General features: G+C 41.3%; 3 protein-coding genes and 5 pseudogenes across 4 annotated transcripts; 5 read left to right on the forward strand and 3 right to left on the reverse strand.

Moving 5' to 3' along the window:
- The first annotated feature begins 2,744 nt into the window (after positions 1 to 2,744).
- Olfr406 (olfactory receptor 406) lies at positions 2,745 to 3,716 on the forward strand. The gene has a single exon (NM_001011863.1). The coding sequence runs from the start codon at positions 2,745 to 2,747 to the stop codon at positions 3,714 to 3,716; it is 972 nt and encodes a 323-aa protein (NP_001011863.1).
- Positions 14,027 to 15,086, reverse strand: Olfr407-ps1 (olfactory receptor 407, pseudogene 1; annotated as a pseudogene).
- On the forward strand, positions 17,090 to 23,000 carry Olfr59 (olfactory receptor 59). 2 transcript variants are annotated; one of them, NM_001362665.1, is made up of 2 exons: positions 17,090 to 17,128; positions 21,914 to 23,000. In NM_001362665.1, exon 2 carries the CDS (start codon positions 22,002 to 22,004, stop codon positions 22,971 to 22,973), a length of 972 nt encoding a protein of 323 aa, NP_001349594.1. In that variant the 5' UTR covers positions 17,090 to 17,128; positions 21,914 to 22,001; the 3' UTR covers positions 22,974 to 23,000. The 2 variants fall into 2 exon arrangements, with proteins under 2 accessions (NP_001349594.1, NP_035132.2); NM_011002.3 differs by lacking the exon at positions 17,090 to 17,128 and adding an exon at positions 17,148 to 17,403.
- On the reverse strand, positions 31,490 to 32,427 carry Olfr408-ps1 (olfactory receptor 408, pseudogene 1; annotated as a pseudogene).
- Olfr409-ps1 (olfactory receptor 409, pseudogene 1) lies at positions 50,381 to 51,351 on the forward strand (annotated as a pseudogene).
- n-R5s71 lies at positions 53,146 to 53,264 on the forward strand (annotated as a pseudogene).
- Positions 55,882 to 56,935, forward strand: Gm12332 (predicted gene 12332; annotated as a pseudogene).
- Olfr410 (olfactory receptor 410) lies at positions 67,636 to 68,583 on the reverse strand. The gene has a single exon (NM_146707.1). It carries the CDS (start codon positions 68,581 to 68,583, stop codon positions 67,636 to 67,638), a length of 948 nt encoding a protein of 315 aa, NP_666918.1.
- Between the last annotated feature and the right edge of the window lie 3,506 nt (positions 68,584 to 72,089).

The following is a 72,089-nucleotide window of genomic DNA, read 5'->3' on the forward strand; positions in this document are numbered from 1 at the left end:
TCTGTTGAGGAATGCCCATGATGGCAAAGGAGGAGAGCATATGATGAATCAATCTTTTTGAGTTTTCACCTGTTTGGGCTGAATCCCATATAAAATGCAAGTATGTATCTATGATGACAAAAACATATTTCTGTCTACCAAATTGGGGAATATGGGTGACATTAATTTACCATAAGGCCTTGGACTTAAGGCCTCGGGGGTTGATGCCCATCATCTGTAAGGCTGGGGTGGTAATGAGGGATGCACAAGAGGAGCATTTCTTTATTGTCCTCTAGAGTTGAGCAAGAGGGATGTGGGGGAATCAGGCCTGAAGCCCCTTTATATTTGTGTGTGTGCATGAATGAAATTGATCTGCTTGTTCAGTGGAGGTCATGAATGTCCCTGTTGAGGCAGCGAGTGCATTTCCCTCAGATATAGGACCTGGCAGGGGACGACGCGATTGGACATGCTGGATGTAGATGGGGGAGTCTCTTTCCTATAGGCGGGTGGAGACCTGTATGAGTAGAGGGGAAAGTGGGTTGGCATCTAGTTTGATGAAGGATCTTGACAACCAAGGGAGCAAATTGACAGCATATACAGTCTGAAAAGAGGTTAAGGGGGCCCTTACCTACTTTTAGAGCTAGATAGGTGGCATATAAATCTTTATATTGGGGGAAGTGACTGGGTAGCTCTTTGAATTGGAGGATAGGGGGTTCATCTTCAGGGAACTAGTATATTACTGCTGCAGCTCTCCCATCAGTAAAGATTGAGGGGGCTCCTGCTATGGCCCCATTTAAGAATAATTATGGAGGCAGCCATCACAACAGAGGGAGGGCAGAGGCCCATTTTTCATCAAGGTAATGGTTGTCATTTTGTCCTGGGAATCCTATTAAGCTGATAGCAAAGCAGGAGTGATTTTTGATTAGCCACTGAATATCAGAGAGGGAGAAGGGGATGACAAGAATATCAGGTTCTTTCCCTAGGGTTTGCAGGGCTCTATCCCTGCCATTTTTTAATCATGCTGGTGAGCACATCTACCTCATTTAAAATTCAGGGTGCACCACCCATCGGTATGTGGAGCCATTCCAGCACCCCCTGAAGTTGGTAAAGGGCCTCCACAAGTGTAGGGGAAGAGTTAAAGAAGAAGAGCTGTATAGGTTTTGTTGGGTCATACCTATCAAGAGCTATATCTTTTAGGGCTGCATTGACGAAATTTAGAGCTTGGACTGCCTCTGGGGACAGTGTTCTCAGGGCAGAGGGACTTTTGTCTCCTTTCAGGAGGTTAAAGAGGGGTTGAAGGGTGCTTGTAGGAAGGGGGATCCAGGGCCAAAGCCAATTGAGGTTGCCCAGAAATCTCTGGAGGGAGGCAAGAGTTAATTTTTGAGGGAAGGAAAGGGTGGGATTGAAGGGACATATTGAAGTAAGGGATATCTCTGTTCCTAAAAATGCAATGGGTGGAATAAGTTGGATTTTTGTGAGGGAATATTTTGAATCCTAGGGCAGATAGGGAGGGTATTAGCTGGTCCTTTAGTTCAGAGGGGGAGGTAGAAGAGTCTTCCCAAAAGAAAATATCATCCATGTAGTGATAGATACAAGGTATCTATAGATACAAGGACAGTCCTTTGTCTAAATAGGGTTTTAATTCAATGGCTACAGCCTCCTGACAAATGATTGGACTGTTAGCCATTCCCTGTGAAAAAACAGTCCATTCATTTATCTACATGTTTTCTTGTTCCGCTTAGCATTTCCTTTCTTTTCATTTTTTAAATGAGCTCTCATGGAGCCCAGGATAGACTCAAATTCACTATGTAATACAGGCTAGCTATTAACTACTCATCTTTCTAACTCCATCTCTGTGAGCTAGAATGACAAGTGCTGAATGCCTGTACATCTTTGCAATTCTAGACAAGAGAGGTTTTAATCTTCTTTTTTCCCATTCCACTGAAGCTTTGAAGTATAGTCTAAATATCACAGGTCTTCTCTAAGTAGATTTCTTACCTACTAGAAACATGGTTTCTAGAAGACTGGGAAACATGAAGTGTTTTCTTCAGAATATTACATTTGTGACACTAATGGATCAGAACAGTGCTGCTCATAGATCCAAGAATGTTTTGTGTAGGTATGGCAGACTGAATCAAGTGATATAAGATTTAGATTAGGAGCCAGGCGTGGTGGCGCATGCCTTTAATCCCAGCACTCAGGAGGCAGAGGCAGGCAGATTTCTGAGTTCGAGGCCAGCCTGGTCTACAAAGTGAGCTCCAGGACAGCCAGGACTAAACAGAGAAACCTTGTCTTGAAAAACCAAAAAAAAAAAAAAAAGATTTAGATGTAGGTAGTTATGTCCATCTCATGAGATTGAAAAGTTGTCTGGGTAAACATTATTACTGAGTAAGTTATTTGGCACTGAACCAAGAGAGGAGTGGGCATTTAGTTGCTATAAAACATATGAAAATGAATGAACAAATCTTCCTTGATCTTCAGAGCATAGCTAAGTAAACCTATAGTAGAACTAGAGACACGTTAGCCAGATAAAAAGCAGAAGAGTGTGCAAGAAGACTATTGAATGGTCGTCATTTACATCTTGCAGAACTTTCAGGAAGAGTATCTTCAGCAGGCTACATAAAGTGCCCTATGCATATGCCAGATGGTTATGATACAAACACTGTCATTTTTCCAGAGATCAGAGAATGGTTTGCTGAGTACTCAACTAGAGTGAAACGTCTCAGAAAGCTAACGCAAGACTTTCCTTATTGACTTCTCTGCTCATGGCAAGAGGAAACCAGACCAGCACCTTTGAGTTCCTCCTCTGGGGACTGTCAGAGCAGCCACAGCAGCAACACATTCTCTTCCTGATCTTCCTGGGGATGTACCTGGTCACTGTAGCAGGGAATCTGCTCATTGTCCTGGCCATTAGCACTGATGTACGACTCCACACACCCATGTACTTCTTCCTTGCCAGCCTGTCCTGTGATGACATACTCCTCGTCTCCACCATAGTGCCCAAGGCCCTAGTGAACATCCACACCCAAAGCAGGACCATCTCCTATGCAGGATGCCTGGTCCAGCTCTATTTTTTCTTGACTTTTGGAGACATGGACATCTTTCTCCTGGCCACAATGGCCTATGATCGCTTTGTAGCTATTTGCCACCCTCTCCACTATAGGATGATCATGAGCTTCCAACGCTGCTCACTCTTAGTGACAGCCTGTTGGACCCTTACAAACCTTGTTGCCATGACACACACCTTCCTCATATTCCGGCTCTCCTTCTGCTCTCAGAAGGTCATTCCAGACTTCTTCTGTGACCTGGGACCCCTAATGAAGATCGCTTGCTCTGAAACCCGGATCAATGAGCTTGTGCTTCTCTTCCTGGGGGGTGCAGTCATCTTAATCCCCCTTTTGCTCATCCTTGTGTCTTATATCCGCATTGTGTCAGCCATCATCAGGGTCCCTTCTGCCCAAGGAAGGCGTAAGGCCTTTTCTACCTGTGGGTCCCACATTTCTGTGGTGGCCCTATTCTTTGGGACTGTGATAAGGGCTTACCTATGTCCCTCATCCTCTTCCTCTAACTCAGTGGTAGAGGACACAGCAGCTGTTGTCATGTATACAGTGGTGACTCCCTTGCTGAACCCCTTCATTTACAGCCTGCGAAACAAAGACATGAAGGGAGCACTGGTCAGAATTCTCAAGGGCAAAGTCTCCTTCTCCTGGGCCCAGGGACTTCTGCAGAGAAAGTGAAGATGTCCTCAATCTGCTCTTCTGAGGATCTTTTAGAAATGTCTACCTCAATTGTCTCTTTCTGAACCCCATGTGTGCTTTGTCACACTCCACTCCCTGACACTCTCCTCAAATTTCTCAGATATGAGGAAAGTGAAAATGATTCTTTAGAATTTTATTTTTTATGAATGGCTTCTTTGTTCATTTATTTTATAACACATGCCTCAGAATGATGGTTTAGTCAATGACAGATGGCATACAAGACAACCGTTTCTATGGGGACAATTATTCTGGAGCTGAAGACTTGTTTTGTTTTTGTTGTTGTTTTTGAAGTAGTTGTTGTATTTGTCCCAAAGAAAATGAAGATTTTGAAGAATATCATCCTTCAAGTTTTTGCTCATATCCACTCTCCCCCATCCCCTTTCTCCAATGTTCCCCACATTCCACTTTCAAATTCATGACATCTTCATCTATTGTATACACATTTATACATGTACTCACAAATAGATATCTCCTACTGATTCTAATATTCCCCACAAACACAAGGGGTATGGATTGAATAGTAGGGTGTTGGCAACTTACCACAGTTGCTTTCCATAAAGAAAATTGATTCTCACTCATTAACAGCAGCTGATTTCACACAGCTCTTAAACTGTGGGTGGGACCTGGCATGGTCTTGTACAAGCAACTATAGATGTTGAAGGCTCATGAGTTTAACATCCCTGTCGTATCCAGAAGACATTGTTTTGAAGAGTTCCTCCAGGTTCTCTGGCCGTTACACTCTTTCCATCCTCTCTTCCACAGTGATTCTTACTCTCTTTTGACCTTGTGTTTTACTGTAATTACAAACACATTGCCCCCATGCCCCAAAGAGTATAGCACATGTAGTTATGCACAACACAGAGCACTGATGGTGGTGATAAAAGACTAGGTGGTAACTGTCTATGTATTCACTCTACCGTTTGTCATCATTTTAAAGGAAACTCTTTCCACTTAAAAAAATATTGTGTTGTTCTGCTAAGAGCAGATTCGTACTTGTGTTTACACAGTTCCTGACTACATCCGGAGGATATTGAGTGGATGACCTGAACCATTTATGTTTACGTCTGTACACTCTTTAAAGTTCTTACAATGATGGTACTGTCTGACAGTTTTCAGAATCTGTTCTCAGTTTTGAGATATGTGTGACAGTCCTTTTTGAATCTTTTCTCATGGTGAACTGTATCTTTCAGGATTCATGATTCCAAAAGTCTGTGCAGCACTATGGAAGAGAGGAAAGTGGATTTTTTTATGTAATTTTGTTTTATTATCATTTTATTAATATTTTATCATATATAATAAAATATAAAAATTATATAATATAAATTAACTAGATCAAATTAATTAATTTAAAATATTTAAAACTAAAGAATAAAAATCAAGGCACCTGGAGGAGCCATCTTTGGTCCCAGATCCCTCAGAGACTAGTCTGCGCAGGTAAAAGTATGGACTACAGAAGGTATACAGCTTCTGGGACAGGCAGAAGCAACACAGCTTCTGGGACAAACCCTGTTTTGGGCTCCAAACATCCAGGCACCTTCCCTGTCAGAGGAGAGGTGTCCACCCCACCCGGGAGGGCTCTGCTGGAGCACCTGGGGGAGCCATCTTGGGTCCCATATCCTTCAGAGACTAGTCTGCTCAGGTGAGAGTGCAGGCTACAGAAGCTACACAGCTTCTGGGACAGGCAGAAGCGACACAGCTTCGGGGACAGAACCGTTTTAGAATCCAGACATCCGGGCACCTTCCCCACCAGAGGAGAGGGGTCCACCCCTCCCAGGAGGACTCTGCTGGAGCACCTGGGAGAACCATCTTGGGTCCCAAATCCCTCAGAAACTACACAGGTGAGAGTGCAGACTAAAGAAGCTACAGCTTCTGGGACAGGCCCAGGTTCGGCCTTCATCTTCAGCCAAGAGGCAGGTTCAAACGCCAGATATCTGCACACCTTCCCTACAAGAGGAAAGCTTGCCTGCAAAGAGTACTCTGACCACTGAAACTCAGGAATGAGATAGACTCCCAGGTCTGCTGACAGAGACGAACAGAATCACAGGAGGAACAAGCCCCAACCAGAGACAACTATAACAACTACCTCCAGAAATTACCGTATGGCAAATGGCAAATGTAAGAATCTTACTAACAGAAACCAAGACCACTCACCATCATCAGAACCCAGAACTCCCACCTCAGCCAGTCCTCAATACCCCAACACACCTGAAAAGCAAGACTCGGATTTCAAATCATATCTCATTATGGTTGTAGAGGAAATCAAGAAGGGCTTTAATAACTCACATAAAGAAATGCAGGAGAACACTGCTAAAGAGGTAGAAGTCCTTAAATAAATACAGGAAAACACAACCAAACAGGTGATGGAATTGAACAAAACTATACAAGACCTAACAAGGGAAGTAGAAACAATAAAGAAAACCCAAAGTGAGACAACGCTGGAAATAGAAACCCTAGGAAAGAAATCTGGAACCACAGATGCAAGCATCAGCAACAAAATACAAGAGATGGAAGAGAGAAACTCAGGTGCAGAAGATTCCATAAAGAACATGGGCACAAGAATCAAAGAAAATGAAAAATGCAAAAAGATCCTAACTCAAAACATCCAGGAAATCCAGGACACAATGAGAAGACCAAACCTATGGATAATAGGAGTAGATGAGAATGAAGATTTTCAAATTAAAAGGCCAGCAAATATCTTCAACAAAATTATAGAACAAAATTTCCCAAACCTAAAGAAAGGGATGCCCATGAACATACAAGAAGCATACAGAACTACAAATAGACTGGACCAGAAAAGGAATCCCTCCTGACACATAATAATAAGAACAAAAAATGCACTAAATAAAGACAGAATATTAAGAGCAGTAAGGGAAAAAGGTCAAGTAACATATAAAGGCAGACCTATTAGAATTACACCAGAATTCCCACCAGAGACTATGAAAGCCAGAAGATCCTGGACAGATGTTATACAGACCCTAACAGAATACAAACGCCAGTCCAGGCTACTATACCCAGCAAAACTCTCAATTACCATAGATGGAGAAACCAAAGTATTCCATGATAAAACCAAATTCACACAATATCTTTCCATGAATCCAGCCCTTCAAAGGATAATAAAGGGAAAACACCAACACAAGGGTGAAAACTACACCCTAGAAAAAGCAAGAAAGTAATCATTCAACAAAACTAAAAGATGACAGCCGCAAGAACAGAATCCCAACTTTAAAAACAAAAATAACAGGAAGCAACAATTATTTTTCTTTAATTTCTCTTAACATCAATGGACTCAATTCCCCAATAAAAAGACATAGACTAATAGACTGGCTACACAGACAGGACCCAACATTTTGTTGCTTACAGGAAACCCATCTCAGGGAAAAGAACAGAGACAACCTCAGAGTAAAGGCTGGAAAACAGTTTTCCAAACAAATGGTCCAAAGAAACAAGCTGGAGTAGCCATTCTAATATTGAATAAACTCGACTTCCAACCCAAAGTTATCAAAAAAGACAAGGAGGGGCACTTCATACTCATCAAAAGTAAAATCTACCAAGATTAACTCTCAATTCTGAATATGTATGCTCCAAATACAAGGGCAACCACATTCATTAAAGAAACTTTAGTAAGCTCAAAGCACACATTGCACCTCACACAATAATAGTGGGAAACTTCAACACCCCACTCTCACCAATGGACAGATCCTGGAAACAGAAACAAAAAAAGACACATGTACACTAACAGAAGTTATGAATCAAATGGATTTAATTGATATATACAGAACATTTTATCTTAAAACAAAAGGATATAACTTCTTCTCAGCGTCACATGTTACCTCCTCCAAAATTGACCATATAATTGGTCACAAAAGAGGCCTCAACAAATACAAAAATATTGAAATTATCCCATGCATCCTATCTGATCACCACAGACTAAGGCTGATCTTCAATAACAGCATAAATAATAGAGAGCCAACATTCACATGGAAACTGAACAACACTCTTCTCAATGATTCCTTGGTCAAGAATGAAATAAAGAAAGAAATTAAAGACATTTTAGAGTTTAATGAAAATGAAGACACAACATACCCAAATTTATGGGACACACTGAAGGCAGTCCTAAAAGGAAAACTCATAACCCTGAGTGCCTCCAAAAAAAACTAGAGAGAGCATAAACTAGCAGCCTGACAGCACACCTTGAAGCTCTAGAATTAACAGAAGCAAATTCACCCAAGAGGAGTAGAAAGCAGGAAATAATCAAACTCAGGGCTGAAATCAACAAAGTGGAAACAAAAAGAACTATTCAAAGAATCAACCAAACCAGGATCTGGTTCTTTGAGAAAAATCAACAAGATAGATAAACCCTTAGCCAGACTAGCTAGAGGGTACAGGAACCGTATCCTAATTAACAAAAACAAAAATAAAAAAGGAGACATAACAACAGAACCTGAGGAAATCCAAAACATCATCAGATCCTACTAAAAAAGGCTATACTCAACAAAACTAGAAAACCTGGATGAAATGGACAACTTCCTAGACAGATACCAGGTACCAACGCTAGTTCAGGTTTCAGATTAATGATCTAAACAGTCCCATTTCCCCTAAAGAAATAGAAGCAGTCATCAATAGTGTCCCAACCAAAAAAAGCCCAGGACCAGATGGGTTTAGTGGAGTGTTCTATCAGATCTTCAAAGGAGACCTAATTCCAACTCTTCTCAAACTATTCCACAAAATAGAAACAGAAGGTACTCTATACAATTCATTCTATGAAGCCACAATTACTCTGATACCTAAACCACACAAAGATTCAACAAAGAAAGAGAACATCCGACCAATTTTCCTTATGAATATCAATGCAAAAATACTGAATAAAATCCTCTCAAACCGAATCCAAGAACACATCAAAACGATCATCCATCATAACCAGGTAGGCTTCATCCCAGGGATGCAGGGATGGTTTAATATATGGAAATCCATCAATGAAATCCACTATATCAACAACCTCAAAAACAAAAACCACATGATCATCTTGTTAGATGCTGAGAAAGCATTTGACAAAATCCAACACCCCTTCATGATAAAAGTTTGGCAAGATCAGGAATTCAGGGCCATACCTAAACATAATAAAAGCAATCTTCTGCAAACCAGTAGCCAACATCAAACTAAGTGGAGAGAAACTCGAAGCAATCCCACTAAAATCAGGGAATAGACAAGGCTGCCCACTTTCTCCCTACCTATTCCATAGAGTACTTGAAGTTCTAGCCAGAGCAATTTGACAACAAAAGGATATCAAGAGGATACGAATTGGAAAGGAAGAAGTCAAAATATCACTATTTGCAGATGATATGATAGTATATATAAGTGACCCTAAAAATTCCACCAGATAACTCCTAAGCCTGATAAAAAGCTTCAGTGAAGTAGCTGGATATAAAATTAATTCAAATAAATCAATGGCCTTTCTCTACACAAAGGATAAGCAGGATGAGAAAGAAATTAGGGAAACAACACCCTTCATAGTAGTCACAAATAATATAAAATATCTTGGTGTGACTATAACTAAGGAAGTAAAATATCTGTATGATAAGAACTTCAAGGCTCTGAAGAAAGAAATTAAAGATCTCAGAAGATGAAAAGATCTCCCATGCTCATGGATTAGCAGGAGTAATATAGTAAAAATGGCTATCCTGCTGAAAGCAATCTACAGATTCAATGCAATCTCCATCAAAATTCCAACCCAATTCTTCACTGAGATAAAAATGGCAACTTGCAAATTCATCTAGAAAAATAAAATACCTAGGATATGAAAAACTACTCTCAACAATAAAAGAACCTCTGGTGGAATCACCTTGCCTGACCTTAAGCTCTAATACAGAGCAATTTTGATAAAAACTGTGTGGTACTGGTACAGTGACAGACAGGTAGATCAATAGAATAGAATTGAAGACCTAGAAATTAATCCACACACCTATGGTCACTTGCTCTTTGACAAGGGAGCTAAAACCATCCAGTGGAAAAAAGACAGCATTTTCAACAAATGGTGCTGGCACAACTGGCGGTTATCATGTAGAAGAATGCCAATTGATCCATTATTATCTCCTTGTACAAAGCTCAAGTCTAAGTGGATCAAAGACCTCAACATAAGACCAGAGACACTGAAATTAATAGAGGAGAAAGTAGGGAAAGGCCTCGAAATATGGGCACAGGGGGAAAATTGCTAAGCAGAACAGCAATGGCTTGTGCTGTAAGATCAAGAATTGACAAATGTGACCTCATAAAATTGCAAAACTTCTGTAAATCAAAAGACACTGTCAATAAGACAAAAAGGCCACCAACAGATTGGGAAAGGATTTTTAACCAATCCTAAATCTGATAGGGGACTAATATCCAATATATACAAAGAGCTCAAGAAGCTAGAATCCAGAAATTCAAAAAACACCATTAAAAATGGAGTTCAGAGCAAAACAAAGAATTCTTACCTGAGGAATACTGAATGGCTGAGAAGCACCTGAAAAAGAATGGTCAACATCCTAATCATCAGGGAAATGCAAATCAAAGCAATCTTGAGATTCCACCTCACACCAGTCAGAATGGCTAAAATCAAAAATTCAGGTGACAGCAGATTCTGGCGAGGATGTGGAGAAAGAGGAACACTCCTCCACTGCTGGTGGGATTGCAAGCTTGTACAACCACTCTGGAAGTCAGTCTGCTGGTTCCTCAGAAAATTGGACATAATACTACCGGAAGATCCAGCAATACCTCTCCGGAGCATATACCCAAAAGAAGTTCCAACTGGTAATAAGAACCCATGCTCCACTATGTTCATAGCAGCCTTATTTATAATAGCCAGAAGCTGGAAAGAACCCAGGTGTCCCTCAACAGAAGAATGGATACAGGAAATGTGGTACATGGAGTACTACAGAGCTATTAAAAACAATGGATGTATTAAATTCTTAGGCAAATGGATGGATCTGGAGGGTATCATCCTTAGTGAGGTAACCAAATCACAATAGAAGTCATTAGATATGCACTCACTGATAAGTGGATATTAGCCCAGAAACATAGAACACCCAAGATACAATTTCCAAAACACAAGAAAATCAAGAAGAGGGAAGACCAATGGGTAGATACTTCATTCTTCCTTAGACTAGGGAACAAAATACCCATGAAAGGAGTTACAGAGACAAAGTTTGGAGCTAAGATAAAAGGATGGACTATCCAGAGACTACCCCACCTGGGGATCCATCCCATAATCAGCCACCAAGCCCATACACTATTGCATATTCCAGAAAGATTTTGCTGAAGGAACACTGTTATAGCTGTCTCATATGAGGCTATGCCAGTGCCTGGCAAATACAGAAGTGGATACTCACAGTCATATATAAGATCGAACACAGGGCCCCCAATGGAGAAGCTAGAGAAAGCACCCAAGGAGCTGAAGGGGTCTGCAACCCTATAGGTGGAACAACATTATGAACTAACCAGTACCCCAGAGCTCATATCTCTAGCTGCATATGTAGCAGAAGATGGCCTAGTCGGCCATCACTGGAAGAGAGGCCCCTTGATATTGCAAACTTTATATGCCCCCAGTACAGGGGAAATGCCAGGGCCAAGAAGCAGGAGTGGGTGGAGGGAGGGCATAGGGAACTTTCTGGATAGCATTTGAAATGTATATAAAGAAAATATCTAATTAAAAAAAGAAAGAAAGAAAGAACATATTAAAAAAATAAAAATAAAAATTTTAAAAATGTTTAAAAGTTTGATTAATGATGTCATGGAGAATGGGTTAATGATGAAAATATTGACAAGTAAAGTCAATTCAGATAACAAAGACATTTCAACTTGAATGGAACAAGTATATTTTTTTCCAAAAACAGGAAATTATAACTATTTATTGGATAAAAGTTATAAACTATAAACATATTTGTAGATGTTAAAACAAAACTTTCTACCTTTAAGTTAAAAATATTCATGAATACTTTATAATGAGAAGATCATATAATTTTGAACTCTCCTACTAGGTGGATCTTAAATCAATTAGATGGGGCTATTGGTTACCAGTGGTAATCTTTCAGGTCAGTCTTTGTTGGTAAGCTTTGCAGCTGTGTAGGATACTGATTGCTTTCCTCCCTTACTGCTAGCTTACATAACACCATCCCATAAAATGAGAGCTAGTCCTCAGGTGGGAGGATACACAGTCACTGTACATTTCAAATGAAAAAAGTAAAGGGGTTCATTATTTATAATGACAAATTATGGAGATTAGACCAACTGAGAGCAAAGTATAATGGCACATGTGTATAAAACTGCTATAAGGAAACATTACTTTGTATAAGAACCTAAATTAACTTAAAATTAAATTTACTTAAAACAAACATTTTAAGAGGTAAGTTTAGTCTGATTTAAACTTTATTCGATGTACAGATGTAGCAAATGATTACATTCTACTTTTGAAAAGAGATATTTCAGGACAAAATGGCAACGTCAGAAAATAAGGATTATCTAAATACACATTCAAAATGATTCATATTTATCCCAGAAACACCAATGCCAGAAAAGTCTGAATAAATACCAGAAGTTTCTGTGTGTGTGTGTGTGTGTGTGTGTGTGTGTGTGTGTGTGTGTGTGCATCTGCACGTGTGCACAAGCATTCATGGGTGGTACATACGCACATGTACTCTTTGAGACAGTCTCTCACTGAACTTGGAGAACACTAGCTTGGTTAGACTGTCCAGTGAGCCCTGGAGAAGTCCCTGTCCCCACTTTCCCAGGTCTCAGGTTGTGGATGCCACTACACTGGCTCTTTATGTGGGTGTAGGGGATCGAATCTCAGGTCCTCGTGCTTGAACAGCAGACAGTTCACTGACTGAGCCTTCTTTCCACCCACAGTATCAGAGTATTTAGAGCAAACTTTCTGAGCACAACATTTGATACTTACCTTCATGTTTTCTTGACACAAATCTAAGCAGTGTTAATAATCTATACTTTAAGTCTGAGATAATAATTTGGTGAAGAGCATGAATTTGAAGACTGCGAAAGAATCCAGAGAAACACTTTCTATCCCTAGTGCCACACAAAGAGAACTACAGTCATAATCATTACTTAATGCTATATGTACAAAATATTTGTTTTTTGTTATACATTTTATACTGTATATTAATCATAAAAAGTTAAGGTCTAGTTAGGACTTTTCTACCCATGAATATACTTTGATCATATTAACACTTTCAGCTACTTCTTCTCACTTATTCCTCCCCCTGACTTTTCCCTTTCCACTCCTGATAGTTCCTTTCAACACTCTCTTCAGTGGAGGAGGTTGCATGACAAGTCCAAAAGCTTGGCTGCAGTCCTGAAGCAAAAAGTTTCACAGAAACTGGTCTCCTAGAGGCCCTCCGTCCTGTAAGACAAAGATGGTCCAGATTTGCAATAGTCTGCAGAGGGTTTTGTGTACTTTCTTTCAGTATTGTTTTATTATAGGTGCCCCTAAGGAATGATTTGACAAGTAGCCAAGTTAGATTGCACATTATTTCCTGGCCTCCACCAGTATCCCAACATCCTCGTTAATTGTTGAGCCGACCTTGGGCTTAGAATTTCATAAGAATGTTACTTATTCAGACAAAATCCCTCCAGTGTTGAAAGAGACATAGTGAAAGAAATCAGGCATTGCAGTTTAATGCATAAGAGTTAGAAATCTCGGGGCAAGTTCAACAAAGTAAACCTAGAATTCTCGTTATACCACTCATGTATGGCAGACTGCATTACATACTAGAAGAAAGTTGTTGGGCTCCTCTGGTAAATGGAGGTTCCCCACAAACACTTTGAATAACAGCTGAGTCACACCCATATGCAGGAATTTACAATGGTCTAAGAAGAAGGTGGGTTGTGGTTTAAGAAGGAACTAGAGTGTTATGTTATTCATGGAAAGGTAAGCAAGCACAAAACCTCCCTGGTGTATATTTTCACAAAGTCCAGAAGAATACCATAATTTAGGTGTTTACTAAGGCACCTCTGGTGGTGGGTTATACAATAGACTAGAATTGTCACTAGAGGATGAAGCCGTTGCACCTGGAGGTTGAAGCTCTAGCATGTGGCTCCTAAGAATAAGCTGACTTCAGATAGGGCTAATTTTATGTCAGTTGTAACCACTGCCTAGTTCCTGCATCTTTTATATATGCATTTTTCTGTTTTGTGTAATGCATAGGATGACCTCAATGTATCTTGGCTGTTGTATCACCTAATTTTCCTGTTTTCTTCTATAATCAGCTGTATAAGTCTGACGCTCATTTTAAAGATTATGCTCAGCAAAATCTTGCTGGCATATGCAATAGTGTCTGCATTTGGTGTAAGAGTTTCTTGAGAGCAGTCTTCATGTCCCGGTTCCTCAGGCTGTAGATGAGTGTTCAGCATTGGGGTCACTGCTGTGTACATCACAATTATCAGTGTGTGCTTCAGACTGTAACTGGTCAGGGGCCTGAAATACATGACCATGACTGTCCCATAATACAAGGACACCACTGTCAGGTGAGGGCCACAGGTAGACAAGGCCTTGAGGAAACCCTTGGTGGATGGAACCCGCAAGACTGTGGAAAAGACCCGGACATAAGAAATGATGTACAGCAGTGGCACAGAGAAGACTCCCCACCCCAAGGTACATCATCTTCACATTGAAGCAGATATCAGAGCAGGACAGCTGGAGCAAAGGCATGTTGTCACAGTAGAAGTTAGCCACAGGCCAGGCAATGGTGGCACACGCCTTTAATCCCAGCACTTATGAGGCAGAGGCAGGCAGATTTCTGAGTTCAAGGTCAGCCTGTTCTACAGAATGAGTTCCAGGACAGCCAGGGCTACACAGAAAACCCTGTCTCAAAAAAAAAAAAAAAAAAAAAAAAGAAGATGGCCACATCCTTATTGCCACAAAAGGACAATCTAGCTGTGAGTTGGGTGTGGGGCAGCATATTGGCCTTTTAAATCACCCAGGACCCAGCATCCAGCAGGGCACAAAGTCATAGACTCATAATTGTTGCATAATGAAGTGAGCAGCTGATGGCCACAGATCGGTCATACACCATTGCAGCTAGTATACAACTATCTGTATTTGCCAAGCTTGTCATGAAGGTCATCTGTGCCCTACATTCCCCAAAGGAGATAGATGGCCTTTGCTACCCAGGAGATGGTTGGCCAGCATCTTGGGGATAGTTGCAGAGGAGAAGAAGATGCTAGGATGATGAGCACATTCTCAATCACTGTGATGGGGTAAAAGAACAGGAAGAGGATGAAGAAGAAGTATTCCTGCTCCCGCTGCCTTGTAACTCCTAGGAGGGTGAAATCTGTGGTAAAAGACTCGTTTTCTTCTTTCATGGCTCCTTCAACATGAAATCAGACATGAACCCAGAACCATTAGTGTGATTATTATCTATAGGTTGCCAATTCCCCCATCTAACACTCTACACATGAGTCCATAAAAATTCACTCACATATTTGGAGAAATCTCTGTTGATCAGTGGTACAGATGGTCATTTATCTGTGAACACTAATCAAGTTTAAAAAATAAGGGCTCTGTAAACAGCAATATTCATTTTCCCCACCAACATCACCACTTCGACTTGCCTCAGTCACTCTGCAGCTTCTTTGCTGTTTTGAGCATCATACTCACTGTTGGAGAGAAATAATCTGCTTTGAAGAAATGTCTTCAGTTAAGTGCTCACAAGCTATAGTGATTTATCTTGACACCCATCCCGTTACCCATCATTACCTCTGGCCCACTGAAATGGGAGAAACCAGCTGTATAAATGTATAGGGATTTTCTATGTCCACACTTGCTCTTAAATAATAACAGAGAAACCTGGTAATTTTATTAAAAATCTTCTACCACTACAAATGGCCAGATACTGAGCTATTTTAACATAACAATTCTGGCCTGGCCTACTTTAGCTGACATCTTGTCTTGCCCTGCTCTATCAGTGTCCTACTGTGGTGACTCTGTCGGGGCAACCTGTTCATGGCAAATTGCCCCTTTCTCTGATCCCTACCAAAGACCCTCTTACTGGGATCGGAAGTCCAACCTTATTCTCTCCTACGCAGATATTGGCTGATCTGCTCTTTATTAACAAATCAGAGGTGTAGTAAAGCAACTTTTATACAACATTGGGACAGGAGACACTTCGCAATGCCAATATCCAGCCTGTAACCAGATCTCTAGACACAGTAATCAGAGAAAAGTCCATACCTACACACAAAAATGTTGCAGACTGTCTTCACCGGACAGCAGAAGGAATGTGTGTAAGTGTAATTTCTCCCAGTGGGTTGTTAGGTCATTGTAATTGGGGAGCAAGGGCTGAACCTGCTAGACCAGCATCGTGTACACATCATTCTACAATGTGTTTTATGGATTTTGTTCACTATGTTATTACCAGGTTTAGGGATTTGGCCAGGAATATACATGAGCTACTTTTTTTTTTTTTTTTGGTGATACATCATATTGTAAAAACACGTGATTTCTCCAAGTGTAGGCATGTAGTTTTGATCATTTGGGAAGGATGGCATATACAGAAATGTGTGTCAATAGAGTCTACTTTTCTATTCTCACTATAAGTAACTTGAAAAATTGCTGTGCTATTTCACTAGTATTGCTTTTTTATTTTAAATTTTACTAGTTGAATTGTATCCTAAAAATGAGCATTCTTTCTTGCTTTGTCTATTTCATCCCTTACATTCTCCTTGCCTCATTCATCCATCCACCCATCCATCTACTCATTCATCCACATATACCAGTGTGATATACTTATTTTTATCTTATTCCCCTAGTTATGATCCATTAGTATTACTCTTTTGTTGTGCAATCATCCAAGACTCAGACAATAAGAACGCTACAATATAGTTTCTCTCTTGGTCTGCTCCCTCCAATCTTTGAGCCTTACTCTCTTACCTCTAAGAGCGCACTAAGCTATTGCTTGAGTGAACATCTTCAAAGACCAAGGAAATATCCTCATCGAACAGAGAATTTTAATGAATATATACATATATATATATATATATGCTTATATAAACATTTAAACATATTATATATATATATATATATGTATACACACACATGTAATCTTAAGAGACCTACACAATGAAACATTTTAACAGAAGTTGGTTATTTATATTGAAGGGGGTTGTATATAATATCATAGGCCAAAGGAGATTTTATTTGGTTGAGTAGTGTAGCTTTCTCTAGTTCAGTCTAAGGAAGAGAGACTTAATGAATTTTCTTGGAAGAAATCCAATGCTAGTGGACCACGTCCTTCTCCTTTGCAATAAATTGCTCCTGAGGGAATATGTGAGACCTAGGACAATTGCTAAGCTCCAAGATCCCATAAGAGATACAATCACACATTGGCTCTTCTGGGAAATAGTAGGTAAGTCCTCTGGTAGCCCAAGCCTGGAACACTCGAGTATTACTGGGGTTCTGATGTTGACAAACAGTTCACTCTGCAGTCCTGCTACATGACATGTATAGGACTTCCATAGCTACCAAAGAAGGAACCTGCCTGTGATCTTATTAGACTCCACTGGAAAGAGAAACAGCCTCAGAGTCTCAGGGAAAACTTCAGGTTATATCAATCAACATAGAGGATGAAAGAAGAGGCACCAGGTCATTGTGATGGTGGCTGAGACAGACACAGGCAATGTGGTGAGCTCAAAACTGGGAAGGGACACTATCCTTAATGTAAATAATGTTTGCTTTCCAGCTCCAAAGAGCAAGAAAAGGGCACAGTTATGATCACTGGATAGTGAAAGCGAAACCAAGTCCTGGCAAGTGCAGTGCTTGGAAGGAAAGACAATAGACATCTCAAAGTCTTTCCAGCCAGAAGGCAGGATTCCAAGAAAGTCAGTGAAGTCTACAAATATTTTTAGTGATGGGGGGTCAAAAGACAGGCTGCAGGGAGAGCTGATTGAGAAGCCTCTGAAGGCTTTGAGAACAAGTATCACAGCATGAGGCAGAGCCATCCCTATGGGCAGGAAGACAGGCAGTGAAAGAAATCTTATCCTTCATATGGAGGAAATCCTGGGCGCATCCTTTAGGGTGACTGTGAGTGCCATACTCTCATCCTAAAGCACACATTCACAAAGGACAGTATTCTGGAGGGGAGAGAGTATATGCTTTGCCTGAGAAGTTTCTTCCTGTGGGATAGATCCTATATACTAGGGCCTGCATTAAGACAAGTATGTACTTGGCCCATAGAACACAAATGCAGACAGAAAAGGAGTTTTAATTAATTGGTTCTTTGGTCAGTACTTTCCACATAAAGTCAATGTGACTGGGTTTTTGTTTCATTCACTTCCATGTGCCCCAGTTTCTGAGGGCAGCATGGAGGAGCTGAGCTATGGATGTCCAGTGTTCATAACTTCCAGGCTCAGGAGTCATATGCAGTACTGTACCTCACTTAGTTCCTGAAACTAGCTCAGACACTGCAGAATCACACTGGTTGAGAAAGGCTTGGTCTTTCATATGATGATGAAGCTGGGTTTGTCAAACATGGATAAATCTAAATCACTGTGGCAAATTATTGTGTGTTAAAAAACAGACAGTGAAATTTAATTGCAGGCTAGCTATCCAGTTCTGGAAAAGCTTTAGAGTCTTTGGGAACTAAGAGGAATTTAATGAAGAAATGGGATAGAGGTTGCTAAAGAGACATCCCATATACAAGAAAGAGTATCAATATCCAGACATGAAGTCTAGGTAAGGGTTAGCAGAAAATCTTCATAGCTAAGGAATTGGAAACTATTTCATTTGGCTAAGAGAGCAGACACAATAAAGATGGGACTATTGTGGGAAAGACAGGGAGCAGGTCCCTGGATCACCTGGACTGAGCTATCTCTGTAAGACAAACTGAGGAGGTACAGAGCACCATCTGTTAGACCACCAGTAAGAAAACGACCCTGTCACTATACAATAGCTAACAGGAGGAGATGCTCTGGGTCCAAACATGGGCTCTGAAAGATTATTTCTCTCTCTAAAGCACTCCACATTACAGTATGCCATTTGAAATCAAAAATAGTAAAGATCACACTGAGGTTCTGCTGTTTTCTGGTGTGTGAATTTGAGGCAACTCACAGACCTTAAATTCCTCACTCAACACAGGGTTACAGAAAGGTCAACTAGTCACTCTGAGGGGATTTAAGATTTAGGGATTTGTGCATCAAAGTCCATAAAGGGAACCACTGGGTTCAGGTCTGTTGTTCTTATTATCTCAACTGGAGGTGCAGGCAGGAACACATAACTCAATATTGCCAGACTGAAATTTAGCTGAGATATGGAAGTATCTATATACTATATAGTTTAAAGCTGTTAGCCTATTGCTAGCACGCTCTCTCACCTACCTACGAAGTTACCCTGATTTCTGTACCATTGCTTCTGTCTCTGCCTGTTGCTCTCACTGCCTGACTACAGTTCCATCCATTCCACCCCCTCCAAGCCTCTCTGTTTCTGTCTGCCTTCTTCTCCCTTGTCTGTCTCCATGTCTCTGCCAGCTTATCTACCTGCCGAGAACTCCTGCTCCCACACTTCCTACCCCCACTCCAGCTTTCAGCTCCTTATTATAAAAAAAAAGCCATGATCCAGACTTAACCAATGACCAGCAGGACAACAGCTGATCCATCTCTTATAACTTGACCTTTGGCCTTGAAAGCTGTTTGTTTGACATTCTTCAGAGCATCTTGCATATTAAAATATGATAATCTCATAGAATCATCTTTTGGGCAGTTGAAGAATATGCATTTACATATAAAAACTGGTGATGGGTTATAGAAATGACAATACCAAAATGCTGCCAGCACTTAGCTCTCTGCCCCACAGCAATACAGAGACACACCTTCATATAATGTGAAGGAAAGTCATGCCTCAGCTCATTTTACAAAAATTGTCTCCTTCCTCTGGATAGGTTGATGCTTTTTGGATCCTGAAATCTCAGATCTGGCAGAGCCAGGCTTTCAGTGTAGTATAATCCAACGGAGGAGCTGTTCTCCCAGATCCCCAGCACCCTGATGTCTCTCCTTAGCTGTTCAGATGCTTGTTGTCCCTCTTAGCTGTTTCTGCCCTTGTCCTTTACTGCTAGTGAGTGCACTACATTGTGTGCATATTCCCTTGTACACACATCAGTTGTAACATTCTATGTTCCAGAGCATTAGCATCCTATGTAACATTAGCATCCTATGTTCCAGAGGCATGCTGTGTGTCTCTCAAGCACAGCATGTTACAAGTATATATTGCATTTTCAGTCTGGACAATACACAGTTGTGAACAAGAAATAGGACTTTATCAAGAAAATAGAAGGCAGCATGACTGCCTAACCAGGAACTGAACAAGGATAACAATAGACATGTTAATATGGATGTATCTGTGTGTGTGTGTGTGTGTGTGTGTGTGTAAGAGAGAGGAAGAGAGAGAGAGAGACAGAGACAGAGAGAGAGACAGAGAGAGAGAGACAGAGAGAGAACTAGTGAAAAAAGAAGCAATGGATCTGAAAAAGAACAATGAGAGATATGTAGGAGAGTTTGGAGGAAAAGGAAAATGATGTAATTATATTAAAATCTCAAAAGATAAAATAAATAATTTTTAGAAAGGCATTAGAAGAAAGAAAGCAAAATAATCTTAGCATAAAGACAGTGACATGAATTTTCAGGTGAGAAACTGGCTTTTTATTTAAAGTTCACCGTAAGAATGAAGACTACTGATTTAATTGAATTGTATTTTGATCACATTTTGATTTGAGAGAGGTTAGAATTTTTATGATAATAATTTTTTACCCTAGAATATGAGGTATTTATCTTTTGTGGTACCATGCTTCCACAGATACAGGCAGAGCTAGTATACCCTGACACCTTCAGGCTGCTAGTTGTCCTGGGTCAGGGTAAGAAGGTAGAGCTCGTGCTCCTTGATAGGTGCAGCAGGACTCCAGAGATGTAGGTGAAGTTGTAGCCCTATAAATGGAGTTCAGGAGGACCTAAGAGGAACTCTCCACTGCTGGGTTTGTCCGGAAGGGGTGACAGTCAGGGGGTTGGAGTAGGGTTGTCACCTGGTGGTCAATGATGGCTGCAGGTGTGTGGGACTGTGATTAGATGCATGGAAACAGATGATGGAGTGCAAAGGTGTCAATACAGACCTTGGCTTCTGGGTTTGCTTGGGACCCAGCAGGCAGGAGTTTGGGACTTGGAGAAGTCACTTGGTTGGCCCTGGCCACAGCAGCCCTCCAGAGATGCAGATGGAGTTGTGGCCAGGGAAATGGAGTACAGAAGGGACCTACCTCTGAGGTCTTATGCAGTATATGTGTGGTAAGTTAAGTAGGAAATAGGAAATGAAGTGTTTTCATTGGTATAATTGAAATATGATGATAATGTATATATTTATCTACATGTTTTATTATTCCATTTAGCATTTTCTTTCTTTTTATTTTTTAAATGAGCTCTCATGGAGCTCAGGATAGACTCAAATTCACTATGTAGTAGAGGCTAGCTATTAATTGCTCATCTTTCTAACTCTACCTCCATGAGCTAGAATCACAAGTCCTGCATAACCCTATACCTTTTAAACTCTAGAAAAGAGAGGTTTGGATCTTCTTTTTTCCCATTTCACTGAAGCTTTGAAGAAATAGTCTAGATATCACAGGTCTTCACTAAGTAGTTTTCTAACCTACTAGAAATATGGTTTCTAAAAGACTGGGAATCATGAAGTGTTGTCTTCAGAATACTATGTTTGTGACACTGATGGATCACAACAGGTGCTGACCATAGATCCAAGAATGCTTTGCAAGGTATGGCAGATTGAGTCAAATGATCTAAGATTTAGATGTAGGTAGTTATGTCCATCTCTTGAGATTGAAAAGTTCTCTGAGTAAGCATTATTTCTGTGTTAGTTATTTGGCACTGAACCAAGAGAAGAATTGGCATTTAGTAGCTATAAGACACATGAAAGTGACTGAACAAATCTTCCTTGATTTTCCGCATATACTCAAGTAAAAGTATACTACAACTAGAGACACGTTAGTGAGATAAAAAGCAGAAAACTGTGCTAGAAAAATATTTTATGGGTCATCATTTACATCTTGCAGAACTTTCTGAAAGAGTATCTTCAGCAGGCTATATATTAAGTGTCCTATGCATATGCCAGATGGTTATGTCACAAACACTGTCATTTTCACTAGAGATCAGAGAATGGTTTGCTGAGTACTCAACTAGAGTGAAACATCTCAGAAACCTAACTCAAGACTTTCCAAATTGACTTCTGTGTTCATGGCAAGAGGAAACCAGACCAGCACCTTTGAGTTCCTCCTCTGGGGACTGTCAGAGAAGCCACAGCAGCAACACATCCTCTTCCTGGTCTTCCTGTGGATGTACCTGGTCACAGTAGCTGGGAATCTGCTCATTGTCCTGGCCATTAGCACTGATGTACGACTCCACACACCCATGTACTTCTTCCTTGCCACCCTTTCCTGTGTTGACATCCTCTTCACCTCCACCACAGTGCCCAAGGCCCTAGTGAACATCCACACCCAAAGCAGGACAATCTCCTATGCAGGATGCCTGGTCCAGCTCTATTTTTTCCTGACTTTTGGAGACATGGACATCTTTCTCCTGGCCACAATGGCCTATGACCGCTTTGTAGCTATTTGTCACCCTCTCCACTATAGGATGATCATGAGCTTCCAGCGCTGCTCACTCTTAGTGACAGCCTGTTGGACCCTTACAACCGTTGTGGCCATGACACACACCTTCCTCATATTCCGGCTCTCCTTCTGCTCTCAGAAGGTCATTCCAGACTTCTTCTGTGATCTGGGACCCCTAATGAAGATCGCTTGCTCTGAAACCCGGATCAATGAGCTTGTGCTTCTCTTCCTGGGGGGTGCAGTCATCTTAATCCCCTTTTTGCTCATCCTTATGTCTTATATCCGCATTGTTTCAGCCATCCTCAGGGTCCCTTCTGCCCAAGGAAGGCGTAAGGCCTTTTCTACCTGTGGGTCCCACCTTTCTGTGGTGGCCCTATTCTTTGGGACTGTGATAAGGGCTTATCTATGTCCTTCATCCTCTTCCTCTAACTCAGTGGTAGAGGACACAGCAGCAGCTGTCATGTATACAGTGGTGACTCCCCTGCTGAACCCCTTCATTTACAGCCTGCGAAACAAAGACATGAAGGGAGCACTGGTCAGAATTCTCAAGGGCAAAGTCTCCTTCTCCTGGGCTCAGGGACTTCTGCAGAGAAAGTGAAGATGTCCTCAATTTGCTCTGCTGAGGATCTTTCAGAAATGTCTACCTCGATTGTCTCTTTCTGAACTCCGTGTATTTTGTCACACTCCATTCCCTGACCCTTCTCTTCAAATTTCTAATGTTTTAGTAAAATGAAAATGTCTCTTTAGGACTTGATTTGTTATGAATGGCTTCTTTGTGCATTCATTTTATAACATGTGCCTCAGAATGATGGTTTAGTCAGTGACAGATTGCATTCAAGACAACTGTTTCTATGGGAACAATTATTCTGGACCTGAAGACTTGTTTTGTTTTTGTTGTTGTTTTTGCAGTAGTTGTTGTATTTGTCCAAAAGAAAATGAAGATTTTGAAGAATATCATCCTTCAATATTTTGCTCATATCCACCCTCCCCCACCCACTTTCTCCAATATTCCCCACATTCCACTCTCAAATTTATGTCCTCTTCTTCTATTGTATATGCATTTATACATGAACTCACATGTATATATCTCCTACTAATTCTAATATTTCCCACAAAAAACAAGGGGCTTTGATTGAATACTAGGATGCTGGCAACCTTCCACAGTTGCTTTTCATAAAGAAAATTGATTCTCCCTCATCAAAAGAAGCTGAATGCAAGCAGCTCTTAAACTGCGGGCAGGACCTGGTATGGTCTTGTGAAGGCAACTTTAGATGTTGAAGGCTCATGAATGTAACATCCCTGCCATGTCCAGAGAACATTGTTTTGAAGAGTTCCTCCAAGATCTCTGGCCCTTACACTCTTTCCATCCTCTCTTCCACAGTGGTTCTTACTCTCCTGGGACCTTGTATTTTATTGTCATTACAAACACATTGCCCCCATGCCCCAAAGAGTCTAGCACATGTAGTTATGCACAACACAGAGCACTGATGGTGGTGATAAAAGACTAGGTGGTAACTGTCTATGTATTCACTATATCGTTTGTCATCATTTTAAAGGAAAGTCTTTTTACTTACAAAAAATCTTGTGTTAAACAATGATATTTGTTCTGCTAAGAGCAGATTCATACTTGTGTTTGCACAGTTCCTGACTACATCCAGAGGATATTGAGTGGATGACCTGAACCGTTTATGTTTATGTCTGTACACTCTATGAAGTTCTTGCAATGATGGTACTGTCTGACAGTTTTCAGAATCTGTTCTGTTTTGAGATATGTGTGACTGTCCTTTTTGCATCTTTTCTCATGGAGAACTATATCTTTCAGGAGTCATAATTCTAAAAATCTGTGAAGCACTTTGGAACAGGGGAAAGTAGATATTTTATAGAATTTCATTTATTATTATTTATTAATATTTTATCATATATAATAAAACATATAAATTATATAATATAAATTAAATAGATCAAATTAATTTATAATATTTAAAACATAATAATAAAAATTAAATTTTTTAAAATGTATAAAGGGTTGATTAATGATGTCATGGACAATGGGTTAATGATGAAAATATTCACAAATAAAGTCAATATCAGATGACAAAGACTTTTCAACTTGAATGGAACAAGTATATTTTTCCTCCAAAACCAGGAAATTATAACTATTTATTGCATAAAAGTTGTAAACTATAAATATATTTGTAGATGTTAAAACAAAACTTTTTACTTTTAAGTAAAAATATTCATGAATACTTTATAATGAGAAGATTATATAATTTTGAGCTCCCCTACTAGGTGGGCCTTAAAATAATTAGATGGGGCTATTGGTTACCATAGGTAATCTTTCAGGGTCAGTCGTTGTTGGTAGGCTTTGCAGCTGTGTAGGATTACTGATTGCATTCTTCCCTTGCAGATAGCTTACATTACACTATCACTTAATATGAAAGCTAGTCCTCAGGGAGGAGGATTCGCGGTCACTGTACATTTCAAGTGATAAAAGGAAAGGGGTTCAAAATTTATAATGACAAATTATGGAGATTAGAACAACTGAGAGCAAAGTATAATGGCACATATGTATGAAATGCCATAAGGAAACATTACTTCTGTATGAGAACTTAAATTAACTTAAAATTAAATTTACTTAAAACAAACATTTTAAGAGGTAACTTTAGTCTGATTTAAACTTTATTCAATGTACAGATGTAGCAAATGATTACATTCTACTTTTGAAAAGATATATTTCAGGACAAAATGCCAATGTCAGAAAATAAGGATTATCTAAATACTCATTCAAATTGATTCATATTTATCCCAGAAACACCAATGCCAGAAAAGTCTAAATACCAGAAGTGTGTGTGTGTGTGTGTGTGTGTGTGTGTGTGTGTGTGTGTGTGTGTGTGTGTGTTTGTGTGTGTGTGTGCATCTGCACATGTGTACAAGCATTCATGGGTGGTACATACCCACGTGTGCTCTTTGAGACAGTCTCTCACTGAACTTGGAGAACACTAGCTTGGTTAGACTGTCCAGTGAGCCCTGGAGAAGTCGCTGTCCCCACTTTCCCAGGTCTCTGGTTGTGGATGCATACCACTACACTGGCTCTTTATGTGGGTGTAGGGGATCGAATCTCAGGTCCTCATGCTTGAACAGCAGACAGTTCACTGACTGAGCCTTTTTTCTACACAGAGTATCAGAGTATTTAGAGCAAACTTTCTGAGCACAACATTTGATACTTACCTTAGTGTTTTATTGACACAAATCTAAACAGTGTTAATGATCTATATTTTAAGTCTGATATAATAATTTGGTGAAGAGGATGAATTTAAAGACTGCAAAGGAATTCAGAGAAATACTTTCTAATCCTAGTGTCACACAAAGAGAACTTCAGTCATAATTAGATTCATAATGCTATATCTAGAAAATATTTGTTTATTTTTTTATTCATTTTTATACTATATATTAATTATAAAAAGGGCTTCAGTCCTTTTCCCTCACTGAACACCAGATCAGGTTCCCCTCTCAGTTTTTTTAGGACTTTTCTACCCATGAATATAATATACTTTGATCATATTAACCCTTTCAGCTACCCCTTCTCACTTATCCCTCTCCCTCACTTTTCCCTTTCCACTCCTGGTAGTTCCTTGCAACACCCACTCCAGTGGAGGCTGCATGATAAGTCCAAAAGCTTGGCCACAGTCCTGAAGCAAAAAGTTTCACAGGAACTGGTATCCTGGAGGCCCTCCGTCCTATAACATGGATGTGCTTCAGATTTGTCCTTGCAATAGTCTGTAGAAGGTTTTGTGTGCTTTCTTTCAGTATTGTTTTATTATAGGTGCCCCCAAGGAATGATTTGACAAATAGTCAAGTTGGACTGGACGTTGTTTCCTGGCCTCCACCTGTGTCCCAACATCCTAGTCAATCGTTGACCAACCTTGGGCTTAGAATTTCAAAAGAATGTTACTTATTCAGACAAAATGCCTTCAGTGTTGAAAGAGGGATAATGAAAGAAATTAGGCATTGAAGTTTACAGGATAAGAGTTAGAAATCTCAGGGTAAGTTCAACAAAATAAACCTAGAATTCACATTACAGTCATGTAAGGCAAACTACATTACTTAATAGAAGAAAGTTGGTGGGCTCCTCTGGTAAATAGAGGTTCCCCACAAACACTTAGAATAACAGCTGAGTTACTCCCATACACAGGAATTTACAGTGGTCTAAAAAAAAAAAAAAAGATGGGTTGTGGTTTAAGAAGGAACTAGAGTTTTGTGTTATTCACAGAAAGGTAAGCAAGCACAGAACCTCCCTGGTGCATACTTTCACAAAGCCCAGAAGAATAGCATAATTTAGGTGTTTTCTAAGGGACCCCTAGTGGTGGGTTATACAATACACTATAATTGTGGCTAAGGTGTGAAGCCCTCGCACCTGGCTCCTAAGAATAAGCTGACTTTAGATAGGGCTGATTTTATGTCAGTTGTAAGCACTGCCTAGTTCCTACCACTTTTATGTATGCATTTTTCTGTTTTGTGTAGAGTCATTATGCATAGGATGACCTCAATGTATCTTGGCTGTTGTATCACCTAACTTCCCTGTTTTCTTCTGTAATTACCACCTAAGTTTGATGCTTACTTTGAAAGATTACACTCAGATTCAGTACTATCTTGTGTTTATGTCTGTTTATCACTTGCAGACTCCTTGCCCACCTGAGTACCAGAACGTTGATTTTCCCTGAGTTGAAGAACCCCAACTGGGTCTGACCAAGGCAGTTACTCCCCTTAAAAAGTAAAGGGTGGTGGTGGTGGTTGGGGGTTTTTTGGAGGGGGTGTAATTTTGTTTTGTTTTGTTACTTTTTTGTTTTTGTTTTTGGAGGATTGGGTTTTCCGTTTTGTTTGGGGGGGGGATTTTTTGTTTGTTTGTTTGCTTGCTTGCTTGCTTGCTTGCTTGCTTGCTTTGGTTCAGTTTGGTTTTTCACATTTATTTATTGGGGAATTTGCATGTGAACCTCAGTTATTTCCTTTCATCACATGAGTCCTGGGAAGGGATCAAAATTATCAAACTCAGCAACTAACACCTCTACCCACTGAACTATCTTGTTGACCAAGAAGAAAAATGGTTTGAGCATGTTCATTCTACTAGTGAACTAGATATCCAATAGCAGAGGGTTTTTTTTATTTTATCTTATTCTTAATTTATTTTTTGCAGACCATATTCCATTCCCTTCCCCTCCCCCCGTCTATACTTCATCTGCTCCAACCCCACATCTATTTGCCATCCCACCCTGTCTCCACATGGATGCCCCCACTCCCAACCCCACTTGACCTCTGAACTTCCTGGGCCCTCCAGTCTCTTGAGGGTTAGGTGCATCTTCTCTGAATGAACACAGACCCAGAACTCCTCTACTGTATATGTGTTGAGGGGCTTCTTATCAGCTGCTGTATGCTGTCTGTTTTGTGGTCCAGAGTTTGAAAGGTCTCAGGGGTCCAGATTAATTAAGACTACTAGTTCTCCCACAGGGTCACCCATATCTTCAGCTTATTTCAGACTTCCCTAATTCAAAAACATGAGTCAGAAGCTTTTGTCCATTGGTTGGATGCAAATATCTACATCTGACTCTTTCAGTCGCTTGTTGGGTCTTTTGGAGGACAGTCATGATAGGTCCTTTTTGTGAGCACTCCATAGCCTCAGTAATAGTGTCAGGCCTTGGGACATCCCCTAGAGTTAAATCCCATCTTGGACTTATCACTGGACCTTCTTTATCTCAGGCTCTTCTCCATTTCCATCCCTGTAATTCTTTCAGACAGGAATAATTAAGGGTCAGAGGTGTGACCGTGGCATGGCAGCCCCATCCCTCACTTGATGTCCTGTCTTCCTACTGGAGGTGGGCTCTATAAGTTCCCTCTCCCAATGGGCAGGCATTTCATCTAAGGTCTCTAGCTTTGAGTCCTGGGAGTACTCTCACCTCCAAGGTCTCTGGTGTATTCTGGGGATCCCCCCAAACTCCTATTTCCTGAGGTTGCCTGTTTACATTCTTTCTGCTGGCCCATGGGGCTTCAGTCCTTTTCCCTCACCCAACACCAGATCAGGTTCCCCTCTCAACCCTGTCCACTTTCCCTCCCAGGTTTCTCCCTCCCTTCCCACTTGTGACTGCTTTCTTCTCTCTCTCAAGTGGGACTCAGACATCCTCACTTAGACAATTCAACTTGTTGAGTTATTTTTTAGTTCTATTGACTGTATCTTGTGTATTTTATACTATTATCATTATTTGGCTAATATCCACTTATTAGTGAGTACACACCATGCATGTCCTTCTGGATCTGAGTTACCTCACTCAGGATGATATTTTCTAGTTCCAGCCATTATTTGTTATTTTATTTATTTATTTACATTTCAAATACTGTCCCCCTTCCAGGTTTCCCTTCCATCAGTTCCCCATCCCACTCCCCCTCCCTCCGCCTCGATGAAAATGAGAGCACCCTCATCGAGGAATCCCCTTCAGAACATTAAGTCCTTCCCCTAATTTTTCCATCGGGGTCCCTGTGTTCAGTCTGATGATTGGCTGCAAGCATCTGCATAAATATTGGTCAAGCACTGGCAGAGCCTCTCAGGAGCCAGCTATACCAGACTCCTGTCATCAAAAACTTCTTGGCATAAGTAATAGTGTCTGGGTTTGGTGTCTATAGATGGGATGGATCACTAGGTGGATCAGTCTCTGCTCCACTCTTTGTCCCTGCATTTCCTTTAGACAGGAACAATTCTGAGTTAATATTTTAGAGATGGTATAGGACAGAACACGGGCCCCTAAAGAAGGAGCTAGAGAAAGTACCCAAGGAGCTAAAGGGGTCAGCAACCCTATAGGAGGAACAACAATATGAACTAACCAGTACAACACCCAGAGCTCTATCTGTAGTTACTATGTAGCAGAGGATGTACTAGTCAGCCATCAATGGAAGGAGAGGCCCTTGGTCTTGCCCCAGTACAGGGAAATGCCAGAGCCAGGAAGTGGGAGTGGGTGGGTATAGGGGACTTTGGGGATAGCATTTGAAATGTAAATAAAGAAAATATCTAATAAAAAATAAAAGATGAAGTACAAATAGCTAAGAAATGTTAAAAGGAAAAGATTTTTGAGATGGATGGGGGTCCCCATCCCTCAACTGAAGGCCATGCCTATTCACTGGATTCTCTACAGGTTCTATCTCCCCTTTGTTGGGTATTTCAACTAATGTCATCCCTGTTGGGTCCTGGGGACCTCTTGCTTCCCTGGCATCTGGGACTTTCTAGAGGCTACACCCAATTCCCCATCCCTGACTGCTACACACCTCTATTCAATTTCCTGGCCATCTGTACTTCCCTTCCATCTCCTCTCACTCCTTGTCCTACTCCCCCTTTTCCTCTTTCCCTCCTCTCTCCCTCCCAGGGACCTACTAGAAGAGCTTTTGAAGTGTGTGTTACTATACCATACCAAATAAACTGATGTGTATGATGATATAGAAAAGAATAAAAGAATAAAGTTTTACATTTAAAGGGATTTACCAAAATCAAATTCTAATTTTTCTTTTAAATACAAATAGTGATAATTTGAATGCTATGGGAACTTTAGGTGGGGCTCAGCTGGCAAAAGTATGGGTACTTCTCTGAAGATTCAACTCAGTTCTTGTTCCAGCCTGTTTCTCTGCTTCTTCTTCCACACCAGTGAGCTACCCCCACATACTCCCAGTCACTAATGGAGCCAGTCATGCCAACACACATTCTGAAGCCATGATCCAAATGAAAGTTTTCCCTCCATAATTTATTCTATCAGGGGTTTGGTCATGGCAGTGAGGAAAGTAGCTAAAGACTTAGGTCCACTCTTCTATCTCCACTACCCCTAAGTTCTAGAAAGCTATCCATGTAGACTCAACAATAGGCTGTCATGTTCTCTGGCTTCCGGTTGGGCACAGTCAATGCAGAGTAGCAGAAGAGCTTGAGCAGAGGGAAGAAAGCAAGGTAAATTCATTCTCTAACTAATTGCAGGTTGCTTCATATTTAACTAAATTCTTATCTCCTGCCAGACAATTGGGGTAGGACAGCTGTCCATCGCTATCCATCTCTGTCTCTCTCACTGGCTGTGTGTTTTAATTTTCCCCATTCCTGACTGAGTAGGTCCTAAGGCTTCTTGCTGCTAGCCTCAAGTTGTGACTGTATGGTCTCCCTATCTTTCCTAACATTCTAAGTTGTAAAGTTTGATTGATTCATTGATATTGTATTGATTTCAGATCTGATTTTTAAGACAGGATCTTACTAAGGATCTTGGGATACGCTCACCCAGTTAGCAATTTAGACTACAGTAGCCTTCCTATCTAACCTTAGTAGTGCTGGGGAAAAAAGTATGTGCCACCACTTCAAGCTTTCTCACTTCCTACAGATACCCAAGTCTTCAGTCATACTACCTTTCTGTAATATTGTAATTAATCAAAACTTCTAATAAAGTAATCAAAACACATAATAGTTATTAAATTTAATATATCTGATTAATGACCCTTTATTCAATTTTATGGAATTTTTCTCTCTAAAATAAATACTTATTTTAGGACAGGTTCTTCAAAGATTTATTCAGATAGGTAAATAATGCATGGTCTAGTTATCTCTAACCATAATCACAAACTAGATATTTCATCTACTTTTTTCACATTTATTAACTGCTATTGATACACATAATAAATGCAATTATATCCAAAATTGAAGAGAAACTGCTATATGTAGTCACATGAGTCTTACTCATACATACTTATAAGCCTAGCAGAGTGATCAAACATAATAAATAAAATGCTCATGCAAACAGTAATCTAGTCTTTAAAGCATGAGCTACTGTGAGCACATCCTGTGACATGGGTAAAACAGATATCAGTCCAACTTTCTACATGATGAAGTAAACACTTAGACTCCCAACTTCACTCTGCTTGATAGTCCACCTGTGAGAACTAAATCCAGAGATGTGTGCTTCACCCTGCCCAAGGGAGCAGAAGTCTCCCAAAGAAAGGGATTTCAAGCTTGAAAGATGACAAGCAGGTCCTTGCAGGGGTGACACTGAAGCTGAGTTTCCTAGTGCTTCAGACTTGGGACCACAGTATCAGCTGGGCATGGTCTCACATGAGGGAAGAAGAGGAAGAGGGGCAGTGGAAGAGTTTCCTCAGAGCAGCCTTCATGTCCCGGTTCCTCAGGCTGTAGATGAAAGGGTTCAGCATTGGGGTCACTGCCGTGTACATCACAGTTATCAATGCATGCTTCAGACTGTAACTGGTCAGGGGCCGGAAATACATGCCCATGACTGTCCCATAATACAAGGACACCACTGTCAGGTGAGAGCCACAGGTAGACAAGGCCTTGAGGAAACCCGTGGTGCATGGAACCCGCAAGACTATGGAAAAGACCGGGACATAGGAGATGAAGCTTTATAGCAGTGGCACAGAGAAGACCCCCACCCCAAGGTACATCATTTTCACATTGAAGCAGATATCAGAGCATGACACCTAGAGCAAAGGCATAATGTCAAAGTAGAAGTTAGCCACATCCTTATTGCCACAGAGGGCAATATAACTGTGAGTAGGGTGTGGGGCAGCACATTGGCATTTTCAATCACCCAGGACCCAGCAACCAGCAGGACTCAAGGTCGTGAACTCATAATTGTTGCATAATGAAGTGGGCAACTGATAGCCACAGCTCGGTCATATGCCTTTGGAGCTAGTATATAACTGTCTGTGTTTCCCAATGATATCATGAAGTACATCTGTGACATACATCCCCCAAAGGAGATGGCCTTTCTACCCAGGAGATGGTTGGCCAGCATCTTGGGGATAGTTACAAAGGAGAAGAAGATGTCAACAAGGGAGAGGTTGGCCAGGAAAAAGTACATGACGTTATGCAGGCGAGTGTCAGAGTGAATGGCTAGGATGATGAGCACATTCTCAATCACTGTGATGGGGTAAAGGAACAGGAAGAGGATGAAGAAGAAATATTCCTGCTCCCGATGCCTTGTAACGCCTAGGAGAGTGAAATCTGTGGTAAAAGACTCGTTTTCTTCTTTCATGGCTCCTTCAACATGAAATCAGACATGACCTCAAAACCATTAGTGTGATTATTATCTATAGGTTGCCAATCCCCCCATCTAACACTCATGTGTAGTGATGCCCTCTACACATGAATCCATAAAAATTCAGTCATATATTTGGAGAAATCTCTGTTGATCAGTGGTACAGATGGTCATTTATCTGTGAACACTAATCAAGTTTAAAAAATAAGGGCTCTGTAAACAGCAATATTCATTTTCCCCACCAACATCACCACTTTGACTTGCCTCAGTCACTCTGCAGCTTCTTTGCTGTTTTAAGCATCATACTCACTGTTGGAGAGAAATAGTCTGCTTTGAAGAAATGTCTTCAGTTAAGTGCTCACAAGCTATAGTGATTTATCTTGACGCACATCCCGCTACTCATCATTACCTCTGGCCCACTGAATTGAGAGATACCAGCTATATAAATGTATAGGGATTTTCTATGTCCACCCTTGCTCTTAAATAATAACAGAGAAACCTAGTATTTTATTAAAAATCTTCTTCCATTACAAATGGCCAGATACTGAGCTATTTTAACCTAACAATGATGGCTTGGCCTACTTTACCTAACATCTTGTCTTGTCCTGCTCTATCAGTGTCCGACTGTGGTGACTCTGTCGGGGCAACCTGTTCATGGCAAATTGCCCCTTTCTCTGATCCCTACCAGAGACCCTTTTACTGGGATCGGAAGACCGACTTTATTCTCTCCAACCCAGATATTGGCTGACCAGCTTTTTATTAACAAATCAGAGGTGAAGTAAAACAATTTTTACACAACATTGGACCTGGAGACACTTCACAATGCCAGTGTCCAGACTGTAACCAAATCTCTGGGCACAGTAATCAGAGAAAAGTCCATACCTACACACAGACTAACAGAGCAGACACAATAAAGATGGGACTATTGTGGGAAAGACAGGGGGCAGGTCCCTGGATCACCTGGCCTGAGCTATCTCTGAAAGACAAACTGAGGAGGTACAGAGCACCATCTGTTAGACCACCAGTAAGAAAAGGACCCTGTCAGTGCACAATGGCTATCAGGAGGAAATGCTCTAGGTCCAAACATGGGCTCTGAAAGGTTATTTCTCTGTCTAAAGTATTTCACATTACAGTATGCCATTTGGAATCAAAAAGAGTAAAGAGCACACTGCTGTTTTCTGGTGTGTGGCTTTGAGGCTACTTACAGACCTTAACTTCCTCACTCAGCACAGGGTTATGGAAAAGTCGACTAGTCACTCTGAGGGGATTTAAGATTTAGGGGTTTGGGCATCAGAGTCCATAAATGGAACCACTGGATTCAGGTCTGTTGTTCTTCCTGTCTCGACTGGAAGTGCAGGCAGGGACACATAACTCAATATTGCCAGACTGAAGTTTAATTAAGATATGGAAGTATCTATATAGCTTAAAGCTGTTAGCCTATTGCTAGCACACTCTCTCAGCTAGCTACAAACTTACTTTGATTTATGTACCATTACATCTGTCTCTCCCTGTTGCTCTCACTGCCTGACTCCAGTTCCATCCATTCCACCTCCTCCAAGCCTCTCTGTGTCTGTCTGCCTTCTTCTTCCTTGTCTGCCTCCATGTGGCCTCCAGCTTATCTGCCTGCCCAGAACTCCTGCTCCCACACTTCCTACCCCAGCTCCAGTTGTCAGCTCTTTATTATATAAAAAGCCAAGATTCAGTCTGAACCAATGACCAGCAGGACAACAGCTGATCCATCTCTTATAACTTGACCTTTGGCCTTGAAGGCTGTTTGTTTGCCCTTCATCAGAGCACCTTGCTTTAATATGATAATCTCATAGAATCATCTTTTGGGTAGTTGAAGAACAAGCATTTACATATAAGAAAACAGAGGATGGGTTATAGAAATGACAATACCAAAATCCTGCCAGCACTTAGCTCTCTGCCCTACAGCAATACAGAGACACACCTTCATATAATGTGAAGGAAAGTCATGCCTCAGCTCATTTTACAAAAAGTGTCTCCTTCCTCTGGATAGGGTGATGCTTTTTGGATCCTGAAATCTCAGATCTGGCAGAGCCAGGCTTTCAGTGTAGTATAATCCAACGGAGGAGCTGTTTTCCCAGATCCCCAGCACCCTGATGTCTCTCCTTGGTTGTTCAGATGCTTGGTTGCCCCTCTTAGCTATTTTTGCACTTGTCCATTACTGCTTAGTGAGTACATATTCCGTTATACACACATCAGTTCTAACATTCTAGCTGCATTAGCATCCTATGTTCCAGAGGCCTACTGTATTTCTCTCAAACACAGCATATTACAAGTATATATTGTGTTTTCAGTCTGGACAATACACAGTTGTGAACAAGAAATAGGACTTTATCAAGAAAATAGAGGCTGCATGACTTCCTAACCATGAACTGAACAAGAATAATGATACACATGTTAATGTGTTTGTGTGTGTGAGAGAGAGAGAGAGACACAGAGAGAGAGAGAGGGGGGGGAGGGAGAGAGAGAGAGAGAGAGAGAGAGAGAGAGAGAGAGAGAGAGAGAGAGAGAGAACTAATGAAAAAAGAGGCCATGGATCTGAAAAAGAACAATGAGAGGTATGTAGGAGAGTTTGGAGGAAAAGGAAAATGATGTAATTATATTAAAATCTCAAAAGATAAAATAAATAATTTTTAGAAAGGCATTAGAAGAAAAAAAGCAAAATAATCTTAGCATATAGACAGTGACATGAATTTTCAAGTGAGAAACTGGCTCATTATTTGAAGTTAGACTTAAGAATGAAGACTACTCCCTTCCGCTCGACTCGAGACTCGAGCCCCGGGCTACCTTGCCAGCAGAGTCTTGCCCAACACCCGCAAGGGTCCACACGGGACTCCCCACGGGACCCTAAGACCTCTGGTGAGTGGATCACAGTGCCTGCCCCAATCCAATCGCACGGAACTTGAGACTGCGGTACATAGGGAAGCAGGCTACCCGGGCCTGATCTGGGGCACAAGTCCCTTCCGCTCGACTCGAGACTCGAGCCCCGGGCTACCTTGCCAGCAGAGTCTTGCCCAACACCCGCAAGGGTCCACACGGGACTCCCCACGGGACCCTAAGACCTCTGGTGAGTGGACCACAGTGCCTGCCCCAATCCAATCGCGCGGAACTTGAGACTGCGGTACATAGGGAAGCAGGCTACCCGGGACTGATCTGGGGCACAAGTCCCTTCCGCTCGACTCGAGACTCGAGCCCCGGGCTACCTTGCCAGCAGAGTCTTGCCCAACACCCGCAAGGGTCCACACGGGACTCCCCACGGGACCCTAAGACCTCTGGTGAGTGGATCACAGTGCCTGCCCCAATCAAATCGCGCGGAACTTGAGACTGCGGTACATAGGGAAGCAGGCTACCCGGGCCTGATCTGGGGCACAAGTCCCTTCCGCTCGACTCGTGACTCGAGCCCCGGGCTACCTTGCCAGCAGAGTCTTGCCCAACACCCGCAAGGGTCCACACAGGACTCCCCACGGGACCCTAAGACCTCTGGTGAGTGGAACACAGCGCCTACCCCAATCCAATCGCGTGGAACTTGAGACTGCGGTACATAGGGAAGCAGGCTACCCGGGCTTGATCTGGGGCACAAACCCCTTCCACTCCACCCGAGCCCCGGCTACCTTGCCAGCTGAGTCGCCTGACACCCGCAAGGGCCCACACAGGATTCCACACGTGATCCTAAGACCTCTAGTGAGTGGAACACAACTTCTGCCAGGAGTCTGGTTCGAACACCAGATATCTGGGTACCTGCCTTGCAAGAAGAGAGCTTGCCTGCAGAGAATACTCTGCCCACTGAAACTAAGGAGAGTGCTACCCTCCAGGTCTGCTCATAGAGGCTAACAGAGTCACCTGAAGAACAAGCTCTTAACAGTGACAACTAAAACAGCTAGCTTCAGAGATTACCAGATGGCGAAAGGCAAACGTAAGAATCCTACTAACAGAAATCAAGACCACTCACCATCATCAGAACGCAGCACTCCCACCCCACCTAGTCCTGGGCACCCCAACACAACCGAAAATCTAGACCCAGATTTAAAAACATTTCTCATGATGATGATAGAGGACATCAAGAAGGACTTTCATAAGTCACTTAAAGATTTACAGGAGAGCACTGCTAAAGAGTTACAGGCTCTTAAAGAAAAGCAGGAAAACACAGCCAAACAGGTGATGGAAATGAACAAAACCATACTAGAACTAAAAGGGGAAGTAGACACAATAAAGAAAACCCAAAGCGAGGCAACGCTGGAGATAGAAACCCTAGGAAAGAGATCTGGAACCATAGATGCGAGCATCAGCAACAGAATACAAGAAATGGAAGAGAGAATCTCAGGTGCAGAAGATTCCATAGAGAACATCGACACAACAGTCAAAGAAAATACAAAATGCAAAAGGATCCTAACTCAAAACATCCAGGTAATCCAGGACACAATGAGAAGACCAAACCTACGGATAATAGGAATTGATGAGAATGAAGATTTTCAACTTAAAGGGCCAGCTAATATCTTCAACAAAATAATAGAAGAAAACTTCCCAAACATAAAAAAAGAGATGCCCATGATCATACAAGAAGCATACAGAACTCCAAATAGACTGGACCAGAAAAGAAATTCCTCCCGACACATAATAATCAGAACAACAAATGCACTAAATAAAGATAGAATATTAAAAGCAGTAAGGGAGAAAGGTCAAGTAACATATAAAGGAAGGCCTATCAGAATTACACCAGACTTTTCACCAGAGACTATGAAAGCCAGAAGAGCCTGGACAGATGTTATACAGACACTAAGAGAACACAAATGCCAGCCCAGGCTACTATACCCGGCCAAACTCTCAATTACCATAGATGGAGAAACCAAAGTATTCCACGACAAAACCAAGTTCACACAATATCTTTCCACGAATCCAGCCCTTCAAAGGATAATAACAGAAAAGAAGCAATACAAGGACGGAAATCACGCCCTAGAACAACCAAGAAAGTAATCATTCAACAAACCAAAAAGAAGACAGCCACAAGAACAGAATGCCAACTCTAACAACAAAAATAAAAGGGAGCAACAATTACTTTTCCTTAATATCTCTTAATATCAATGGACTCAATTCCCCAATAAAAAGACATAGACTAACAGACTGGCTACACAAACAGGACCCAACATTCTGCTGCTTACAGGAAACCCATCTCAGGGAAAAAGACAGACACTACCTCAGAGTGAAAGGCTGGAAAACAATTTTCCAAGCAAATGGACTGAAGAAACAAGCTGGAGTAGCCATTTTAATATCGGATATAATCGACTTCCAACCCAAAGTTATCAAAAAAGACAAGGAGGGACACTTCATACTCATCAAAGGTAAAATCCTCCAAGAGGAACTCTCAATTCTGAATATCTACGCACCAAATGCAAGGGCAGCCACATTCATTAGAGATACTTTAGTAAAGCTCAAAGCATACATTGCACCTCACACAATAATAGTGGGAGACTTCAACACACCACTTTCTTCAAAGGACAGATCGTGGAAACAGAAACTAAACAGGGACACAGTGAAACTAACAGAAGTTATGAAACAAATGGACCTGACAGATATCTACAGAACATTTTATCCTAAAACAAAAGGATATACCTTCTTCTCAGCACCTCACGGGACATTCTCCAAAATTGACCATATAATTGGTCACAAAACAGGCCTCAATAGATACAAAAATATTGAAATTGTCCCATGTATCCTATCAGACCACCATGGCCTAAGACTGATCTTCAATAACAACATAAATAATGGAAAGCCAACATTCACGTGGAAACTGAATAACACTCTTCTCAATGATACCTTGGTCAAGGAAGGAATAAAGAAAGAAATTAAAGACTTTTTAGAGTTTAATGAAAATGAAGCCACAACGTACCCAAACCTATGGGACACAATGAAAGCATTTCTAAGAGGGAAACTCATAGCGCTGAGTGCCTCCAAGAAGAAACGGGAGACAGCACATACTAGCAGCTTGACAACACATCTAAAAGCCCTAGAAAAAAAGGAAGCAAATTCACCCAAGAGGAGTAGACGGCAGGAAATAATCAAACTCAGGGGTGAAATCAACCAAGTGGAAACAAGAAGAACTATTCAAAGAATTAACCAAACGAGGAGTTGGTTCTTTGAGAAAATCAACAAGATAGATAAACCCTTAGCTAGACTCACTAAAGGGCACAGGGACAAAATCCTAATTAACAAAATCAGAAATGAAAAGGGAGACATAACAACAGATCCTGAAGAAATCCAAAACACCATCAGATCCTTCTACAAAAGGCTATACTCAACAAAACTGGAAAACCTGGACGAAATGGACAAATTTCTGGACAGATACCAGGTACCAAAGTTGAATCAGGATCAAGTTGACCATCTAAACAGTCCCATATCACCTAAAGAAATAGAAGCAGTTATTAATAGTCTCCCAACCAAAAAAAGCCCAGGACCAGATGGGTTTAGTGCAGAGTTCTATCAGACCTTCAAAGAAGATCTAATTCCAATTCTGCACAAACTATTACACAAAAAAGAAGTAGAAGGTACTCTACCCAACTCATTTTATGAAGCCACTATTACTCTGATACCTAAACCACAGAAAGATCCAACAAAGATAGAGAACTTCAGACCAATTTCTCTTATGAATATCGATGCAAAAATCCTCAATAAAATTCTCGCTAACCGAATCCAAGAACACATTAAAGCAATCATCCATCCTGACCAAGTAGGTTTTATTCCAGGGATGCAGGGATGGTTTAATATACGAAAATCCATCAATGTAATCCATTATATAAACAAACTCAAAGACAAAAACCACATGATCATCTCGTTAGATGCAGAAAAAGCATTTGACAAGATCCAACACCCATTCATGATAAAAGTTTTGGAAAGATCAGGAATTCAAGGCCCATACCTAAACATGATAAAAGCAATCTACAGCAAACCAGTAGCCAACATCAAAGTAAATGGAGAGAAGCTGGAAGCAATCCCACTAAAATCAGGGACTAGACAAGGCTGCCCACTTTCTCCCTACCTTTTCAACATAGTACTTGAAGTATTAGCCAGAGCAATTCGACAACAAAAGGAGATCAAGGGGATACAAATTGGAAAAGAGGAAGTCAAAATATCACTTTTTGCAGATGATATGATAGTATATATAAGTGACCCTAAAAATTCTACCAGAGAACTCCTAAACCTGATAAACAGCTTCGGTGAAGTAGCTGGATATAAAATAAACTCAAACAAGTCAATGGCCTTTCTCTATACAAAGAATAAACAGGCTGAGAAAGAAATTAGGGAAACAACACACTTCTCAATAGTCACAAATAATATAAAATATCTTGGCGTGACTCTAACTAAGGAGGTGAAAGATCTGTATGATAAAAACTTCAAATCTCTGAAGAAAGAAATTAAAGAAGATCTCAGAAGCACCCTTTGTGGGCCGGGGACAGCCAGCCACCGTCTGGACCGGAGGACAGGTGCCCGCCCGGCTGGGGAGGCGGCCTAAGCCACAGCAGCAGCGGTCGCCATCTTGGTCCGGGACCCGCCGAACTTAGGAAATTAGTCTGAACAGGTGAGAGGGTGCGCCAGAGAACCTGACAGCCTCTGGAACAGGCAGAAGCACAGAGGGGCTGAGGCAGCACCCTGTGTGGGCCGGGGACAGCCGGCCACCTTCCGGACCGGAGGACAGGTGCCCGCCCGGCTGGGGAGGCGACCTAAGCCACAGCAGCAGCGGTCGCCATCTTGGTCCGGGACCCGCCGAACTTAGGAAATTAGTCTGAACAGGTGAGAGGGTGCGCCAGAGAACCTGACAGCTTCTGGAACAGGCAGAAGCACAGAGGCGCTGAGGCAGCACCCTGTGTGGGCCGGGGACAGCCGGCCACCTTCCGGACCAGAGGACAGGTGCCCGCCCGGCTGGGGAGGCGACCTAAGCCACAGCAGCAGCGGTCGCCATCTTGGTCCGGGACCCGCCGAACTTAGGGAATTAGTCTGAACAGGTGAGAGGGTGCGCCAGAGAACCTGACAGCTTCTGGAACAGGCGGAAGCACAGAGGCGCTGAGGCAGCACCCTGTGTGGGCCGGGGACAGCCGGCCACCTTCCGGACCGGAGGACAGGTGCCCACCCGGCAGGGGAGGCGGCCTAAGCCACAGCAGCAGCGGTCGCCATCTTGGTCCCGGGACTCCAAGGAACTTAGGAATTTAGTCTGCTTAGGTGAGAGTCTGTACCACCTGGGAACTGCCAAAGCAACACAGTGTCTGAGAAAGGTCCTGTTTTGGGCCTTCTTCTTCGGCCAGGAGGAGGTCCAAATACAAGATATCTGCGCACCTTCCCTGTAAGAGAGCTTGCCAGCAGAGAGTGCTCTGAGCACTGAAACTCAGAGGAGAGAATCTGTCTCCCAGGTCTGCTGATAGACGGTAACAGAATCACCAGAAGAACAATCTCTAAACAGAGTCAACTATAACTACTAACTCCAGAGATTACCAGATGGCGAAAGGTAAACGGAGGAATCTTACTAACAGGAACCAAGACCACTCACCATCACCAGAACCCAGCACACCCACTTCGCCCAGTCCAGGGAACCCCAACACACCTGAGAACCTAGACCTAGATTTAAAAGCATATCTCATGATGATGGTAGAGGACATCAAGAAGGACTTTAATAAATCACTTAAAGAAATACAGGAGAACACTGCTAAAGAGTTACAAGTCCTTAAAGAAAAACAGGAAAACACAATCAAACAGGTAGAAGTCCTTACAGAAAAAGAGGAAAAAACATACAAACAGGTGATGGAAATGAACAAAACCATACTAGACCTAAAAAGGGAAGTAGACACAATAAAGAAAACTCAAAGCGAGGCAACACTAGAGATAGAAACCCTAGGAAAGAAATCTGGAACCATAGATTTGAGCATCAGCAACAGAATACAAGAGATGGAAGAGAGAATCTCAGGTGCAGAAGATTCCATAGAGAACATCGGCACAACAATCAAAGAAAATGGAAAATGCAAAAAGATCCTAACTCAAAATATCCAGGAAATCCAGGACACAATAAGAAGACCAAACGTACGGATAATAGGAGTGGATGAGAATGAAGATTTTCAACTCAAAGGTCCAGCAAACATCTTCAACAAAATTATTGAAGAAAACTTCCCAAATCTAAAGAATGAGATGCATATGAACATACAAGAAGCCTACAGAACTCCAAATAGACTGGACCAGAAAAGAAATTCCTCCCGACACATAATAATCAGAACATCAAATGCACTAAATAAAGATAGAATACTAAAAGCAGTAAGGGAAAAAGGTCAAGTAACATATAAAGGCAAGCCTATCAGAATTACACCAGATTTTTCACCAGAGACTATGAAAGCCAGAAGAGCCTGGACAGATGTTATACAGACACTAAGAGAACACAAACTGCAGCCCAGGCTACTATACCCAGCCAAACTCTCAATTATCATAGAGGGAGAAACCAAAGTATTCCACGACAAAACCAAATTCACGCATTATCTCTCCACGAATCCAGCCCTTCAAAGGATAATAACAGAAAAAAACCAATACAAGAACGGGAACAACGCCCTAGAAAAAACAAGAAGGTAATCCCTCAACAAACCTAAAAGAAGACAGCCACAAGAACAGAATGCCACCTTTAACAACTAAAATAACAGGAAGCAACAATTACTTTTCCTTAATATCTCTTAACATCAATGGTCTCAACTCGCCAATAAAAAGACATAGACTAACAAACTGGCTACACAAACAAGACCCAACATTTTGCTGCTTACAGGAAACTCATCTCAGAGAAAAAGATAGACACTACCTCAGAATGAAAGGCTGGAAAACAATTTTCCAAGCAAATGGTATGAAGAAACAAGCAGGAGTAGCCATCCTAATATCTGATAAGATTGACTTCCAACCCAAAGTCATCAAAAAAGACAAGGAGGGACACTTCATTCTCATCAAAGGTAAAATCCTCCAAGAGGAACTCTCAATTCTGAATATCTATGCTCCAAATACAAGAGCAGCCACATTCACTAAAGAAACTTTAGTAAAGCTCAAAGCACACATTGCGCCTCACACAATAATAGTGGGAGACTTCAACACACCACTTTCACCAATGGACAGATCATGGAAACAGAAACTAAACAGGGACACACTGAAACTAACAGAAGTGATGAAACAAATGGATCTGACAGATATCTACAGAACATTTTACCCTAAAACAAAAGGATATACCTTCTTCTCAGCACCTCATGGTACCTTCTCCAAAATTGACCACATAATAGGTCACAAATCAGGCCTCAACAGATTCAAAAATATTGAAATTGTCCCATGTATCCTATCAGATCACCATGCACTAAGGCTGATCTTCAATAACAAAATAAATAACAGAAAGCCAACATTCACATGGAAACTGAACAACACTCTTCTAAATGATACCTTGGTCAAGGAAGGAATAAAGAAAGAAATTAAAGACTTTTTAGAGTTTAATGAAAATGAAGCCACAACGTACCCAAACCTTTGGGACACAATGAAAGCATTTCTAAGAGGGAAACTCATAGCTATGAGTGCCTTCAAGAAAAAACGGGAGAGAGCACATACTAGCAGCTTGACAACACATCTAAAAGCTCTAGAAAAAAAGGAAGCAAATTCACCCAAGAGGAGTAGACGGCAGGAAATAATCAAACTCAGGGGTGAAATCAACCAAGTGGAAACAAGAAGAACTATTCAAAGAATTAACCAAACGAGGAGTTGGTTCTTTGAGAAAATCAACAAGATAGATAAACCCTTAGCTAGACTCACTAAAGGGCACAGGGACAAAATCCTAATTAACAAAATCAGAAATGAAAAGGGAGACATAACAACAGATCCTGAAGAAATCCAAAACACCATCAGATCCTTCTACAAAAGGCTATACTCAACAAAACTGGAAAACCTGGACGAAATGGACAAATTTCTGGACAGATACCAGGTACCAAAGTTGAATCAGGATCAAGTTGACCTTCTAAACAGTCCCATATCCCCTAAAGAAATAGAAGCAGTTATTAATAGTCTCCCAGCCAAAAAAAGCCCAGGACCAGACGGGTTTAGTGCAGAGTTCTATGAGACCTTCAAAGAAGATCTAACTCCAGTTCTGCACAAACTTTTTCACAAGATAGAAGTAGAAGGTATTCTACCCAACTCATTTTATGAAGCCACTATTACTCTGATACCTAAACCACAGAAAGATCCAACAAAGATAGAGAACTTCAGACCAATTTCTCTTATGAACATCGATGCAAAAATCCTTAATAAAATTCTCGCTAACCGAATCCAAGAACACATTAAAGCAATCATCCATCCTGACCAAGTAGGTTTTATTCCAGGGATGCAGGGATGGTTTAATATACGAAAATCCATCAATGTAATCCATTATATAAACAAACTCAAAGACAAAAACCACATGATCATCTCGTTAGATGCAGAAAAAGCATTTGACAAGATCCAACACCCATTCATGATAAAAGTTCTGGAAAGATCAGGAATTCAAGGCCAATACCTAAACATGATAAAAGCAATCTACAGCAAACCAGTAGCCAACATCAAAGTAAATGGAGAGAAGCTGGAAGCAATCCCACTAAAATCAGGGACTAGACAAGGCTGCCCACTTTCTCCCTACCTTTTCAACATAGTACTTGAAGTATTAGCCAGAGCAATTCGACAACAAAAGGAGATCAAGGGGATACAAATTGGAAAAGAGGAAGTCAAAATATCACTTTTTGCAGATGATATGATAGTATATATAAGTGACCCTAAAAATTCCAACAGAGAACTCCTAAACCTGATAAACAGCTTCGGTGAAGTAGCTGGATATAAAATTAACTCAAACAAGTCAATGGCCTTTCTCTACACAAAGAATAAACAGGCTGAGAAAGAAATTAGGGAAACAACACCCTTCTCAATAGCCACAAATAATATAAAATATCTCGGCGTGACTCTAACGAAGGAAGTGAAAGATCTGTATGATAAAAACTTCAAGTCCCTGAAGAAAGAAATTAAAGAAGATCTCAGAAGATGGAAAGATCTCCCATGCTCATGGATTGGCAGGACCAACATTGTAAAAATGGCTATCTTGCCAAAAGCAATCTACAGATTCAATGCAATCCCCATTAAAATTCCAACTCAATTCTTCAACGAATTAGAAGGAGCAATTTGCAAATTCATCTGGAATAACAAAAAACCGAGGATAGCAAAAACTCTTCTCAAGGATAAAAGAACCTCTGGTGGAATCACCATGCCTGACCTAAAGCTTTACTACAGAGCAATTGTGATAAAAACTGCATGGTACTGGTATAGAGACAGACAAGTGGACCAATGGAATAGAATTGAAGACCCAGAAATGAACCCACACACCTATGGTCACTTGATCTTCGACAAGGGAGCCAAAACCATCCAGTGGAAGAAAGACAGCATTTTCAACAATTGGTGCTGGCACAACTGGTTGTTATCATGTAGAAGAATGCGAATCGATCCATACTTATCTCCTTGTACTAAGGTCAAATCTAAGTGGATCAAGGAACTTCACATAAAACCAGAGACACTGAAACTTATAGAGGAGAAAGTGGGGAAAAGCCTTGAAGATATGGGCACAGGGGAAAAATTCCTGAACAGAACAGCAATGGCTTGTGCTGTAAGATCGAGAATTGACAAATGGGACCTAATGAAACTCCAAAGTTTCTGCAAGGCAAAAGACACTGTCTATAAGACAAAAAGACCACCAACAGACTGGGAAAGGATCTTTACCTATCCTAAATCAGATAGGGGACTAATATCCAACATATATAAAGAACTCAAGAAGGTGGACCTCAGAAAATCAAATAACCCCCTTAAAAAATGGGGCTCAGAACTGAACAAAGAATTCTCACCTGAGGAATACCGAATGGCAGAGAAGCACCTGAAAAAATGTTCAACATCCTTAATCATCAGGGAAATGCAAATCAAAACAACCCTGAGATTCCACCTCACACCAGTGAGAATGGCTAAGATCAAAAATTCAGGTGACAGCAGATGCTGGCGAGGATGTGGAGAAAGAGGAACACTCCTCCATTGTTGGTGGGATTGCAGGCTTGTACAACCACTCTGGAAATCAGTCTGGCGGTTCCTCAGAAAATTGGACATAGTACTACCGGAGGATCCAGCAATACCTCTCCTGGGCATATATCCAGAAGAAGCCCCAACTGGTAAGAAGGACACATGCTCCACTATGTTCATAGCAGCCTTATTTATAATAGCCAGAAACTGGAAAGAACCCAGATGCCCCTCAACAGAGGAATGGATACAGAAAATGTGGTACATCTACACAATGGAGTACTACTCAGCTATTAAAAAGAATGAATTTATGAAATTCCTAGCCAAATGGATGGACCTGGAGAGCATCATCCTGAGTGAGGTAACACAATCACAAAGGAACTCACACAATATGTACTCACTGATAAGTGGATACTAGCCCAAAACCTAGGATACCCACGATATAAGATACAATTTCCTAAACACATGAAACTCAAGAAAAATGAAGACTGAAGTGTGGACACTATGCCCCTCCTTAGAAGTGGGAACAAAACACCCATGGAAGGAGTTACAGAAACAAAGTTTGGAGCTGAGATGAAAGGATGGACCATGTAGAGACTGCCATATCCAGGGATCCACCCCATAATCAGCATCCAAACGCTGACACCATTGCATATACTAGCAAGATTTTATCGAAAGGACCCAGATGTAGCTGTCTCTTGTGAGACTATCCCGGGGCCTAGCAAACACAGAAGTGGATGCTCACAGTCAGCTAATGGATGGATCACAGGGCTCCCAATGGAGGAGCTAGAGAAAGTATCCAAGGAGCTAAAGGGATCTTCAACCCTATAGGTGGAAAAACATTATGAACTAACCAGTACCCCTGAGCTCTTGACTCTAGCTGCATATGTATCAAAAGATGGCCTAGTCGGCCATCACTGGAAAGAGAGGCCCATTGGACACGCAGACTTTGTGTGCCCCGGTACAGGGGAACGCCAGGGCCAAAGGGGGGGAGTGGGTGGGTAGGGGAGTGGGGGTGGGTGGGTAAGGGGGACTTTTGGTATAGCATTGGAAATGTAAATGAGCTAAATACCTAATAAAAAATGGAAAAAAAAAAAAAAAAAAGAAGATCTCAGAAGATGGAAAGATCTCCCATGCTCATGGATTGGCAGGATCAACATTGTAAAAATGGCTATCTTGCCAAAAGCAATCTACAGATTCAATGCAATCCCCATCAAAATTCCAACTCAATTCTTCAACGAATTGGAAGGAGCAATTTGCAAATTTGTCTGGAATAACAAAAAACCTAGGATAGCAAAAAGTCTTCTCAAGGATAAAAGAACTTCTGGCGGAATCACCATGCCAGACCTAAAGCTTTACTACAGAGCAATTGTGATAAAAACTGCATGGTACTGGTATAGAGACAGACAAGTAGACCAATGGAATAGAATTGAAGATCCAGAAATGAACCCACACACCTATGGTCACTTGATCTTCAACAAGGGAGCTAAAACCATCCAGTGGAAGAAAGACAGCATTTTCAACAATTGGTGCTGGCACAACTGGTTGTTATCGTGTAGAAGAATGCGAATCGATCCATACTTATCTCCTTGTACTAAGGTCAAATCTAAGTGGATCAAGGAACTTCACATAAAACCAGAGACACTGAAACTTATAGAGGAGAAAGTGGGGAAAAGCCTTGAAGATATGGGCACAGGGGAAAAATTCCTGAACAGAACAGCAATGGCTTGTGCTGTAAGATCGAGAATCGACAAATGGGACCTAATGAAACTCCAAAGTTTCTGCAAGGCAAAAGACACCGTCAATAAGACAAAAAGACCACCAACAGATTGGGAAAGGATCTTTACCTATCCTAAATCAGATAGGGGACTAATATCCAACATATATAAAGAACTCAAGAAGGTGGACTTCAGAAAATCAAATAACCCCATTAAAAAATGGGGCTCAGAACTGAACAAAGAATTCTCACCTGAGGAATACCGAATGGCAGAGAAGCACTTGAAAAAATGTTCAACATCCTTAATCATCAGGGAAATGCAAATCAAAACAACCCTGAGATTCCACCTCACACCAGTCAGAATGGCTAAGATCAAAAATTCAGGTGACAGCAGATGCTGGCGAGGATGTGGAGAAAGAGGAATACTCCTCCATTTTTGGTGGGAGTGCAGGCTTGTACAACCACTCTGGAAATCAGTCTGGCGGTTCCTCAGAAAACTGGACATAGTACTACCGGAGGATCCAGCAATACCTCTCCTGGGCATATATCCAGAAGATGCCCCAACAGGTAAGAAGGACACATGCTCCACTATGTTCATAGCAGCCTTATTTATAATAGCCAGAAGCTGGAAAGAACCTAGATGCCCCTCAACAGAGGAATGGATACAGAAAATGTGGTACATCTACACAATGGAGTACTACTCAGCTATTAAAAAGAATGAATTTATGAAATTCCTAGCCAAATGGATCGACCTGGAGGGCATCATCCTGAGTGAGGTAACACATTCACAAAGAAACTCACACAATATGTATTCACTGATAAGTGGATATTAGCCCCAAACCTAGGATACCCAAGATATAAGATATAATTTGCTAAACACATGAAACTCAAGGAGAATGAAGACTGAAGTGTGGACACTATGCCCCTCCTTAGATTTGGGAACAAAACACCCATGGAAGGAGTTACAGAGACGGAGTTTGGAGCTGAGATGAAAGGATGGACCATATAGAGACTGCCATAGCCAGGGATCCACCCCATAATCAGCATCCAAACGCTGACACCATTGCATACACTAGCAAGATTTTATTGAAAGGACGCAGATGTAGCTGTCTCTTGTGAGACTATGCCGGGGCCCAGCAAACACAGAAGTGGATGCTCACAGTCAGCTAATGGATGGATCATAGGGCTCCCAATGGAGGAGCTAGAGAAAGTAGCCAAGGAGCTAAAGGGATCTGCAACCCTATAGGTGGAACAACATTATGAGCTAACCAGTACCCCGGAGCTCTTGACTCTAGCTGCATATATATCAAAAGATGGCCTAGTCGGCCATCACTGGAAAGAGAGGCCCATTGGACTTGCAAACTTTATATGCCCCAGTACAGGGGAATACCAGGGCCAAAAAGGGGGAGTGGGTGAGCAGGGGAGTGGGGGTGGGTGGATATGGGGGACTTTTGGTATAGCATGAAATGTAAATGAGTTAAATACCTAATAAAAAATGGAAAAAAAAAGAATTTATAAGTAATTATAAGAAAAAAAAAAAAAGAATGAAGACTACTGATTTAATTGGAATTGTATTTTAATCACATTTCGATATGAAGGAGGTTAGAAGTTTTATGATAATAATTTTTTACTCTAGAATATGAGGTATTTATCCTTGGTGGAACCATGCTTCCACAGATACAAGCAGAGCTGGTATACCCTGGTAGCTTCTAGTTGCCCTGGGTCAGGGTATGCAGGTAGAGCTGGTGTCCCTGATAGGTGCAGGACTCTGTTTTTCCTAGGCTACAGCAGGACTCCAGAAATGTAGGTGAAGTTGTAGAACTAGAAATGGTGTGCAGAAGGGGCAAAGAGGAACTCTCCACTGCTGGGTTTGTCCGGAGAGGGTGGCAGGAAGGGGATTGGAGGGGGGCCCACGTAATGGTCACTAATGGCTGCAGGTGTCTGGGACTGTGGTTAGATGTGTGGAAATAGAAGATGGAGGGCCAAGGTGTCAGTGCAGACCTCAGGTGCTGGGGTTACTGGGGAGACAACAGGCAGGACTTTGGGGCTTGGGGAAGTCACTTGGCTGGCCCTGGCCACAGGAGGCCTCATGAGATGCAGATGGAGCTGTGGCCAGGGAAATGGAGTACAAAGGGGATCTACTTCTGTTGTCTTATGCATTATATGTTTAGTAAGTTAGGTACGAAATTGGAACTGAAGATTGTTCATAGGTATAATTGAAATAGAATGATAATGTATATATTTATCTACATGTTTTGTTATTCCATTTAGCATTTTTTTCCTTTTCATTTTTTAAATGAGCTCTCATGAAACCCAGGATAGACTCAAATTCACTATGTGGTAGAGGCTAGCTATTAACTGCTCATCTTTCTACCTCCACCTCCATGAGCTAGAAACTCAAGTGCTGCACCCCCCTACAGCTTTGCAATTCTAGAAAAGAGAGGTTTTTATCTTTTTTCACATTCCATTGAAGCTTTGACGAGTAGTCTAGATATCACAGGTCTTCACTAAACAGTTTTCTTAGCTACAAGAAACATGGTTTCTAGAAGACTGGGAAACATGAACTGTTCTCTTCAGAATACTGTATTTGTGACACTGGTGGATCAGAACAGGTGCTGCCCATGGATCCAAGAATGCTTTGTGTAGGTATGGCAAACTGGATTCGAATGATCTAAGATTTCAATGTAGGTAGTTATGTCCATCTCTTGAGATTGAAAACTTGGTTGGGGAAACATTATTACTGTGTTAGTTATTGGCACTGAACCAAGAGAAGAATTGGCATTTAGTAGCTATAAGACACATGAAAGTGACTGAACAAATCTTCCTTGATCTTCAGAGTATAGCTAAATAAAACTATAGTACAACTAGAGACATGTTGGCCAGATAAAATGCAGAAATGTATGCAAGGACACTATTTGAATGGCCATCATTTACATCTTGCAGAACTTTCTGAAAGAGTATCTTTAGCAGTATCTTTAGCAGTATCTTTAGCTATATTACATGTCCTATGCATATACCAGACAGTTATGATACAAACACTGTCCTTAGTCCAGAGATCAGAGAAAGATTCGCTGAGTACTTGACTAGAGCGAAACTTCTCAGAAAGCTAACTCAAGACTTTCCAAATTGACTTCGGTGCTCATGGCAAGAGGAAACCAGACCAGCATCTTTGAGTTCCTCCTCTGGGGACTGTCAGAGCAGCCACAGCAGCAACACATCCTCTTCCTGGTCTTTCTGTGGATGTACCTGGTCACAGTAGCTGGGAATCTACTCATTGTCCTGGCCATTAGCACTGATGTACGACTCCACACACCCATGTACTTCTTCCTTGCCAGCCTGTCCTGTGATGACATACTCCTCGTCTCCACCATAGTGCCCAAGGCCCTAGTGAACATCCACACCCAAAGCAGGACCATCTCCTATGCAGGATGCCTGGTCCAGCTCTATTTTTTCTTGACTTTTGGAGACATGGACATCTTTCTCCTGGCCACAATGGCCTATGACCGCTTTGTGGCTATTTCCACCCTCTCCACTACAGGATGATCATGAGCTTCCAGCGCTGCTCACTCTTAGTGACAGTCTGTTGGATCCTTACAACCGTTGTGGCCATGACACACACCTTCCTCATATTCTGGTTCTCCTTCTACTCTAAGAAGGTCATTCCAGGCTTCTTCTGTGACCTGGAACCCCTAATAAAGATCCCTTGCTCTGAAACCCGGATCAATGAGCTTGTGCTTCTCTTCCTGGGGAGTGCAGTTGTCTTCATCCTCCTTTTGCTCATCCTTGTATCTTATATCCAAATTGTGTCAGCCATCTTCAGGGTCCCTTCTGCCCAAGGAAGGCATAAGGCCTTTTCTACCTGTGGGTCCCACCTTTCTGTGGTGGCCCTATTCTTTGGGACTGTGATAAGGGCTTATCTATGTCCCTCATCCTCTTCCTCTAACTCAGTGGTAGAGGACACAGCAGCTGCTGTCATGTATACAGTGGTGACTCCCCTGCTGAACCCCTTCATTTACAGCCTACGAAACAAAGACATGAAGGGAGCACTGGTCAGAATTCTCAAGGGCAAAGTCCCCTTTTCCTGGGCCCAGGGACTTCTTCAGAAAAAGTGAAGATGTCCTCAATTTGCTCTGCTGAGGATCTTTCAGAAATGTCTGTCTTGGGTGTCTCTTTCTGAATCCCACATGTGCTTTGTCACACTCCATTTAGTGACCCCTCTCCTCAAATTTCTTAGATCTAAAGAAGCTGAAAATGAATCTTTAGGCTTTGATTTGTTATAAATGCCTTCTTTGTGCATTTATTTTATAACATGTGCCCCAGAATGATGGTTTAGTCAATGACAGATGGCATACAAGACAACTGTTTCTATAGGGACAATTATTCTGGAGCTGAAGACTTGTTTTGTTTTTGTTGTTGTTGTTGTGTTTTTTTTTAATTTTTTTATTATTGTTAGGTATTTTCCTCATTTACATTTTCAATGCTATCCCAAAGGTCCCCCATACCCACCCCCCCCCAACCCCCTACCCACCCACTCCCCCTTTTTGGCCCTGGCATTCCCCTGTACTGGGGCATATAAAGTTTGCAAGTCCAATGGGCCTCTCTTTGCAGTAATGGCCGACTAGGCCATCTTTTGATATATATGCAGCTAGAGTTAAGAGCTCTGGGGTACTGGTTAGTTCATAATGTTGTTCCACCTATAGGGTTGCAGATCCCTTTAGCTCCTTGAGTACTTTCTCTAGCTCCTCCATTGGGGGCCCTGTGATCCATCCAATAGCTGACTGTGAGCATCCACTTCTGTGTTTGCTAGGCCCCGGCATAGTCTCACAAGAGAGAGCTATATCTGGGTCCTTTCAGCAAAATCTTGTTAGTGTATGCAATGGTGTCATCATTTGGAAGCTGATTATGGGATGGATCCCTGCATATGGCAATCACTGGATGGTCCATCCTTTCGTCACAGCTCCAAATTTTGTCTCTGTAACTCCTTCCATGGGTGTTTTGTTCCCATTTCTAGGAAAGGGTAAAGTGTCCACACTTTGGTCTTCGTTCTTCTTGAATTTCATGGGTTTGGCAAGTTGTATCTTATATCTTGGGTATCCTAAGTTTCTGGGCTAATATCCACTTATCAGTGAGTACATATTGTGCGAGTTCCTTTGTGATTGGGTTACTTCACTCAGGATGATACCCTCCAGGTCCATCCATTTGCCTAGGAATTTCATAAATTCATTTTTTAATAGCTGAGTAGTATTCCATTGTGTAAATGTACCACATTTTCTGTATCCATTCCTCTGTTGAGGGGCATCTGGGTTCTTTCCAGCTTGTGGCTATTATAAACAAGGCTGCTATGAACATAGTGGAGCATGTATTCTTCTTACCTGTTGGGACATCTTCTGGATATATGCCCAGGAGAGGTATTGTGGGATCCTCCGGTAGTACTATGTCCAATTTTCTGAGGAACCGCCAGACTGATTTCCAGAGTGGTTGTACAAGCTTGCAATCCCACCAACAATGGAGGAGTGTTCCCCTTTCTCCACATCCACGCCAGCATCTGCTGTCACCTGAGTTTTTGATCTTAGCCATTCTGACTGGAGTGAAGTAGAATCTCAGTGTTGTTTTGATTTGCATTTCCCTGATGATTAAGGATGTTGAACATTTTTTCAGGTGCTTCTCTGCCATTCGGTATTCCCCAGGTGAGAATTCTTTGTTCAGCTCTGAGCCCCATTTTTAATGGGGTTGTTTGATTTACTGGAGTCCACCTTCTTGTTGTTGTTTTTGCAATAGTTGTTGTATTTGTCCAAAAGAAAATGAAGATTTTGAAGAATATCATCCTTCAATTTTTGGCTCATATCTACCCTCCCCCATCCACTTTCTCCAATGTTCCCCCACATTCCACTCTCAAATTCATGTCTGTCTACGGACATACCACCCTGAACGCGCACAATCTCGTCTGATCTCAGAAGCTAAGCAGGGTCAGGCCTGGTTAGTACTTGGATGGGAGACTGCCTGGGAATACCGGGTGCTGTAGGCTTTTTGGACTGCCCCCCCCCTTTCTCTCGCATGGCTGGAGAGATGGCTCAGTGGTTAAGAGCACTGACTGCTCTTCCAAAGGTCCTGAGTTCAATTCCCATCAACCACATGGTGGCTCACAACCATCTGAAATGGGATCTGAAGCCCTCTTCTGGTGTGTCTGAAGACAGCTACAGTATACTCATATACATAAAATAAATAAATAAATATTAAAATAAATAAATCTTTAAAGAAATTCATGTCCTCTTCACCTTGTATACACATTTATACATGTGCTCACAAGTGTATATCTCCTACTGATTCTAATATTCCCCACAAAAACAAGGTGTTTTGATTGAATACTGGGATGTTGACAACCTTCCACAGTTGCTTTCCATAAAGAAAATTGATTCTACCTCAGCAGCTGATTGCAGCAGCTGATTGCAAGGAGCTCTTAAACTGTGGGTGGGACCTGGTATGGTCTTGTGCAGACAACTATAGATGTTGTAGGCTCATGTGTGTAACATCCGTGTCATGTCCCGAAGACATTATTTTGAAGAGTTCCTCCAGGTTCTCTGGTCCTTACACTCTTTCCATCCTCTCTTCCACAGTGATTCTTACCCTCTGTGACCTTATTGTAATTACAAACACATTGCCCCCATGCCCCGAAGAGTATAGCACATGTAGTTATGCACAACACAGAGCACTGATGGTGGTGATAAAAGACTAGGTGGTAACTGTCTATGTATTCACTCTACCGTTTGTCATCATTTTAGAGGAAACTCTTTCCAGTTACAAAAACCTTGTGTTAAACAATGTTCTTTATTCTGCTAAGAGCAGATTCATACTTGTGTTTACACAGTTACTGACTACATCCAGGTGATATTGAGTGGATGACCTGAACCATTTATATTTATGTCTGTACAATCTATGAAGTTCTTGAAATGATGGTACTGTCTGACAGTTTTCAGAATCTGTCCTCAGTTTTGAGGCATGTGTGACAGTCCTTTTTGAATCTTTTCTCATGGAGAACTGTATCTTTCAAGATTCATAATTCTAAAAGTCTGTGTAGCACTTTGGAATAGGGGAAAGTGGATTTTTTTATATTTCATTTATTATTATTTATTAACATGTTTTGTCATATATAATAAAATATATAAATTACATAATGTAAATTAACTAGATCAAATTAATTAATTTAAAATGTTTAAAACTTAAGAATAAAAATAAAAGTTTTAAAAAAATGTTTAAAAGTTTGATTAATGGTGTCATGGAAATGGGTTAATGATGAAAATATTGACAAGTAAAGTCAATATCAGATGGCAAAGACTTTTCAACTTGAATGGAACAAGTATATTTTCCCTCCAAAAACAGGAAATTTTAACTATTTATTGCATAAAAGTTGTAAACTATGAACGTATTTGTAGATGTTAAAACAAAACTCTTTTCACTTTTGAGTAAAAAGATTCATGAATACTTTATAATGAGAAGATAATATAATTTTAGTTAAATATTATGAAAAGTCTACTATTTTCTAACTTTATTCCAGATTTTCTTTTTTATATTATACATATATTTTTATTACTGTTGAGCTGTTAGCAGTTGATAAATACTGAAGAAGAAAGAGTAAATTTTCTCAAGGGATGTTGCCCCTTAAAGGTTGCACATTAGCCAGCAGATGGCCCTCTGCAAACTTACATACTGGTACCACTAATGGACTTGTCTGGGTCTTCATGTTGTCAACCTTGGCTGACTGTACATGTCATGGTCTATATTTGTTTTGGGAACACACACCTCTGAGTCTTTCCCTTGGACTACAGTCATCACCAGAGGTTGGCACAGATATTGATGGATCACACAGTTTTGTTTCCTTGAGCTGGGCAGCACTCTGGGCCCCTGACAGGAGTGAAGAGGTCAGTAGTAGTCATGATCCAAGCAGTACCTTCAGAAAGGTGGCAGTCAAGAGAGCCCAGGGGTGGAGGGAGCACCAGGCTGGTGTTCAGTACAATTCTTGCCTTGTCACTCAGGTCCAACTGTAGCTCTATTTTTTAGCCAACTTCTACCCTATAACATGGGGCTTGACTTTGTTTCTGGTGTTAAGATGTATCCACTCTTTCTCCTTCCCAAATAGAGATAAAAATAAATTCCATAATTCAGAGTTCCCTTGAAGTCTGTGGCAAGTTATGAACTGTAGGTACAGGTGCAATAAAATAAGAAAATATCCCCACTATTGTGGGTTGTTCCCTACCACTCTCTTGAGATTCCTTCACTTAGGCTCACTCTGCAGCATAAATCATTGCATAGAAGTAAGGATAAGCTTTCACAGTAATCAGTATCAAATACCATAGTTAGAAGTGTGATGTCCATCCTTTCTCATTGTCTACTGAAAAGGGCACAAAGAATGGCTAAAAATAAAGAATGGCTTTAAAATGTCTACTTTAATAGACTTATTAACAGGAGTTTCTACACCACACTGGAAACATTATGATGAAAATAGTATAGTCTAGTAAAAGTTTTATGTAGAATGTGATGCGTTTTAACGTATAAAATGTAATACCTAGTGTAAACATTTAAAGTTATTCAAAGCAGCTCTCTGTTCTTCTGTCCCAGAGATAGCTCATCTTCTAGTGTAGTGCTGGCCTCATCCCTTAGACAAGATGAAGAACAGAATGAACAGATTTGACTGTATTGGGCACCTGGTTACCAGAGCTACCTCATCATCTGACAAAGTGGATATCATTGCCATCAATGACCCCTTCATTAATCTCAGCTACAAAGTCTACATGTTTCAGTATGATATCTATGGCAAATTCAATGGCCCAATCAAGGCTGAAAATGGGAAGCTTGTCATCAATGTGAAGGCCATCAACATTTCCAGGAGTGAAGGCCTGCCAACATCAAATGAGTAATGCTGGTGCTGAGTATGTTGTAGAGTCTACTGGTGTCTTCACCTGAAGGGTGGAGCCAAAAGGGTCATCATTTCCATCCCTTCTCCAATGCCACCATGTTTGTGATGGTTGTAAACCATGAAAAATATGACAACTCACTGAAGATTGTCAGCAAAGCTTCCTGCTCCACCAACTGCTTAGTATCCTTGACCAAGGTCATCCATGACAACTATGGCATCGTGGAAGGACACATGACCACAGTTCATGCCATCACTGCCACTCAGAAGACTGTGAATGGCCACTCTGAAAACCTGTGGTGTGTTGGACATGGAGCTGCCCAGAACATCATCCCTGCAGCCACTGGTTTTTGCCAAGGTTGTGGGCAAGGTCATCCCAGAGCTGATCAGGAAACTCACTGGCATGACCTTGTGTGTTCCTTCCCACAATGTGTCAGTCCTGGATCTGAAATACTGCATGAAACAGGCATCTGAGGGCCCACTAAATGGGCCCTGGACCACACTGAGGATCAGGTTGCCTCCTTTGACTTTAACAGTGACTCCCACTCATTCACCTTGGATGCTGGATTGTCATTGCTCTCAATGACAACTTTGTAAAGCTCATTTCCTGGTATGGCAATGAATATGGCTACAGCAACAAGGTGGTGGATCTCATGGCCTACATGGCCTCCAAGAAGCAAGAAGTCCTGGAGCACCCACTCCAGAAGGACACTAGAGCAATAAAGAGGCCTTCAGTTACTGAGGAGTCCCTATCCCAGCTCAGCCTCCAACCCTGAGTATCTCCCTCATGGGACCCTCATGAAGACCAAGCAGCACTTCAGCTACATATATGTAGGGAGCTCTTTAGTTGGTAGTTCAGTCTCTGAGAGTTCAGGTTATTTGACTCTTTTAGTTTTTCTGAGGAGTTCCTATCCCCTTCAGGGCCCACAATCCTTCCTACCGTTCCATATGAATCCCCAAGACCTTGGGTGTCTGCACCAGTCTGAGTCAGCTGCTAGGTGGAGCCTCTCCGAGAATAGCCATGCTAGATATCTGTCTGCAAGCATAACACATCAAAAAGATCATCGACCATGATCAAGTAGGCTTCATACCAAAGGTGCAGGAATGGTTCAACATACAAAAATTCACTGATTTAATCCACCATATAAATAAAAAATGAAATAGAAAAAAAAAAGCATGATCCTCTAATTAGATGCTGCAAAGGCCTTTGACAAGATTTAACATCCCTTCATGTTAAAGTCTTTGAGAGATCACAGATACAAGGGACATACCTAAACACAATAAAAGAAATATACAACAAACCAATAGCCAACATCAAATTAAATGGAGAGAAACTTAAAGAAATTCCACTAAAATCAGGACAAAACAAAACCATATCTATTAAATATCTTACTTGAAGTTTTAACTAGAGCAAAAGGGCAACTAAAAGAGATCAAGAGAGTACAATTGTAAAGGAAGAAGTCAAAGCATCATTATTTGCAAATGATATGATAGAATACATAAGTGACCCCAAAAATTCTACCAAGGAACCCCTATACCTGAGAAACACCTTCAGCAAAGTGTCTGGATACAAAATTAATCAAAAATAAAGATCAGGAGCCCTCCTATAAACAAATGTTAAGTGGGCTAGGAAAGAAATTAAGGGGAAAAAACACCCTTCACAATAGCCACAAAGAATATAAAAATATGTTTGTGTAACTATAACCAGGCAAGTGAAATACTTCTATGATAAGAACTTCAAGTCTTTGAAAAAATAAATTGAAGAAGATTTCAGAAAAATGGGAAGATTGTCCATGCTCATGATTAGGAAGGATCAACATAGTAAAACTGGTCATCTTACCAAGAACAATCGACAGATTCAACACAAACCCTATCAAAATTCCATCATAATTCTTTTCAGACCTTGAAAAAGCAATACTCAGCATATGGAAAAAAAGATAGTTAAAGCAATCCTGTACAATAAAAGAACTTCTGAAGGTATCACCATCTCTGATCTCAAGCTATACTACAAAACATGTAGTAATAAAAACTACAGGTTATTGGCATAAGAACGGATAGGTGGATTGATAGAATCAAATTGAAGACCCAGAAGTAAGCCCACATACTTATGGGTTTTCAACAAAGAAGCCAAACTATACAATGGAAAAAAAGAAAGCATTTTCAACAGTTGATGCTGGACTAACTGGATGTCTGCATGTAGAAGAATGCAAATATATCCATATCTATCACCCTGCAAAAACCGCAAGGTGGCTCAAAGACCTCACTATAAAACTGGATACACTAAATCTAATAGAAAATAAAATGAGAAATAGCCTTGAACACATTGGCACAGGAGACAACTTTCTGAACAGAACACCAACAGCTCAGGCACTAAGATCAACACTTAATAAATGGATAAATGGAGCCTCCTGAAACTAAAATGCTTCTGTAAGGAAAAAAAATACCATAAAAAGGAACTATAACCAACAGCAGCCAGCACCAACCCTACATCTGATAGAGGGCTGAAATCCAAAATATATAAAGAACTCAAGAAATTGGACATCAACAAACCATATAATCCAATTTTTAAAAATGGGGTAGAGATCTAAACAGAATCCTCAGCAGAGGAATCTATAATGACCAAGAAGCACTTAAACATTCAACATCCTTAGTCATCAGGGAAATGCAAATTAAAACAATTCTGGGATTCCATCTTACACCCATCAAAATATCCAATATCAAAAACTCAAGCGACAGCACATATTGGCAAGGATGTAGAAAAAAGGGAACACTTTAGCACTTCTGGTGGGAGTACAAACTTGTACAACCACTTTGGAAATTACTTTGATGGTTTCTCAGAAAATTGTGACTAGTTCTACCTCAAGACCCAGCTATACTACTCCTGGACCTATAGCCAAATGATGTTCCACCATACCACAAGGACCCTTGCTCAACTATGTTCATAGCAGTTTTATTCATAATAGCCTGTAGTAAGAATTTTGGTTACTTTAAAAACACAGAAATATGTAATTATGCTTTTGGTTTAATCCCAGGTGTGGGATGCAGTGTTGATTGAGAGTATCCCTAGTGGCTGACTATAATTTGTCATGTGCTTTGGCAGGGATGTGATTCTGCCAGCTGAAGATAGTTTATGTTCGGAATTCTGGGGACTCTTTAAGAAGGTACAAAAAGGCCAGATCCCTGAGAGAGGCAGCAGCTACTGCTCTCCCTGGTGCTGCTGGCTCATGGTGTTGCATTTGCTACTTTTGCTATTACTGGGTTGCTGGATTACTGGATTGTTGATTGCTGGATTTCTGGTTGCTGGTTGGAGATACCCTGATGACAAAGATTAGATTTACTCTTGGGAACTCAGTGCCGGGCTGGAGAGATGGCTCAGCTGTTAAAGGCTCGGCTCACAACCAAAAATATAAGAGGAACTCAGTGCTCCTAATCAGCAGGAAGTAGTCTGAAGATATCTACACTCCCATTCCTTTCTAACCCTCTTCCTCTCCTACCTAGTGTTGAGGAGTTGGAGGGGTTAGGGTGGAGTAACAGAGGAGAAGGGTGGTAGATATAAGAACCCCATAAAGCAGCCAAAAAGTACAGCTGAAATAGCCAGAAACTGGAAACAACCTAGTTGTCCCTCAACTGAAGAATAAAGAAAATGTGGTATGTTTACACAATGGAATATTGCTCAGCTATTAAAAACAAAGACATCATGAAATTTGCAGGCCAATGCATGGAAACAGAAAAATGCATGGAAAATGCAGAAAAATGGCATCGTGAGTGATCCAAGTAACCCAAACCCTGAAAGGCAAACATGATATGTACTCACTTAAAAATGGATATTAGCCGTAGATTGCAGGATAACCATGCTACGATCCACCGTCCTAAAGAAGTTAAGTAACAAGGAGGGCCCAAAGGTGAAATGCCTGAATCTCACTGAGAAGGGGGAATAAAATAAAATTTGTTACTAAGTGCCTTGTGCCCTGCTCTACAGTCCTTGTTTGTCAAAATGGAAAATGAGCTCACATGTTGGTCTGTGGACTTCTCTGGTATTAACTGGGATCTGATGCAGAGGAGGCAGAGATGGATGGGAAGCTCACACTCATAGTATGAGTATTCAATCTTTGTGCAAAACTGAGAGCAGGTCACAGCCACACTTTAACATGGACTGTAGAGCAGGGCGAAAGGCACTTAGTAACAAATAGGAATTGTATGGAAGCAATCCTCAAGCTTGGTTTCACAGTAAAATTATATAGGAACTTCAGTAGAAGCCTGATGTCTAAACTCTTGTCAGGAGTCATGGAAGGTGAGATCTGGGCTTTAGTGTTTTTCAGAGGTCCCACAACACTGCTGTCTCAGGATTCCTCTGAATGGCTCTTTCAGCCACCACTTCTTTCCCGTCATCTCCTTATCTTTAAGGTAGAACTGAGAGTCCTGAACAGAGAAGTAACAAGCATTTAAAAGATGATGCCCTGAAAACATTAGATATCTTACAAAGCAGTAGTATTGGTAGCTTTAATTCCTGGTGGTCTGTTGGGCTAGAGTAACATCCCCATTCTTGGCTATCATCAAGAAGTCTGAATGGATTGATGGTGCCCAGGAAGGGTGTTTTTGAGGTGGTTCAAATGTCCATTCATGGTTGAGGATCTCTGGTATATTTGCAATCTAGGAGCTGTGATTGTAGCCAGGCTTCCTCTTGTTTTCCTCTTTGCAGAATGTAAAGACCACCATCCTTTTCAAGACATCTAGAGCTCTTATAGGGGTCTTTCTGCCTTGGCTCATAGTGAAGGCAATGACTACCTGTCCTGAAGTTTCAAAAGGTAGTTTGCATCTCACTGGACCCTTTGTGTAAAAAGCCATCTCCAGTGAAAGGCTACCTAGGTTACCAGCACTCCATTCCAGTGAAAGGCTAGCTTAACAACCAGCTCTCTAATAAAGGCTCTACTGCATGTGCTTGCAGACGAGACAGCATATGACCTGGTATTTAGATGCAGTGATCTCTGTGCCCTTCCCCCCACCCAGCCTTGAGTGGCCTGAATCAGACCTTATTTGCCACAGTCAGCTAGCTCACCTAGGGTGTCATCTTCCAACCTAGGTAAAATCTATTGTCCTGCCACTTCTGCAGCTTTCTGCAAGAAGTCACTACCTGGTGAGCAACTGAGCTTATTTTCCTGATGAGATCATGACAAAGTGATAAGATCCTGGCATGGTGGGGGATGGGTTTCCCCTCCCAAACCCTAGAATTAAAGTTGAGCTTTGATCAGAGAACTTTGTCTGGGCTCATTATTTCTCTCTCCATCCTTCCCATCCAACCCCAGCTTTCCTTTCAGGAACCCAGGAACCTGTGGCTGCTAGTGGCTGTAGATCTCCATGTCAGCCTTAAAATTCTAATGACACAGGATTTAGGAGGAGGTAGAAACAAACCTCTTCAGGCCTTCGTAACATTGATGAAGGTAGTTGAACAATTTTCAAATTGACAATTGATAACCAGAAAAACTCTTTACAGATGTTTAATTGGAGACTAGCTAACTGCTCCTGTTTCCACTGAGTTCATTTTTTTTCTCCTTCTTGTTTCACTTTTTTTGTCCTCTCAGATTCAGTTTAGCATTGTGTCAAGACCCCATATTTCCCACCTTCTTGTCTATACTATTTTGGTGACTCCAATGGGCCATCAGGAATGTAGTAGTTTCTCTCCCACAGGCCTTGTCGGAGGAGATCACTGGGAGGGTGGCTTGGAATTTGAAAATGATTCTGAAAGTGGTAAGTTGGTCTTGAAGTGGTGGGTTGTGGTCACAGGAAGACAATGTGCTGATGATTTAGGAAGGGATAAAATGAATACATCAGAGATAGATAGATTTGTGTTTCCCATTCTGTGTGGTCCAGCAGTAACCAGTTGTGAAAACCCCAAAGCCATTATTGTAGAAGACAAGGCAATGTACTGATGGAAGTCATTGTAAGTGAGGGTTGGAAGGATGTGGCTGCAAGTCAAGGGGATGTCAGGAACCAACAGAGACCTGTTATAGCTCTCACCAAGAGCCTCCAGGAAGATTGTCCCTGCTACTGCCTTTATGCTATCCCAGGTCAGTTTCCTCCTGGAGTATCCAGGCCTCTTGTGCACCTAGCTGGACTGGAGTGCAGTGCAGGATCTTGGTTGGCAATGAGTACTTGGGCAAAGAACACATCCAGTCACAGCTTCAGAGAACTGGTTTTGTTTATTGTGGCAGGGGAAGTATTTATTCTACACACACCCCTGCTAGGGGAGTAGAGGTCAGGATCTCTGGAGCAAGGTTTGTGTAGCTGTGTACTGTCAGCCAGGGCAAGGATGTTGACCTGACACATTATAATATCAAACAAGAATTGAAGCCTGAAAACTGTGAGGATAATAACTTCCTTCTGGGGTTGGTCCAGAGGAAGTCAGCTTTATGAAACCAGGTTGGGAGTGGCTAGGTAACCAGCTCCTGCCTTCTTCCTGTTTGAGGTATCCAGTGTCGAAGCTCCCTCAACCCTTCCTCAGAAACCCTGGGCCATTATGGTCCCAGACATTTGCATTAATTTATGGGGCTTATTTCAGTCTTTTGGAATCCAGAAAAATGAAATAATAGATTTCTGGGGTTTTAAGGCATTCAGTGGGTAAAGATGTGTTTCAGTAGCAGTTGAAAGTTGGCTTACTATTTAGGGATCTTGCCTGAACTTGAAAATTCCTATAGTTCCTGGAGAAAATGGGAAAACAAGTTCTGACCAAGGATTGAGGATAGATGTAATGACAGATTTAGCTGATACTGGAAAACTTTTCCAACTTCAGAATGGTTTGAAGTTGGTTCTAATGAACCACTGAGATTGGTGTGGAAGTTCAGACAGATGGTCGACACATTGGAGGAGTGCTCCGGAAGGAGCCAGAAGGATCAGGGAGCAGGCATTACATGGTACCAATGGGATCGTTTCTTAAGTTTCTTGGGAAGCTCTAAAGGACATTTCTGTAATTAGAAAGTGAACTAAAAGCTGAAGGGAACAGAATCTTCCAGAAGCTCAGCACTAGTGGTCTTTTAGCTTTAGTTTGCTTTCCTCTGATGACGGATGGTGCTGCACATCTATCCTGTATTTTATATCCTTCTTTGTAAAGTATCTGTTGGCCTCTTTTGCCTATCTGAACCTCGTGTTTTGGCTTCCTGTTAGAATTGTAAGAGGGGCAAAATTTCTACCTGGCATTACTGAGTTGTGGAATTCCTACAGGGTTTGTTTTCCTAGTACATGTTGGTTATCAGGCAAATGTCTTTGAGGAAAAGTCTCTCTGGGATGACATCTCTCATCTTACACAGTTTGTTGTCTTTTATGGGTGACCAAGCTTATATTTAATTGTGATGGGATAGTTGTATTCAATTGAGATAAAAGTTAGACTACACACAAAAATATGCACTAAATACATCAAAAACTTGGCTTGAAGGGAAAACAGGAACTACTAAAAGATACCACTGATGGATACAATGTTGATACAACGTTTAACTGGAAAAGTCCTTTTATTATGAGATTGTCACAAAACAAAGACTATAACTGTCATGAAAATGAGAAACTTTATTTGGGTAGTGAAATCTAGGGCTCTAAAAGTTAAATACAAGTGGGAAATTGAGGATTATGTGTGTAGGAGTACATGGCAAATGCACTATCTTGAAACATGAACAGGGTTTCCCAAACATTGCAAAGTTTATGCAATGTATATGGGTATTAAAGCCTGCTAGTCAATGAATATGTAAGATATTTACTTACCAGATAAATTTCATTTAATTGAAGGAAATAAAATTAAGAAGGTAAACAAACTAACCAAAGGGGCAACTACCACATCCCAAAACTATCTGATGTCAGGTTCAAAGGGAACCCCAATTCCCCAAAAAGCAATGGATAGCCCCAATATGATAGTCTCGGTTCAGCTTCAATTGAACAATAGAAAGAAAGAAGCATACCTCAGGCATCTGTGAAGTAGGTGATGCCTGCGAAACAGAGCCGTTTCCCTTACACATCAAAGCTCGTGCAAATCTCTAGACAGACATGCTGTTCTTTAGAAGCCTGGCCCTTCTCACCTCCTCCTCTCCCCTATACTCCCTAGCTGTACCAGTTCACAGGTTTCCCAGGCTGCTCCAGTTCACAGGCTTCCCTCCCTTCAGCTACTTGTCCTCCTTATCACCCTTATGATTTTTTCCATGAACCACTTCTCTCGGCCTGGCCATGTTCAGTATGCTTCTTTTTCTCACTTCTCTAGACTCCCTCCAGATGCCTCTGGCCATTATCTCTCTCTCTCTCTCTCTCTCTCTCTCTCTCTCTCTCTCTCTCTCTCTCTCTCTCACCTACAATAAAAAATTTCTCCCTAAATATGGAGTAGTCAGTTTAGTGGTTTCTTTACTGTAGCCTCACTTACACCAACACAGACAATTTGCTGTAAGGAAAAGAAAATAACCATCCATCTATTTATAGATAATGAACCACATTTATAAAGGTTTCAAATTAGAAAAAAATTGTAATGTTGTGTTTAATTGTTAAAGACAAAAGATACATTTATAATACCCAGTGACATCAAAGATGTGCAGAACAAAAATACTCTCATACTGCCGATCAAGATGTAGAATGCTGCACATGGTCTTTTGGCCTTTTTTTTTCTTTTGGCAAAAAGAAAGACAGAATACTTACCAAAGTTTATATTTGTCTTTTTATATCCTTTAGCACACATGCAAATGCACCCACACTTATGCATTACTTGTAGGAATTTAACTACTGGAGGTAATTGCATATGCACAGATACACATGTAATTATTAATCTCAGAACTATTAACAGTTACAAAGGAAAAATATAAATGAGTTGGTGAAGTAGATCAGAGTTAATATATAAAGTGGAATATTTTATAGATAGATTTTTAAATGGATAAGATGGGCTTGTATTTTGGTTTAAGAACTGTATCGTGTAAAAGGGGTAAGTCCTTGCAAAGCTACATGGTGTTTCGAATGTGTGTGTGAGTGGCAGTGTGTAGCTCATTGTTGTGGTTCTAGTGTATAAAAGCAGTGGTGACATTCTGCACTGTTTGAGCTTTTACAACACAATGTATTTCATGGCTAATGGCAAATTTAAATTGTGAAGAGATTTCTAGTTTGGAATAAAAAATAAACAGGACATAGATCTCAAAGGAAAAGGAGGCTTGCAATTTGTTAAAGAAACCCCATGATCTGTGTGGGTAAAGAGAGAGGTGGGCTCAAAGTCCAAAGAGATTCTTTGTGATAGTGATGCCAGTTGCTCTGCTTTGCCCTAGTGACAGTGTCATGGTAAGTCACTAGGCAAGTCATCCCGTGAAACATGGCATGAATGGCCAGAGGAGGAAAGGCCTGTGGCTCAAAGGTCTTGGAGCTAAAAAAGCTGTGCTCTATTGCAGTGTTAAATGCTGATGGTGAGAAAAGATGGTGCAAGAAGAGTCCATTCCCTGCACTAACAGAACAAGAATCTTTCTAGATATTTATTTAGACTAACAGAACTAGACATTAGTAGTGAGAAAGCCTTGACAATTGCTTTGTTGTTCCTGTCAAGCAGAGGTCAAGAAAGGGTAAAAAGGAGTTTTCTTCAGGTCAAAAACATTGTGAACAGCAGAGAATGTGACATGAGAATTCTTGAAGCTTTCCCAGACCCTTGTAGAAAGCTCATTGTTTGTATCCTGAAGTTTGACTCATGGGTTTAAAAAGAATTAAGAAAAGTCCATCTTGCCAGAGCCATGGTGGCACATACCTTTAATCCCAGCACTTGGAGGCAGAGGCAGGCTGATTTCTGAGTTTGAGCCCAGCCTGGTCTACAAAGTGAGTTCCAGGATAGCCAGGGCTATACAGAGAAACCCTGCCTCAAAAAACCTAAAAAGGGAAAAAGAAGAAGAAAAAGAAAAAGAAAAGTTCATCTTTCCTCTGTCTTTTTAAGAGCATTAGTAAGCAGGAATCAGAAGGCAGGAATGTAACCCAGGTGTTAGTGAGAATCTTTGATGGACACATACCCAGTGCATCCCCTCATCCCTACTGTATTTCCTCATCTGGCAGACCTTCTCCCTGACTTTATAGGTGCCTCTCTGACTAGAGAAATGGTAGAAGAGTCTTCATGCACACTAGCACAATCAGCAATGCTTGAGATACCATTTTCTTAGGGCAGAGGATGGACTACAATAATGGCTTCAGAGATGCCAGAAACCAGATATTGCTGGACCACACAGAATAGGAAACCCAAATCATCCATCTCTGACATATAAAGTATCCCGCTGAAATCTTTTAACAACCTTTTGGCATCTTACCTATGTTTGCATTCTTTCTCATCTGCTAGTCTATCCCTGTAGCCTATGTCAGCCTCTCTAATGCTTCTTTTATTTCTTCTCAATTCTTTGATCCTCAATTCCAATCTCCCCTTATGTCCACATGGTTTATCTGCATTTCCCACAAATCCTCTACCTATTACCTTCTTTTATATCCTCCTTCCATCTCTACTTTAGCCCACACCTCCAGTCTACCCACCCACATCATATATCATGGAGAAGTTAATTCATAGATTCAGATCAGATCAGAGTGTTACATGGATTGGAGACATATCAATGAGTCAGTAGCACTGTCAAAAGTAGTTTTTAGTTCTACAAATACATGAAAGAAGGTGATTAGTTCTAAAAATAAATGAATAAATAAATCTGTGTGAAAAGGAAGATGCACCTAGGTGATGACTTGATAGATGGCTGGGAAACAGAAAACAGGACTGAATACATTCTAAACTAGAGCCACACTCTCCCTGACAAGATGTGCCATCATGGTGTGATAGGCATTCACGCATAGATTTGTAGCTTGGAAGTTTAGAGGTGAAGAGAGAGAATTTACAGAAGAAATAATATTGAATAGTGAGGGTGATTGAAATGTTTAAATGTTTATATCACAAATATCTTTTAAAATTTAGAAATGTGAGAAAGAAAATTGAGGGAAGCTGTTTTTCCATAATAACATTTCTTATATGTGAATGGAGTTTTGACATGTACAGTCAGGGCTGTGAGCTACACACAGATACATGCTCTGTAGAATTACTAGGGAATAAAAAACCACAGAGCAAGCTTCCTTCCCATATCCTCTGAATCTTATAAGAACTTTATGAAATGAAAGAGGTATTTCCCCTCAAGACTTAAGCTGCACACACAGACCAACTCTCTCTGAAGTTGAGGAATAAAGAAGACTCCTGAAAGGTATGCTTTCCAAGACACTCCAGGAACTCCAACTAAAGAGAACAGTAACTAAAGGTAGAAGTCATCAAAAAGCAGACCTGGGATAGCTTATGTACATACACCATCATCTATACCAAGACATAACCTCTGTGGGCAACAATAATTATCATCCCTTATATTAAGCTCTGAAATGGAAAGAGTTCTGAACAAATTGTTCTACTTTTTGACACTAAAGGACATCCTATGCTCAGCTTTAGTTTTAAAGGAGATAGGTGGAGAGGAACCTTGAGGCCTCTTCAAGCTGCTGGCCGTCTCCCTGTGAGTACCCTCCAGAGGGCAGCCTGCACATCAGGGTTCCTGAGACTGTAGATGAGTGGGTTCAGCATAGGGTTGATGACAGTGTTGAAAATACCAATAGCTTTATCCTTATCTGAAAGTTTGGTGGAACCAAGTCTCATGTAGTTAAAGATGCCAGCACCATAGAATATGGCAACCACAGTGAGGTGAGAGCTGCATGTGGAGAAAGCTTTCTTTCTGCCTTCAGCAGAGCGGATTCGCAGAACTGCAGCTGCCACATGCATATAAGAGGTGAAAATGAGTGCCATGGGGGTTCCTGCCATGATGAAACCCACTCCAAAGAGCAACAGCTCATTGAGCTGGGTACTGGAGCAGGACAGCTGGAAGAGCTGAGGCAAGTCACAGTAGAAGTGATTGATCACATTGGGGCCACAGAAGTGAAGTGTGGATATGGCTACAGTGTGAGTCAGTGCATTGCTGAAGGCACAAGCCCAGGACGTAGCCACCAAGATCCTCTGGATAGTGTGGTTCATTCGGGTGCTGTAAGTGAGGGGCCGGCAGATGGCCAGGAAGCGATCATAAGCCATGGCTGTCAATAGGAAGCAGTCAACCCCAACTAGCAGATGGAAGAAGAAGAGCTGTGTGAGGCAGTCTCCATATGGAATTGTACGCTTATGGACTAAGAGCCGAACCAACATGGAGGGAATAGTGACACTGATACACCCCACATCCATCACTGACAGATTCCCCAGGAAGAAGTACATGGGGGTGTGCAGTTTGGGTTCCACCAAGACAGCAGCCAGGATGCTCAGGTTACCTCCAACTGTTGTCATGTAAGCCAAGAGGAAGAGTATGAAGACAAGTGGCCACAGCTCTGGTGTCTCCACCAAACCCAGCAGAATGAATTCAGTAATAGTGGTTCCATTGGCTCTAGGCTTTGGCTGCATGAGTTCCTTTAAAGAAGCATGCAAGGAGGAAAACAATCAGAACTCTCAGTGAGATGGGGAAATTTAAATCATAGCTACTGTAAAAGGTACAGTTGCAATACTTAAAAGGGAAACTTATATCACTCCATCTCTTCCCTTCTCTCCATCCAAATGATGTAATTCTATAAAAAAAATCTCAAAAAATAAGAGAAATAATTTAAAAATTATAACATGTGTTGTTGTTGTTATTGAAGTATACTGTTAAAGAAACTAGGGATTCTTGAGTGTCAATTTGTTTGTAAGGTGCATCAGATCAATTATCTAATGCACACACAATTCACAGGCCAATCCCACTCTTCACGCTAAAGAAAAACCACCCAGTGTTTGGCTACTGTGGCATAGTAAGATTCTCTAGAGGATAACATTTGATTATCCTTGGAAGATGAGAACAGAATAGGGTGTCACCTTATATTTAATTTTATAATAACTTTTGTAGCACTAACGCCATTAATCTTGAGAATTTTTTTTTAAGTTTCTACATTGGAAAAATGGCTTATCTGGAAGAAAAAGTGCTGTTGAGATAATAAGAATGAATTAAGATTTAAGAAGTCCTTATTTACTTTATAGGTCACCTGTGTTCATAGACAGGAAACAATGAAAAATACATTCTCTATTGTGTTTTCCTAAAACAGTGAAATTCTCATGGTATGCTATGAGAATGAGAGAGGGAGAGAGAGAGAGAGAGAGAGAGAGAGAGATTTCAATCTTGCCAATGGCTTTAACAAAGGTGACATTTATTCCCTTGCTTGTTTCAGTTTTCCACACTGTCTACAGTTGACACAATTTTTAAGTGCTATTTAGGGCTAGCATCTGAAGATAGCCGTGTAAACCTACTGAGTCCCACAGCACAATGAACTAACTTTGCAAAGGAGAAACAGTGTTCTCTTTCTCTGTAGCAGCCAATGACTTCCATGTAGACAGCTTGGGGGGGGGGGTCATTCTCTAATAACATTCAAGCTGGGAAGCTTGCTCTGGGCTAGCTTCTACTCTAAGTAGTTCACATGTAGGCACTACTCTACTCTAAGGACTTCATATGCAGTAGATAATAATTCCTTCAGCATCCTCGTGTAATTATTATTTTAATCCTTGCTTCACATCAAGAAAAACATGAGCATGCATCAAGCAAGAGGCACTGGCAGGCTTCACCCTCCAGACCCCCTGCTCTTAATTACTAACACTAATGTTAACCCCAGGATCTCAAGGGCTTGAGACCTTGCCTTTCTTAACTTCTCCCTGAAGCTCTCTGAACCAATCCACGACTCAAAGTCCATCCATAATCCTTGTGTCTGTGCTTCTGTGGACTCCAATATCTTGTCTTGCAGGCAAGCTGTTCAAGTTCCAATGAGCTCCCTAGTGGGTCACAGCCACAGCAGCCTTTCATCTTAATTTCCTGTATCCTAATCATCGCTTCTATTAGTTTCCCTGCATAGAATGTCCTTGTAGTGTCTCCTGGCCACATCTTCATGACCTGGTAGAAATGACAGATGCTACTTCCAGAACACTACCCTGACTAGTTCCTGCCCATTCCAAAGTTACACTTATGTCTTCAATATTCCTTATGCATTTTTATTATATTTTACATGACACTTACCTTACAGAAATCATTTAGCTATTGACATAATCACTCCAGTGTAATTCAAGAGCAAAATTTACATCTGTAAATATACAGGTCTGTGCTTGTGCACCACTTTACAAATAAATAAAGAACTACATTTTGTTAACAAAAAAAGGCATTGCTGGCTAACAAGAATTATGAAAAGATAATTTTATGGGGCCACTATGAATTAGGAAGAGCTAGACTTGTGAAAGACTTTGAATGAATGATGGTACCAGTTGAGCGAGAAGCATAGGTTTCTGTGCAATTGAGATGACTCTAGGTAGAGCATGAACACACTATTAACCCTCTAGTAAGTCACATGCTCACAAATACCTTTCAAATCATTTTTGTAGTCAGACAAAAGCAAACAAAACCCAATCATATCATGGCACAAAATGGTAGCTGCTGCCTTTATCTCAACCAACAAGAGACTAAGCATGGATAGTCACCTAACAGCACAATGCAGGGTGTCTGTGGTTGTTGGGATCCTAAGAGGACCATCAATGATGAAGACCATCACTGACACTGATCCTGCTCTTGCACTCACTTGTGGAAGACTTGCCATCTCCAGGTGTCTTTTTTTGGCTATTGAGATAATGATCAACAAAACTGTAAATTCAGGAAGGTCAACTCTCTGAGAAAGAGCCTAAGTCCCTTTCTGGTGACTTAAGGGCAGTAGAAGAACCATGAAAACTTACCTGGTGATGGCACAAGAACCAGTGTGGTTTAGTGGGAAAGGATGTGAAACACACAAAGAAACATACAAATTCATTCAGCTTCAATGAAAGCAAAAGGGGGCTCTCTATATGTCTATATTATATAAGAGAGAGAAACAAAACAGACCCTGAGACATCTCTGACCTGGGGATTTTCCATAATAATGTCAGCCTCTTGGGACCTCAAAATTAGTCCCAAGAAATTAGAAGAGGATTGGGAACAGACAAGGTCAGGTCAAAACACAAGCCCTAATAAACACCATCCTAGTGAGGCAGAGGAGCTTCATATCATAGTGAAGAATCAGAATGTTTACTATGTCCTTGTTCTCACCTCATATTGTCTGCAGGCACATAGAAGAGATAGAACGCAAGCCCAGTTTAACAGACAGGGGCTGGCATAAAGGGCTGTCTGCTGTCCCCATGTCACTCGGGAATTATAGGTGGAGCCAGGTCTGAACAGGGTCTTGCCGCTGAGACTATAGCTCCTTTATATACCTGCTATAAATAGAATTTGAGGACTGAGCCAGGGTGGTTTTTAAACTTTTGGATGAAGAGAGAAGCTTCTTTTGGTCTGCTGATAAAGAGGAAACTCAAGAAAGGAGACTAATCAGAAGAGTCTCATCGCAACCATAGCAAATCCTCAAGGATAAAATGTGTTCCCACCTAGAGCCTTGTTAGTGAGGGCCAGAGGGACCGTGTCTCGAGATTCATGCTGATCCTAGGAGAGGCTATGGAAGCACTGTGCTGGGAAAAACAGGAAGTTGAGGTGGCAAAGTTACTCTCTATTGGGAGTTTCATTGAGACCCTTTGAGGCCAGGAGCCTTAGCAATAGAGAGTATGAAAGAAGGAACTGGAGCAACTGTACAATATGACCTTCATATTCTCTACTCTGTCAGACAACTGATTATCTGCCCAAACCCCAGAGGTAGTGCTTGCTCTGTGGGGTGGAGAGACACAGCTTCCGTTCTTTTTTTTTTAAGATTTATTTATTTTATGTATATGAATACACTTTCACTGTCTTCAGACACACCAGAAGAGGGCATCAGATCCCCCACTACAGATGGTTGTGAGCCACCATGTGGTTTGCTGGGAACTGAACTCAGGACCTCTGGAAGAGCAGTCAGTGCTCTAAACCACTGAGCCATCTCTCCAGCC

Source organism: Mus musculus, chromosome 11 (assembly GCF_000001635.26).
Source record: "Mus musculus strain C57BL/6J chromosome 11, GRCm38.p6 C57BL/6J".
In the NCBI taxonomy this organism is placed as follows: domain Eukaryota; kingdom Metazoa; phylum Chordata; class Mammalia; order Rodentia; family Muridae; genus Mus; species Mus musculus.

Bases quoted from the DNA above. Each gene is read 5' to 3' on its own strand.
- Olfr406 (NM_001011863.1), top strand. From the start codon at position 2,745: ATGGCAAGAGGAAACCAGACCAGCACCTTTGAGTTCCTCCTCTGGGGA.
- Olfr59 (NM_001362665.1), top strand. From the start codon at position 22,002: ATGGCAAGAGGAAACCAGACCAGCACCTTTGAGTTCCTCCTCTGGGGA.
- Olfr410 (NM_146707.1), bottom strand. From the start codon at position 68,583: ATGCAGCCAAAGCCTAGAGCCAATGGAACCACTATTACTGAATTCATT.